General features: G+C 36.3%; 7 protein-coding genes and 1 pseudogene across 9 annotated transcripts; all 8 read right to left on the minus strand.

Annotated features, from left to right (window-relative positions):
* Positions 1–1,981: 1,981 nt before the first annotated feature.
* LOC137708173 (senescence-associated carboxylesterase 101-like) lies at positions 1,982–11,046 on the minus strand (annotated as a pseudogene).
* A 4,873-nt stretch (positions 11,047–15,919) lies between these two features.
* On the minus strand, positions 15,920–21,197 carry LOC137708172 (senescence-associated carboxylesterase 101-like). Its single transcript, XM_068447182.1, has 5 exons — positions 20,989–21,197; positions 20,049–20,089; positions 18,597–18,951; positions 17,205–17,768; positions 15,920–16,985 (listed from the first exon to the last, which is right to left on the minus strand). The coding sequence occupies exons 2-5, from the start codon at positions 20,057–20,059 to the stop codon at positions 16,116–16,118; spliced, it is 1,800 nt and encodes a 599-aa protein (XP_068303283.1). The 5' UTR covers positions 20,060–20,089; positions 20,989–21,197; the 3' UTR covers positions 15,920–16,115.
* Positions 21,198–24,681: 3,484 nt separating this feature from the next.
* LOC137708844 (senescence-associated carboxylesterase 101-like) lies at positions 24,682–29,835 on the minus strand. The gene is made up of 4 exons (XM_068448000.1): positions 29,696–29,835; positions 26,832–27,186; positions 25,934–26,497; positions 24,682–25,748 (listed from the first exon to the last, which is right to left on the minus strand). Exons 1-4 carry the CDS (start codon positions 29,797–29,799, stop codon positions 24,882–24,884), a joined length of 1,890 nt encoding a protein of 629 aa, XP_068304101.1. The 5' UTR covers positions 29,800–29,835; the 3' UTR covers positions 24,682–24,881.
* Positions 29,836–31,289: 1,454 nt separating this feature from the next.
* Positions 31,290–37,513, minus strand: LOC137708482 (uncharacterized). The gene is made up of 18 exons (XM_068447568.1): positions 37,233–37,513; positions 36,962–37,153; positions 36,723–36,878; positions 36,263–36,556; positions 35,917–36,128; positions 35,754–35,828; positions 35,529–35,595; positions 34,969–35,294; positions 34,530–34,763; positions 34,251–34,438; positions 33,665–33,803; positions 33,437–33,545; positions 33,190–33,292; positions 32,881–33,064; positions 32,633–32,731; positions 32,493–32,551; positions 32,186–32,291; positions 31,290–31,957 (listed from the first exon to the last, which is right to left on the minus strand). Exons 1-18 carry the CDS (start codon positions 37,465–37,467, stop codon positions 31,793–31,795), a joined length of 2,943 nt encoding a protein of 980 aa, XP_068303669.1. The 5' UTR covers positions 37,468–37,513; the 3' UTR covers positions 31,290–31,792.
* Positions 37,514–43,882: 6,369 nt separating this feature from the next.
* LOC137749325 (gibberellin-regulated protein 14-like) lies at positions 43,883–45,152 on the minus strand. Its single transcript, XM_068489424.1, has 4 exons — positions 45,057–45,152; positions 44,876–44,914; positions 44,573–44,789; positions 43,883–44,275 (listed from the first exon to the last, which is right to left on the minus strand). The coding sequence occupies exons 1-4, from the start codon at positions 45,111–45,113 to the stop codon at positions 44,091–44,093; spliced, it is 498 nt and encodes a 165-aa protein (XP_068345525.1). The 5' UTR covers positions 45,114–45,152; the 3' UTR covers positions 43,883–44,090.
* A 4,294-nt stretch (positions 45,153–49,446) lies between these two features.
* On the minus strand, positions 49,447–51,844 carry LOC137707915 (uncharacterized). Of its 2 annotated transcripts, XM_068446859.1 has the most exons (5): positions 51,453–51,844; positions 50,979–51,032; positions 50,820–50,879; positions 50,267–50,438; positions 49,447–49,650 (listed from the first exon to the last, which is right to left on the minus strand). In XM_068446859.1, exons 1-4 carry the CDS (start codon positions 51,747–51,749, stop codon positions 50,307–50,309), a joined length of 543 nt encoding a protein of 180 aa, XP_068302960.1. In that variant the 5' UTR covers positions 51,750–51,844; the 3' UTR covers positions 49,447–49,650; positions 50,267–50,306. The 2 variants fall into 2 exon arrangements, with proteins under 2 accessions (XP_068302960.1, XP_068302959.1); XM_068446858.1 differs by lacking the exon at positions 49,447–49,650 and having other exon boundaries at positions 50,135–50,438; positions 51,453–51,843.
* Positions 51,845–52,091: 247 nt separating this feature from the next.
* Positions 52,092–54,557, minus strand: LOC137708539 (uncharacterized). 2 transcript variants are annotated; one of them, XM_068447640.1, is made up of 9 exons: positions 54,256–54,557; positions 53,785–53,946; positions 53,523–53,663; positions 53,292–53,384; positions 53,108–53,200; positions 52,876–53,019; positions 52,680–52,787; positions 52,482–52,533; positions 52,092–52,387 (listed from the first exon to the last, which is right to left on the minus strand). In XM_068447640.1, the coding sequence occupies exons 1-9, from the start codon at positions 54,352–54,354 to the stop codon at positions 52,353–52,355; spliced, it is 927 nt and encodes a 308-aa protein (XP_068303741.1). In that variant the 5' UTR covers positions 54,355–54,557; the 3' UTR covers positions 52,092–52,352. The 2 variants fall into 2 exon arrangements, with proteins under 2 accessions (XP_068303741.1, XP_068303740.1); XM_068447639.1 differs by having other exon boundaries at positions 53,523–53,666.
* A 2,016-nt stretch (positions 54,558–56,573) lies between these two features.
* LOC137708229 (xyloglucan glycosyltransferase 4-like) lies at positions 56,574–59,840 on the minus strand. Its single transcript, XM_068447261.1, has 4 exons — positions 58,929–59,840; positions 58,075–58,383; positions 57,584–57,988; positions 56,574–57,477 (listed from the first exon to the last, which is right to left on the minus strand). Exons 1-4 carry the CDS (start codon positions 59,562–59,564, stop codon positions 56,836–56,838), a joined length of 1,992 nt encoding a protein of 663 aa, XP_068303362.1. The 5' UTR covers positions 59,565–59,840; the 3' UTR covers positions 56,574–56,835.
* Between the last annotated feature and the right edge of the window lie 10,378 nt (positions 59,841–70,218).

Genomic DNA, 70,218 nt, shown 5'->3' on the forward strand with positions numbered 1-70,218 from the left:
CAGAAGAATTCGAGTTGATTTGGAATATCTGCCGGCACATGAAAGTTAAAAATGAATTTGAAATGCATTCAAACAGGGTTAGGATGCATGGCACAATAAAGGTGATGGCTTTGGATGATGGGACAAGCCTAGAAAAGCTAGGTTTGTAATGATGACATAGGAAATCTAGGTAGGCTAGGTTTTTATTTTTGCATGGTGATGGAAGTGATCGAATGGTTTTAAAAAGGCTTCTGATGGCAGTTTTTTTTATGTGATCAGAACCCTAGGTGTGCTAGGTTTCTGGTGTGATATGGAAGCTTAGATAGGCTTTATTTTAGAAGTCACGAACTACATTCTGAGGATATGCTTGGCTTTTGACACGGATAAACTTCAAGGATTAGAGCTGCAATTAAACTCTGCAATATTATCTGACCGTGCAAAGTAAATACTTCAGTCCTATAAATACAAATGCAATGGCAGTGGGAAAAAGCATATCCAATTCAGACATCTTGAGAATTTTTATTTTCTTTTTCCGCCAACACACCTTCAGTTTGGATAAACAGTATTGTGAAGACAACCAGCGAATATCTTAAGTTTGGATAAACAACACCGTTGCCGTAGAATCAGCCGACCGAGGATCACGTTCAGTTTGGATAAATAGCACTGTGTCGAGGCTGACTGGTTACCTATCCAAATCTCGGTCGAGAAGGGTTTTCGAATCCTTATTGGCAGAGGTCGTCTCATTAGCCTTCTCGGCGAAGTGAGATGTTATAAATTACTACATTTGGCACATTGAAAGCTAAATTTGATATTGAAATTCGCAGAACTAACAACCTTGTCTTCAGGCTCTAGAACCTGAAGACCGAGACGTGTTCCTTCCTCGGCCGCAGTCGCAATATCAAGAAGTCAGTAGCGCGCTCAACGCAACATCAACAAATTGTACTCCTCGGCCAAACTCGGCTGACGAGTTGGCACACCCCGCATCAACCGAATGACGTAGTTAGCTCATTAGTTACTCGGCCTGCACGCCACGTAGGCTTTGTAATTTTTAGGGTCAACAACCATGAAGAAAGTTGAGATTCCACCATAAAACTAATTGACAATATGGAGAGTAACCCAACATGTTACAAGTTTTTCTTATAGCTTGTTTTACACCATTTCTAATTTTTTGTCTCTTAATTTTCTTTCGATCATTTAATCGATTAAACTAGAAGGAAAATATAATGGAGAGTCTATAAAGTTGAACGAGAAGTTGAAAAATAAAGACCGGAAAACATATATTTTATCGGGAAATTTTAAAATAGGTCCAATTTTATAGGCCACCTTTTGAAATATGCTCAATTTTTAATGACTTTTAAAATAGATCCAATTTTTAATTACTTTAGATCTATATAAAAAAAACCCCTATTTTTTATTGGGCAGTTAAACTTAAAAAGAAAATGGCCCTTGCCCTTTGAGCAGAAAGCACGAAAGCACATTTACAGTAGGACCGGAAGATCAAAAGTGGAAAACTGTCTGAACCAAAACAAAAGGGTTTGTTGAAAATTACAGAGATTACTTGTACAGATGAGAAACAGATGCGATGAGAACTGCATTTTTGCATGTGCATGTGCATGCCGGTCCCATCTAAGCTGGGTTTTGTTCCCATGTTTAGTTATTTTCCAAATATTTGGCAGTGATGGCAATGTCTTCGGATCTCTTTCACCAAGTTCACCCAATCAATCAATTCGGGTTTTTGAAATTTGATCAAACGGCTAAAGTTATTTAAACTTTTAAAGGGCCCTCTGTTTTTAACCGTTGGATCAAATTTCAAGAACCCGAATTGATTGATTGGGTAAATTTGGTGAAAGGGATCCGGAGAGGAGCCCTTCCCATCTAAATCAACGGCTCATCCAAAACATTCATATATGTAGTTGTCATATAAGTACTGTGTCCCCAGGCCTATCTATCTTGACGTATATATCTTTTTGTTCCGTTATAACATATTACGTATTGTGTGAAAATTACAACATCATAATTAAACAATACCCCACGCATTCTTTTTCTTTGTACAAGAGAGCTAGAGCCCAAAACAAAATGAAACCACAACAAAAAAAACATTCGAAAGTAGTAGCACCAACAAGCCCTGCAAGTACTGCACATCTTTCTCCATGAAGATCATGAGTAATACAGCATAACTAATCTTGCTTTATCTGATTTAATTACTTGCTTAAAACTTAAATTTTCTTGGATTATATATCGGCAAGAACCGAGATCCCCTCCGCATACTTGGTATAAGTGTGACGCTTCATGACCTTGGCGAGTGGTGAGGAATAGTCATTTCCCACCCTTTCTTCGTACTCGTTCCACCATTGCATGTAGCTGCTTTGGGCCAAGAAAATATCAGGTGTCACTGCAAACTTCTCGAGATTTTTCAGCACGTACTGCTCAAATTCGATCAGCATTTGCTTGGCATTTGGATTACTCGCTTGTTCATTGCATAAGATACGCGCTTCCTCGACATGCACCCAAAAACAAGAATCATCATTCAGACTTGAAGCCACATTCTTCGCTTTTGAGTTTGACTTGCTTTCGCTACGCAGTTGGGGGTTCTCCTTTTCTTTCTGCTCCCTCTCTGGCTTCTTCTTTTCCGCGTCTTCATTGAACCATTGCTCCAACAGAACGAAATGTCGAGGCCTTTCCTTTATGTAATCTTTTCCACCTTCCTTGTAGTACTCTGCAATGTGAAGCGGTTCGATCATCCTTCTGTAATTCGTTCCACCAAATAGGAAACGAGTACGCATTGCGGCTCCTTCTTTCTGGGGATTGCTCTCAACTTCTGCAACCGTGTCCTCCCAGTAATTCGAGAGCTTCTTCTTGTACTCTGCGGCATTAATCTCACCCGAGTAACGCTTGTTTCTGTAACTGTCATAGTATCCAATTCCTATCTCTTTGGACTCCTTCTTGTACCCTTCCATGTAGACCATGTACTTTTTAATCTCATTCAATTTCCAGAAAGAACTGTAAACCTGCGTCTTCTCGATCACGTGGTTACGTTCTTGAGTTTCCATCTGTTGTATCAGATTGCCGAAATTTATATCGGGTTGTTGCTGCTGCAATGACTTTTACAAAATGATTTGAGAAAAAAATTAGTAGAAGCAAAAAAAAAAAAAAAAAATATATATATATATATATATATATAGGTCGAAAAAAACATGGGATGTGATTGTCCCCAGCACACCCGTGTTTATTTCCAATCTTCGGATTAAATAAAGTAAAAGAAACTCAAGAGACAAAAATAAACAGGTTTGTGCAGAAACCATTCTCTGAATCATCATCAAATCAAACATTTGTGTGGAAAGTTGGATACCTGTGAGCTATCAACTCCAAATATTGCTGCTAATTGTGTTTTAATTCCAGCTTTAAGTGGAACTGTATCCTCTTCAACCAACTCAAAGACATCTCTAGAAAATGCCTTGAGCTTGAGATCACTCAAAATCTGTCCGTAATCGAAGTACTGAAACCCCAAATTCGGACCTTGAATTTGAGCACTCTGAGAGCTGGTTTCCACCAACAGTTGCAAAATGGCATCAGGGTCCTCAAAGCAAGAACCACCCGATGCGGAGCACAATAGGAATGTTCCGAAGGGCTTGTAATCACTCGCTTGCGAAGCGGTTAGGAAGGCTTTAGGTACAGGATCATTGATAGAGGCTACATTCAAGAAGCAAGAACTCCATGTTGAGAATTGCAACACACATTGTCGGAGTTGTTCGTTACCGGTCAAGGGTGAACCGAAAGTGATGCAAAGGGGACGCTTCGCTTTCGACAAGTTGAGGCTTTGTAGCAGCCATAAGGTGAAAAGGATAGCCACACAACCTCCAAAAGAATGTCCAGTGATAAGTATGATGAGTTGGAATTGCTGCTTTCTACCAGCTGAAATATTACAGTAAGTTAGTCAATTACTGAACCGCTATATAATTAATTCGGAGACATCTTTACAAATAAGTTCCCCAAAATACATTCGTGGTGAAAAAATAAACATTCAACTCCATTTTGAACAACAACAAAACAAAATAGAATCGACTTTACAACATTCGGTTCTTATAACACTATTAATGAGGTGTTTGTAAGTGTTTCTCGCTAATATTAAGAGTTGTCAAATAAGCCAAACTAATTAAGTAGAAAGTAATCTAACATTATATATATAATTTATAATTGTTTCTTGTTAGACTACGTGTGAATGACAATGAGATAACAACTAGATTTCTTGAATTACACGTAAACTCATTATGCGAGTTGTGTGGTTGAAGAAATTTGAGATCCTTGATATAATAGGAGTTGTGGAGTTTAATTATTGTGCAGCCAATCTAAAGGGAGTACTTATCAAGTATTTATTGAGAGATAAGAATCACGATGGGACTTGAATTTGTTATGAGGATAGAGTTTATCAATACTACTGATAATAGGCCGGTATTAGTGGAACTCTGATAGGATAATTTGGTATATATATATATACACACACACACACATATTGAAGAAGTCCCTGCTTCCACACAATAAGACTCTCGAGAACTAAACCCTATTTACTAGTAGAGGTCATCGATGTGTGCTGGAAGTAGAAGATTGATTCACTTGTTCATTCAATGGCAGCAACATCATGTAAGTCGCTTTTGCAGATTGCATATAGGGTTATGTACTGAGGTTGTTCATGGATGTAATCCTATCACTACATTGATTATGTTGAAGGCTTGTGTGTGCATATTAATTCTTACATGTGGTATCAGAGCCACTCAACATGGCTAGGGTTCTTCATTCTCATTTAAGACTATGATATAGTTTTGATAAATACAAAACCATGTATGATCCTAGAAAAATATCGCTTCCGCCATATGTTCTTGCGTTATCAATTTGTGACTTAACTATCAATTAAAATATGATGATAGGCTACCTGGTTTTCCTCGAGTTGTTTGCTATGTTTTGCAGGTAACCTATTTTCATGCAGATGAGGACAACGTTGGAAAAACCAGCAATAACAGTAGACCTTCTGGGTTCATAATATGCTTGTCAATACTGAACTGACAAACATAATATGAATTATAAACAAGGATTACGACATCTAATCTGCTCAAAAGTGTTTGGATTGTTGTTTTTGGCTTGTTGATCAACTAAATGTGGATACGTGGTTTATTTGTATTAAGTGAATAATAATCTGCTCAAAAGTGTTTATTTATTCAAGTCAAACAAGTCAATCAATGTATAATGAGTCATTAAACTGACAAGATTGCACTTTTCATCTGCTCGAAAGTGTTGAAGTTGTGTAAATTGCCCTTGTGTTAAATGACTCAGTTATACAAACATAATATAAGTGGTTTCTGTCTAAAGGTGATACCATGTTTATATGACTTTGGATTGGGAAATATTGTAACAATAGTTTTCCATGTTTGATAAATTAGCTACTGAATAATATTGTTTTCGTGATCTTCTTCAGCACCTCACATGACGTCTCTTAACTTCAATAATATAGAGACTTTGATTGGCTCCAACTTCAAGAAATGGAAGGAGGATGTCGAGATTGTGCTCAGTCTCATGGATCTTGATCTGGCACTAAGGGAAGAAAATCCTGAAGCCATCACTGTCGAAAGTACCGCAGATGAAAAGATAAAGTTTGAAAAATAGGAGAGGGCGAATCGAATATCCATGATGATCATGAAGAAAGCAATGGCTCAGTCAGTCAAAGGGGGAATTCCTAAGACTGACAATGCAAGGGAATTCTTGGCTGCAGTAGGGGAGAAGTTCAAGGAGTCAGAAAAGGCAGAAACTAGGACCTTCCTTACACAAATAACATCAATGAAGTACGATGGTGTGGGAAGTGTCAGAGAGCACATATTAAAGATGGTCGATTTTGCCCAGAAACTGAAGGATCTTGAGGTACCTATGACTGTCCAATTTTTAGTCCACATGGCTTTAAATTCCTTACCTCCTAAATATGGACAGCTCAAAGTCTCATACAACACTCAAAAGGATAAATGGGGTATCGATGAACTGATTTCGATGTGTGCTCAAGAAGAGGATCGGCTAAAAAAGGACAAGGATGTGGATGTGAATTTTGTGCAAGCTGAAAAATGCAAAAGAGACTATACTTTTGGTTCAACCATACTTGCTGGTAAGAAGAAGAAGAAAGAAAAATTTTCTTCATTTAAAAGTACTAACCCCTTTAAAGGATCTCACAAAATTAAGCCTGTTAATGCCAAGATTGAGAAAGAAAAAGAATGTTATTTTTACAAAGAGACAAGTCACTTAAGAAAGAATTGCAGTGGATTCAAAAATTGGCTTGTCACTAAAGGTAAAATCATAAATTTTTTTGCATGTGTTGAGTCAAATTTAGTTTTTATTCCCCTCAAAGTTGGTAGTTTGACACTGGGTGCTCCATTCATATAACTAATTCCTTGCAGGGATTCTCCAAAACAAGGGAGATAAACAATGAAGTCTACAATGTCTATGTAGGAAATGGGAGCAAAGTTGCTATTGAATCCATAGGGAGAGTCGAATTAGTCCTTTCATCTGGTTTTGTTTTAGAATTGAGTCCAGTACTTTATGTACCTTTCATGAGAAGGAATTTGAATTCTGCATCTAAGCTAGTTAAATCAAGTTTTATCTTTGTTAGTGACAATCATTGTGTGAAGTTTTACCATTTGCATGATATTAATAAATTGCTTGGGAAAGCTTATCTTGAAATCGATATGTGGCAACTAGACTGTTCATATAAAAATGAATGCTTTTGTGTTCAAGCTGTTGGTTCAAAATTATCGTCCACTTCTGAAAAATCCTCAATGCTTTGGCATAAAAGGTTGGGACACATATCTAAAGAAAGAATCATCACCTTGTCAAAACAAAACATGTTGCCACAACTTGATTTTAGTGATTTCAAAGAATGTGTCGATTGTTTTAAAGGAAAACTCACCAACACTGGAAGGTTAGGTTCAAATCGTAGTAAATTCGTGCTAGAATTCACACATACTGACATATGTGGACCTCTTCCAAACAAAACCATTTGTGGAAAATCTTATTTCATATTCTTTATTGATGATTTTTCATGTTATGAATAAGTTTATCTCATCTCGGAAAAATCTGAAGCTTAGGAGTGTTTTAAATCTTTTCATTTAGAGGTCGAAAAACAAATTAAAATTGTGAGATCCGATAGAGGTGGTGAGTATTTTGGCAGGTACACTGGGGTTGGACAACACAAGGGGCCTTTTGCAACTTATCTTGAACAAAATGGCATCGTAGCACAATATACCACTCCAGGGACCCCTCAACAGAACGGGGTGGCAGAAAGAAGAAAGCGTACTCTCAAGGATATGATAAGGTCTATGTTTGCACACTCACATCTTCCTATTTTTCTCTGGGGAGAGGCATTGAAAACCGCAACATATATTTTGAACCGAGTGCCGAGCAAGTCGGTTAACTTGGTGCCATTTGAAGCATGGACTGCAGGAAAGCCGAGTTTCAACCATTTCCATGTTTGGGGATGTAAAGCCGAGGCAAGATTCTACAATCCAATGGAAAAGAAGCTTGATTTAAGAACTACAAGTTGTAGGTTTATTGGATACTCTGAAAAATCAAAAGGGTTTAAGTTTTATTACCCTAACAGTCATTCTAGAATTATGGAGACACACAATGCTAAGTTTCTTGAGCATTTGGATGGAGATGGTGACAACTCTTCACATTCAATACTATCATATTTTGAATAATTGCCACAAGAAGGTGAGTTGCTTGAGCAACAAGCAATTGTCGTGTGCATTCCTTTCGAGCCACAAACATTTCCTACACCTGATAATCTCCCTGAGCAACAAGTAGATGGAATGATGAATGATCACCAAATTCCCCATGATGAAGAGCAAGGTCCTAACATTGCAGACGTAGAAGATAATAATATTGATGATCATATACACGGCATAGCTGCTGCATCGATTCAGGCACTAGTCAGAAAGTCACAGTGAGTTCGCAAGGCTATTACGTTACCAGATTTTGTATATCTTAATGAGGCAGAATATAACGTAGGGGATGATGATGATCCTACATCTTATCATCAAGTAATCTCAAGTACAAGATCAAGGTTATGGAATGAAGCCATGCATGAAGAATTACAATCTACGGAAAAGAATAGAGTGTGGACCTTAGTACCAAAACCGACAGGGGTTCACAAACTCGTAGGTTGCAAGTGGGTCTTTAAAACAAAGAGAGACTCGGAGGGTAAAATTGACAAACATAAAGCGAGACTAGTGGCAAAAGGCTTTACATAAAGAGAAATAGTCGATTACAACGAGAAATTTTCTCCTGTCTCAACCAAAGACTCCATGAGAATAATACTAGCCCTCACAACTCATTTTGATTTAAAGCTTCATCAGATGGACGTTAAAACAACCTTTCTTAACGGGGATCTTGAAGAAGACATATACATGAGCCAACCACTAGGATTTGTTGAAAGGGGGAAAGAATTAATGGTTTGTAAGCTGAACAAATCGATCTATGGGTTGAAACAGGCTTCGAGGTAATGGAACAAAAAGTTTGATAGTGTGATGGAGAAGTCAAGTTTTCAAGAGAATAAACTGGATGAGTGCGTGTACTTTAAAGTCTATGGTACCAAGGTAATATTCTTGCTATTGTATGTAGACAACATATTAATGGCGAGCTCAGATATGTTTTTGTTGCAGCCGACCAAGGGCATGTTAACTTAGAACTTCGATATGAAAGACTTGGAAGAGGCTCGGTTTGTTTTGGGGATAGAAATAATTAGGGATCGTGCCAAGAGATCCCTTGGTCTTTCACAAAGACAATATATTGATAGGGTGACTAAAAGATTTAACATGGACAAATGTTCAAATGGAGAGCTACCTATTGGAAAAAGAGACAAATTGACTTGCGAGCAGTGTCCCAAGAATGATCTGGAGAAAGAAGGAATGAAAGACAAGCCGTATGTGTCTCTAGTAGAGAGCTTGATGTATGCACAAGTATGTACAAGACTGGATTTAGCATTTGCAGTGAGTGTATTAGGCAGGTTTCAATCAAATCCTGGTGTATCTCATTGGGTTGCAGCCAAAAAGGTCTTAAGGTATCTTAAAAGAACCAGGGATTTTATGTTGACATATAGTCATATGGACAAACTTGAGTTGGTGGCATTCTCCGACTCTAACTTTGCAAGATGTATAGATAATAGGAGGTCAACTAACGGTTATATCTTCCTGCTAGCTAATGGGGCAGTTTCGTGGAAGAGTTCAAAACAAAAGAGTATTGCATCTTCTACGATGGAGGCTGAATACATGGGGTGTTATGCAGCAACTCAACAAGCCATTTGGCTTAAAAATATGATGAAGGGACTGGTGATTCTTGACAACATTAAAAGGCCTCTCAAACTTTATTATGATAATAAAGTTGCAGTCTTCGTTTCGAAGAATAATAAGAGGTCTTATGCGAGCAGGTTAATGGACATAAAGTTTTTGAAAGTGAGAGATGAAGTGAAGAAGGGGCCTACTGATGTTGAGTATATCAACACGAGTTTAACGGTTGTTGATCCAATGACGAAGGCCTTACCAATGGAAGTCTTCAAGAGGCATGTTTTTAACATGGGAGTAAGAGAGTCCTTTGATTCAGTTAATGAGTAGGAGTAAGCACTCTAAAGACTGTGTTGAACATGTTTTTATTTGGTTGTTTCTTTTGATGTCAGTAACTAGTTGCAGAACAATGCTATGAATTATTATTGTTTTGATAATCTATGCAATTTATCATTTCAAACAGTTTTGGTACTGAAAGTAATTTTCAGTTTGTTTTGAGGAATTAGCGTATTGTTTGTTGGTTCTCGACATCGTGATTCTGGTAGTAACATAGTGTTTCATGATAAATGTGTATGTAATTATAGAGTATCAAGTACATGTTATTTGTACTTGGGATTTCTATGGTTCTGCATTTTTCTTGGAATGACAGGTTACTAACTAGAGTGGCAGCAAGCTTTTGTAAACTCAATGATCATCATGATTTTTGGGAGTTGTGTAGTTGAAGGAATATGAGATCCTTGATATAATAGGAGTTGTGGAGTTTAATTATTGTGCATCCAATCTAAAGGGAGTACTTATCAAGTATTTATTGAGAGATAAGAATCACGATGGGACTTGAATTTGTTATGAGGATAGAGTTTATCACTACTACTGATAATAGGCCGGTATTAGTGGAACTCTGATAGGATAATTTGGTATATATATATATATATATATATATATATATATATATATACATATTGAAGAAGTCCCTGCTTCCACACAATAAGACTCTCGAGAACTAAACCCTATTTACTAGTAGAGGTCATCGCTGTGTGCTGGAAGTAGAAGGCTGATTCACTTGTTCATTCAGATTGCATATAGGGTTATGTATTGAGGTTATTCGTGGATGTAATCCTATCACTACGTTGATTATATTGATGGCTTGCGTGTGCATATTAATTCTTACATTTCTCACTAAAATTAATAATCGTCAAAGCGATGAAAAGGTTTGATTCAGTAGGAGAAGAGTAGACAAAAATTGGAAAAATAAAATAAAATTATTTGATTCGTCCTTTCTTCCGTCTTTATGTCTATTTTTAAGTAGGCAATAAATGAACAAGTTCTTATATAAGGATTTCTCGTAAGCGAAGAAACTTTTTTTTTAAATATTATCAGAGAAAACAGTACACACCTTTGTTCGCAGAAGATCGAGGTTGGTGTGATTCAAGGCGAAGAATTTGATTGCCAATTCATTGACGGAGAAACTTGGTGTTTTTTTGCTGCACAAAAACTCAAAGACGAGAAAATTTGTGTCCTTGAGAGTCGTCGATGAAATCATCGCTTGTGGATCTTGAACCTTGACTGGTGAAGTAAGAAAAGATATGATGGTGGTGTTTGAGTGCTTCGTTTCACTAATGTACAAGGCCATTTGTGCATTCAGATCATCAGCTGTCTGGAGCTTTTGCTTCTGAACCGCGTCCCATGACTGGTGCAGGGGAGGAGAAGTCACCAGCACATTTGCTAGTTCAAGCCCCGCACTGCTAATTCTGTCCATCACCAACAAAAAAAATGAAGCAAAGTTAAATGGAGGGAATGTTTTTGAAATAGTTAAAAATGTCAGTGGAACAATCAAAAGTACTTTTTTTTTTATATTTTCAATATTTGATAAATACTAAAGTACTTTAGAATTGAAATTCATTTCTGCTTTTTCATTTCGTCTATTCTTACGTGTCATAAAAGTGTGTACGAATCATAAAAGCAATTTCTATAAAATTTCATTGTGCTTCTAATAAGGTCAGTTTAGCAAAAGACTTGTAAGAATGAAATTCCACTTTGTTAAAGCATATGAACATTTATTAAATATTGCCTCCGCGAGAAACTTTACTCATAAGCACTTATCTTTTACCTTACTCATAAGCATTTTTCTTTTACTTTACTCAAAGTGTTTCTCAACAAAGCACTTGGAAACTTGGAAATGCTTCTTAAAGCTGCACATAGCGCATATGCTTCTTTAAAAAAAGCTTCTACTATCTAGACGTGCTTTGTAAGTTTTTTCCCCAAAATTAACCCTAAGAAGTTTCATGCAAAACACTTATAGCCATTCCAGAAGCCGTTCTAGACATGATCCGCTGTGGAAATTTGCCAAACTACATTGAGTAGAATCATACTTAGGTCTAATAAACGAGCAATACTTAGCTTTTTAAAGATGAGTATTCTTAAAGATGAGTAAAAACTCCTACTCAAAATTTCTCAAAATTATTTGTTATCAATTTATAGAAGTTCGTGTTTATAATCAGAACCGTTCATATTATAAATCTCCCTACACAGATTGCCTTTGCAAAAAATAAATTAAAACTAAAGTCGTTTAGTCATCAAACTGTTTAAAAACAAATGAACGGTATTGATAAAAGCATTACGAACCGTCTATGCATTTGCTACAATAGATTGACTAAACGACCTTAATTTTAATTTATTTTTTACAAAGATAATTTTTACAGTGTGATTCATAGTATGAACGGTTATGATCATAAGTACAAAGCTCTATGATTAAAACACTACTTACCTTTAAGTAACTAAGTATTATCCTAATAAACCATAAGATAAATCAATGACAAAGGATTCAAAGAAAAACAAGGATCGGGAGAGTTTGAAATTAACTTACTGGTTGTTCATCTTCAAGCTTTTGGCGATCTGCTTAAAACACTGTAGATTGAAAGATTTGGAAAACAGGATGGTCAGTGTCCTTTAGAGCAAGTCCAGCCCTAGCAGAATGGGCTGGCACCAAGTGAAGAAAATGGCCCGGCCTGCAGTGAAGTTGCTCCAGCCCGCGAAATTGACTGGCACCCAGCCTGTGCCAGTCAAGAGCCCAGCCCAAAATGGACAGACCCAGAGGCCGGTCCGTTTATTGGCGCGTGCACAACACGCGCTCCGCCTGGCGAGTAGCCGACCGCGTCTGCAGGCGGTGGGGCCCGCGTGTCGTGCAAGTGGACTCAGCACTCCTCAGAGCCGTTGGATTTCCAACGGCTAGTTTTTGTAGGCCGTTGGATTTCCAACGGTAAAAAAAATTTAAATTTCACTTTTAAATTGGACCGTCCGATCACAGATCAATGGTCCACGTTTTTTTCACCAAAAAAAAAAAGGCCCAACGGTCAGAAATTTGACCGTTGGCCACGTGGCAGCGTGTTGGCTGTTGGATTTGATTATTTTTCAAATCCAACGGTCCAGATTAATTACAACATTAAAATTTATTAAAAAATAATTAAAAATTGTCAAAATTTTTTTAAAAAATACAGAAAAATTTTAAAAAATTAATTTTTTTTTCTATAAATACATAACCCTCATCTTCCACCTTACACCACATTTCAATATTTTCTACACTTTCTACATTTGAATTTTTTTGTACACTTTGAGAGAAAAAAATGACTTCATGGAAGCTCAGTGAAGATGTTACGTTGTGTGAATGTTGGGTTCGCACTACTCATGACCTGATTACGGGTAATGAGATGGATAAGCGAGAAATGTGGAGTAAAATTACGAAATCGTTTTGCGATGTACATGGAAAAGATGCCAGATCTAGTCAAGGTCTTCAAGGTCGTTGGAAAAAACTCAACGCATCCTTTACTTGTTGGAAAAAACTCAACAACCTTTTCTGTTGCTCTTGCAATTGTTTATACGCTCTCCTTGAAGAAGACATTGTAAGAACTCAAGATTTGAAAACGATAAAGAAGAATTCTGAGCTAAAAAAAAGGATTGAGTTTAGTGTGAGGATGGATGTAGGGATGTAGGGTTTATATGGACAAAAAAAAAAAAAAGATGAGGTTCTGGACAATGCCACGTGACACTACATGATTGGTTGAAAATCTTAGCGGAAATCTATTCAAAAAATAGTACGTTCGGATAATGACACGTGGCGTGACGAGATTGGTTAAAAATCTTATCGAAATCTTGCCTAAATTATGGTAAACAGGAAGTGACACGTGGGTTGTCGGGATTGGTTGAAAATCTTAACAGAAATCTATTCATAAAATAGTACGTTCGGATAATGACACGTGGCGTAACGAGATTGGTTAAAAATCCTATCCGAAATTAAAACTATTTTTTTTTTTATTTTATAAAAAAAAATTATTTAATATTTTAAATGGACTAGGTGCCAGCGCATTTTGTAGGGGTGGAGATCGTTTGTGCCAGCGCATTTTTTAGACTGGGTGCCAGCACATTTTTTTTGGGGTGGAGATGCTTTGACCTATTACTGTTCATTGGGTCTATTACTGTTCAATTAAGTGGATAAATGCGCTGGGTGCTGGCGCAAAGTGGATAGGGGTGGAGTTGCTCTTATATAGAAGAGGAAACAGTTCTAAAGCTATTATTATTCTCATGGGCCCCACGAGGGAATTTCCCAACAAGTAAACAAGGGATTTTTCGTTGTGTTCTCGAAGTCGACAATGCACAGGAAAGTCTACGTCGTCGTCAACGGATCTTGTTCCTATAGGTACCGTTTGGTACGTGGGACGGGACGGAACAGAGTGGGACAAGGCGTTCCGTTCCACGTTTGGTGCGCCTAAAACGGGTGGAACGAGTTGTTCCACGAGACGAGTTTTGGGTGAATTTTCGTTCCACCTTACCCCCCTGGAACAACTCGTTCCACATCCGTGGAACACAAAATTATAACCTCTCCGTCTCCTTCTTCTTCCTCCTTGTTTCCATCCGAGGGCATCTTTGCTCCCGCTCCGTTTCGTTCTGTCCTGTCCCGTCCTGTCCCGTCTGCATACCAAACGATACCATAAGGTTCCCGGAGGAGGGAGGGATGGACCTTTCCCTCGATGCTTTGCCTCTGGTCCTGTTATCTACGTTTACGTGTTAAAGTTCAGATAATTATTTATTCCCGGTTGCTTCCAGCTTATTCATCCGTAACAAAAATTCCAGAGTAATTTGATACATGATTTGATTTTAGCAACTAAACATTCGCGGAAGAATACAAAGAAATTTACAAAGAAATCTAACGAGTTAATCTGAGGGAAAGGGAATGGCCTTGAGCTTTTTGTTAATAACTCGTTAATATAACGAGTAACTCAACCTCTTATAAGTCCATGCAAAGTTCTTTCTCCTATCAATGTGGGACTCATTCTCAATATGTCCCCTCACGTGTAGCGAATTTTCGAGTCTAACACATGAACAATACAACGGAGTGACATGGAGCATATGTGGCTGTTTGGCTTCACATGTGGGATAATCTGGCTTTAATACCATGAATAAAGTTGAGGTTCCACTATAAAATCAATTGACAATATGAGAAGTAACCCAACCTCTTATAAGTTTTTCTTATAGCTTGTTTTACACCATTTCGTGTTTTTTTTTTTTTTTTGAACTAATTTCAATTTTCAAGAAATAAGAATTGAAACTATAATTTAAAAACTATAGTCTACATAGTAATCAAACGAATCTTAATTCTCCTTTTTATTTTCCTTTTTTTACCTCTTGCATTCCCTTTCTAATTTTTTGTCTCTTAATTTTCTTTCGATCATTTAATCGATTAAACCAGAAGGAAAATAAAATGAATAGTCCATAAAGTCGAACGAGAAGTTGAAAAATAAAGACCGGAAAACATATATTTTTTATTGGGCAGTTAAACTTAAAATGAAAATGGCCCTTTGCCCTTTGAGCAGAAAGTACGAAAGCACATTCACAGTAGGACCGGAAGGTCAAAAGTGGAAAACTGTCGGAACCAAAACAAAAGGGTTTGTTGAAAATTACAGAGATTAATTGTACAGATGAGAAACAGATGCGATGAGAACTGCATTTTTGCATGTGCATTTGCATGCCGGTCCCATCTAAGCTGGGTTTTGTTCCCATGTTTAGTTATTTTCCAAATATTTGGCAGTGATGGCAATGTCTATTTAAATCGGAAAGGGATCCTCTTCGAATCTCTTCCATCAAATCAACCAATACAGGCTCTTAAAATTTGATCAAATGGCTAAAGTTATTATAACTTTTAAAGGATCCTCTGTTTTTAGTCGTTGGATCAAATTTCAAGGATCCGGATTGGTTGATTGAGTGAATTTGATGGAAGAGATTCGGAGATGATCCCTTTCCATCTAAATCAACGGCTCATCCAAAACATTCATATATGTAGTTGTAATATAAGTACTGTGTCCCTGGGCCTATCTCTCTTGATGTATATATCCTTTTGTTCCGATGTAACATATTACGTATTGTGTGAAAAAGCCAAAGAAATTAGAAGTTTGTGTACATTTTGTGCAAAAATGCCAAAGAAACTAGACTAAGTTGTGTACTTCATAGATTCATAAGCAAGATTAATACAATGTAAACATTGATCATCGCAAGTCTCAACTTATTCCAGTTACTAATTAGGATAGCCCTCACATGAAATCGAAATGCAACGAGCGTTTTATGAAGTGGAAATTACAACATCGTAATTAAACAATACCCCACACACTATTTTTCTTTGTACAAGAGTGCTAGAGCCCAAAACAAAATGAAACCACAAACAAAAATATTAGAAAGTAGTAGCACCAACAAGTCTCTATGAAGATCATGAGCAATACAACATAAACTAATGTTGCTTTATCTGATTTAATTACTTGCTTAAAACTTAATTATCTTGGATTATATATCAGCAAGAACCGAGACGCCCTCCGCATACTTGGTATAAGTGTGACGCTTCATGACCTCGGCGAGCGGTGAGGAATAGTCATTTCCCACCCTTTTTTCGTACTCGTTCCACCATTGCATGTAGCTGCTTTGGGCCAAGAAAATATCAGGCGTCACTGCAAACTTCTCGAGATTATTCAGCACGTACTGCTCAAATTCGATCAGCATTTGCTTGGCATTTGGATTACTCGCTTGTTCATTGCATAAGATATGCGCTTCCTCGACATGCACCCAAAAACAGGAATCATCATTCAGACTTGAAGCCACATTCTTCGCTTTTGAGTTCGATTTGCTTTCGCTACGCACTTGGGGGTTCTCCCTTTCTTTCAGCTCTCTCTCTGCCTTCTTCTTTTCCACGTCTTCATTGAACCATTGCTCCAACAGAACGAAATGTCGAGGCCTTTCCTTTATGTAATCTTTTCCACCTTCCTTGTAGTACTCTGCAATGCGAAGCGGTTCGATCATCCTTCTGTAATTCGTTCCACCAAATAGGAAACGAGTACGCATTGCGGCTCCTTCTTTCTGGGGATTGCTCTCAACATCTGCAACCGTGTCCTCCCAGTAATTCGAGAGCTTCTTCTTGTACTCTTCGGCATTAATGTCACCCGAGCAACGCTTGTTTCTGTACCTGTCATAGTATCCAATTCCCATCTCTTTAGACTCCTTCTTGTACCCTTCCATGTAGACCATGTACTTTTTAATCTCATTCAATTTCCAGAAAGAACTGTAAGCCTGCGTCTTCTCGATCGCGTGGTTACGTTCTTGAGCTTCCATCTTTTGCATCAGGTTGCCGAAATTTATGTCGGGTTGTTGCTGCTGCAATGACTTTTACAAAATGATTTGCGAAAAAAGTTAGTAGACGTAAAAATATATATAGGTCGAAAAGAACATGGGATGTGATTATCCCCAGCACACCCGTGCGTATTTCCAATCTTCGGATTAAATAAAGTAAAAGAAAATCAAGAGACAAAAATAAACAGGTTTGTGCAGAAACCATTCTCTGAATCATCATCAAATCAAACATTTGTGTGGAAAGTTGGATACCTGTGAGCTATTAACTCCAAATATTGCTGCCAGTTGTGTTTTAATTCCAGCTTTAAGTGGAACTGTATCCTCTTCAACCAACTCAAAGACATCTCTAGAAAATGCCTTCAGCTTGAGATCACTCAAAAGCTGTCCGTAGTCAAAATACTGAAACCCCAAATTCGGACCTTGAATTTGAGCACTCTGAGAGCTGGTTTCCACCAACAGTTGCAAAATGGCATCAGGGTCCTCAAAGCAAGAACCACCCGAAGCGGAGCACAATAGGAATGTTCCGAAAGGCTTGTAATCACTCGCTTGCGAAGCGGTTAGGAAGGCTTTAGGTACAGGATCGTTGATAGAGGCTACATTCAAGAAGCAAGAACTCCATGTTGAGAATTGCAACACACATTGTCGGAGTTGTTCGTCACCGGTCAAGGGTGAACCGAAAGTGATGCAAAGGGGACGCTTCGCTTTCGACAAGTTGAGGCTTTGTAGCAGCCATAAGGTGAAAAGGCTAGCTACACAGCCTCCAAAAGAATGTCCAGTGAGAAGTATCGATGAGTTGGAATTGCTGCTTTCTACCAGCTGAAATATTACATTAAGTTAGTCAATTACTGAACTGTTGTATAATTAATTCGGAGACGTCTTTACAAATAAGTTCCTTAAAATACATTCGTGGTAAAAAAAAAAAAACATTCAACTCCATTTTGTACAACAAAAAAACAAAATAGAATCAACTTTACAACATTCGGCTCTTATTGACAAGGTATGACAAGGTTTGCTATGTGCTTATATGGTCTTGAGCTACTCCTCATATCGCCAATTGATTTTATGGTGTAATCACAATTTCATCGTGGTATCAGAGCAAGTTGTCCACGTGTGAAGCCCAATAGCCACACGCGCTCCACGTTATCTAGTTGTTCACGTATAGGCTTGAAAATCTGACACATACGGAAGCGTATTGAGAGTTGTCCCACATCGGTGAGGCACAAGGTTTGCTATGTGCTTATATGGTATTAAGCTACTCCTCATATTGCCAATTGGTTTATGATAGAACCTTAAATTCCATCACTTATAACACTAATAATGAGGTCTTTGCAGTGTTTCTCGTTAATATTAAGAGTTGCCAAAGAAGCCAAACTAATTAAGTAGAAAGTAATCTAACATTATAAATATCATTTTTAACCGTTTCTCGCTAAAATTAATAGTGTCAAAATGATGAAAAAGTTTAATTCAGTAGAAAAGGAAGAGACAAAAATTGGAAAGAAAAAAAAAAAATTTATTTGATTCATCCTTTCTTCCGTCTCTATGTCTATTTTTAACTAGGCAATGAATGAACAAGTTCTTATATAAGAATTTCTCAAAAGCAAAGAAACTTCTTTTTTAAATATTATCAAAGATAACAGTGCACACCTTTGTTCGCAGAAGATCGAGGTTGGTGTGATTCAAGGCGAAGAATTTGATTGCCAATTCATTGACGGAGAAACTTGGCGTTTTTTTGCTGCACAAAAACTCGAAGACGAGAAAATTTGTGTCCTTGAGAGTCGTCGATGAAATCATCGCTTGTGGATCTTGAACCTTGACTGGTGAAGTAAGAAAAGATACGATGGTGGTGTTTGAGTGCTTCGTTTCACTAATGTACAAGGCCATTTGTGCATTCGGATCATCAGCTGTCTGGAGCTTTTGCTTCCGAACCGCGTCCCATGACTGGTGCAGGGGAGGAGAAGTCACCAGAACATTTGCTAGTTCAAGCCCCGCACTGCTAATTCTGTCCATCACCAACAAAAAATTGAAGCAAAGTTAAATGGAGGGAATGCTTTTGAAATGGTTAAAAATGTCAGTAGAACAATCAAAAATGTCAGCGGAATTTAATTTCCATCAGGTTGTAGAGAACCGAATTTCTCCAAATTTTGGAATTGGATTACAAAATTTGTGTCCAAACAATTTTTTTTATTATCAATATTTGATAAATACTGGAATACTCCGTAATTAAAATTCAATTCTGCTTTTTCATTTTGATTAGCCTTATATAAACATATCATAAAAGTGTGCGAATCATAAAAGCATTTTTCATAAAATTTCATCGTGCTTCTAATAAGGTCAGTTTAACAATAGACTTGTAAGAATGAAATTCCACTTTGTTAAACCAAAACCATATGAACATACATTAAATATTGCCTCCGCGAGAAACTTTACTCATAAGCACTTATCTTTTACTTTACTCATAAGCATTTTTCTTTTACTTTACTCATAAGCACTTGTCTTTTACTTTGCTCATACGCATTTTTCTTTTACTTTACTCAAGTGTTTCTCAATAAAGCACTTGGAAACTTGGAAATGCTTCTTGAAGCTGCACATAGTGCATATGCTTCTTAAAAACAGCTTCTACTAGACACGCTTTGTAAATATTTTCCCCAAAATTAACCCTAAGAAGTTTCATGCAAAACACTTCAATTTATAAAAGTTCGTGTTTATAATCAGAACCGTTCACATTATAAATCATCTTATATATATCGTCTATGCAAAAAATAAATTAAAACTAAGGTTGTTTAGTCATCAAACTGTTTAAAAACAAATGAATAGTATTGGTAAAAACATTACGAACCGTCAATGTATTTGCTTCAATAGATTGACTAAACGACCATAGTTTTAATTTATTTTTTGCACATATAATCGTTACTTTGTGATTCATAGTATGAACTGTTATGATCATAAGTACAAAGTTCTATGATTAAAACACAATTTTGTGTAGAAGTTTCTACTCATTTTTAAGTAGCCAAATATTATCCTAATAAACCATAAGATAAATCAATGACAAAGGATTCAAAGAAAAACAAGGATCGGAAGAGTTTGAAATTAACTTACTGGTTGTTCATCTTCAAGCTTTTGGCGATCTGCTTAAACCACTGTAGATTGAAAGATTTGGAAAACAGGATGGTCAGTGTCCTTTATATAGAAGAGGCAACAGTTCTAAAGCTATTATTATTCTTATGGACCCCATTGTCCCCAACCAAAGGGCCCCACGAGGAAATTTCCCAACAAGTAAACAATGGATTTTTCATTGTGTTCTCCAAGTCGACAATGCACAGGAAAGTCTACGTCGTTGTCAACGGATCTTGTTCCTATAAGGTTCCCGGAGGAGGGAGGGCTGGACCTTTGCCTCGATGCTTTGCCTCTGGTCCTGTTATCTACGTTTACGTGTTAAAGTTTAGATAATTATATATTCCCGGTTGCTTCCAGCTTATTCATCCGTAACGAAAATTCCAGAGTAATTTAATACATGATTTGATTTTAGCAACTAAACATTCGCCGAAGAATACAAAGAAATTTACAAAGAAATCTAAGTCTAACGAGTTAATCTGAGGGATTCGGAATGGCCGTTGAGCTTTCTGTTTTTTTGTCTGAATTCACCTACTAGCAATTCAATATGGTAACGCAGCCTTACCGATGCACTTTCGTCGCCATGTTCATCGGGTCAGGCTCCGTTGCCAACCGAATTCCGTCACCTTAAATGTTTCGCGATGAACTTGGTAACTGACTAAACTTTAAACGTTAATAACTTTTTCGATACTCAACAAAATTGAATGATTCAAAAACGAAAATCATACTTCTCAATGAGACCAAAAAAAATGGTACATTTCTCAACGGATAAATCGTCATGGTTTGGCCGGAAAATGGCTCGAAAGCCGCGGAGGTCGCCGGAAACTGGGTAAACTTTAAAAGGTTATAACTTCCTCATTTCTAAGACAAATCAGACCTATAATATGCCAAAACGAAACTTAAGACGAAAGGAATAAGATTATACCTATTTGTAAGCCAAAAGGTGGCCGAAGATGGCCGGAAAATGCCTGCAAACTCACGGGTCTCGCTGGAAAAATGGGGAAGAGTCCCTCGCCGTTTTCTGGGTTCGTGGGGTTCAAATAGAGGGTGAGGGATGGTGGTGTGCTGCAGCTGCTGCTGCTGCTGCTGTTGTTGTGTTTGTGTGCTTTCCTGATGAGAGGAAAGAGAGAAGAGAGTGAAAGAGAGTGATGGGGATAAGGAAGAGAGAGAGAGAGCCGGAGACAAGGGAAACATGTGGACCTAAGTTGCTCACAAAACAAGGTTCAATAGAGACAAAATAACAAATATCTCCTGAAAATTGACGAATCTACTCTAATTGAAATTACTCTAAAATTCTTTCTGTTAATCACTTTATACTCAAAATAAATTCACATATCTTGTAATTAAAATATAAAACAAAATATCAAAATTCAATCAATATAATCAATAAATTTATATCTACTAAAGCTCAGTTGGCCTTCATCATGTAAGAAGGGCGACAGTTCACCAGCAGTGAACTTCCCAAGCTGCCCTCCAGTCCTTCCTTGCCGGGCCCCTTTTCCCTCTCTGCTGCAGGAAAGTGACCTCCTTACCCTCATTGTTACCCTTCTTTTCTTCGGGATTCTTTCACTCTTTGGCCACGTGTTGATCATCCTGAGTATCTTTTTTTCCATTCTGACTCTCTCTTCGATTCCAACGTTTTATCCTTACCTAATCCACACCTGGCAGCAATGGTACATGCCTTTCCACCAAAAAATAATTAAAAAACCTTGCCTCATCACATCTGGCAGCTATGATGCATGCCTTGCCATAAAAAAATAATTAAAAAAACAAAAATCTGGAACATGCACAGAAAAGCTGAGCATGGATACTGAGCGAGATAGGACGGATTTGGATCCTCTCCTGAGCCCAAGGAGAGGATCCTTCTGATCAAATAAATTGGACCGTTGGATGAAAATCTAACGGTTATAATTATTATAACTTTAAAAGAATCCTCCTATTTGTAGCCGTTAGATTTTCATCCAACGGTCCAAGTTATTTAGTCAGAAAAATCCTCTTCTTAAGCTTAGGAGAGGATCTAGTCCCAATTAACACCCCCAAGACTCAGTTTCCTTCACTGCAATTTCAGTCACAGACCTCTATGCAATTACACCATGTTTCTCTGCAAGACCCAGTCGCAGAAGCAGCATAGCACTAAGCTCTAGAAATTGAAAATATTCAGAGCTGCATTGGAAAGATTTTTCCTTTTTTTATTTCAATAAAAAAATTATATGAAAATTTGCTACAATTCATCAAAATCTACAAATTAAATTTATTTAAATTCTTTAAAATCCATATGAATTTTGTAGAAATCTTAAATCTTTTTAAATTCTATTAAATCTATCACTTTTAAAATCTTTTAAAATCTTTTAAAATCTTAGTTTGACTACACCTCCTTTAAATTAGAAGCAAAGCAACATTGTTTTATATTTTGGTCGAAAGAAGCAAAGCAAATTGTTTGAATCATTTTCTCTCATGTTTGTGTCTATAATCCCCCAAATCCAATCCACCCTCTTATCAATTGCGTTGAAAGAAATGAAAGATTATGCCTTGGTCCAGTTACTTTTTTAATTCGATCTTTTTATGTAGACACTGGGTGGCAAGAAAAAGTTGGAAAGGCAGCATAATTGGAAAATTGGGTTATCACGATCACCCCCTTAACAGAGGAGTCTGCATTTGACGTTACTTTCAACTAGGGTAAGGAGATTGGAGTCCCGACAGCATTCATAATTAAAAATGAGCATCATAGTGAGTTATACTCGAAGTCCACTTTGTCGTAATTCATGGGTCTACCTTGCTAAGTACAAAAAAGACCGTGTTTTCTTTGTTAACAAGGTAAGCAAGTTATGGAATGAAAGCATGATGTTCAAACTTCAAATCCAATTTAAGAATCACTCAAAATTTCTCTGCAACGACATACTCATTTAGCTGTATCTCATGCTAAAATACTGAAAAGGATGATTTCAATGTCGGCCTTCGCCATTGACATATACCTTGCGACCTCATGATCATGTACTTAAGGTATAGATTTAACTCTGAATCTCCCTTGCAAACTGTCTACAGTTTTTCATATGGGTTTTTTGGAATTACAGGAAATTTGGTCTTCGTAAGATTTAATTGTTGTTAATTTTACGGTTTAATTGTTTTCCACAAATATGATTGAATGGTAAATTAGTTGTATATATATTCAAAACAAAAAAACTCTGAATCTGTCGCTCTTGAACTTGCCTCACCCTGGGTTTTCGTTTTATTTTAGGTTTTTGTTTGCAGCTCTAGAACTTGCCTCACCCACAAATTTGGCTTTGACCGTTATTTCTCCTCCTTGGCTTCTGTTTTCGTCTCTGACCCATTCAGCTTGAGTAAGCAGTCCACGCTGGCTTTCTTTTACGTCCAAGGATAATTGGTATCAAATATTTGCATTTTCATTGTTTCTTTTTTTTCCTCTGATTTTCTTTTTTATGAAACTTAATGGTTTTGATTTCAATCCTCTTGCAGAAGATTGAGAAACAGAAGGTAAGAGGACTAGATGATCAAGTATTAACTCATTGTAAAAAGCAAAGGTGAACCATGAAAATCTTGAAGTGATATCCCATGACCTACAACTATTTTCTTATCGATCAAATCATCATTGGAAGGCTACTCGGAGTCTCCATCTCTTGGAAGGTAATTTTGGAGTTGTTATTAATTTTTGTGAATTATTTGATCTGCGTTTTGTTTATTTGTGGAGTTGGATAATTATTTATTGAAATTTTTCCTTTACTGTTGATTTTAGTAATTGATTGATAGGTTTGGTTTTTGGATTCTCCTTCTTTGTTGAATTTTTGATGATTTTAATTTTTAAAATCTGGGTTTTGTTTATTGATTGCAGTGTTGTATTAACTTGCATTTTATTTATTGATTGCAGAATTGTATTATTTGCGTTTGATTGGAAGGGCTGTAAAGATTTGATTCAAATTGGAGCATTTGGGTAAGAAAGAAACCTAAATCTTTTTTTTCGATTTTAAGAGCTGAATGGACATGCTCTGTTTGAAATACATGTTTAGATTTGCAAAATTTTCTTAACATGCATGCTTCAATGGAAGAAGAGAATTGATAAAACATGTACGGTGGCTAGCTGTTCGATCTTCACTTTAGGTTGAACAATTATTTTCTTATATATCTTAATGGTAGAAGAGAATGGATATTTCTCATTGGTTGTAATGGTAAAAGAGAACGGACATATACCATCAACTATAATTTATGTTCACAAGATTTTCTTATTATCCTTTTGAACGTTTTGCATGAGAATGGATATATAGCAGAATGGATAGTTGTAGTGGACAGTCAACTTTAATAATTGTTAATTCCATTGGCTATATATCTGGTAGAAACGCCTGGGCATAAATCTCTAGTTATAATTAAAAATAAGATAAAATCAACAGTATAATATCAACTTATTAGAAGCATTTACATTAACACATACAAATTGATAAAAGAATCATAAGCAGTTACCAAATATTTAAACTTCACTAGTAGCAATGTGCTGAAAGACTGAAATTAGAGTAGGCCTCACACTTAGTGAAATCGAAATGCAACGAGTGTCATTGCTTTATGAGGTGGAAATTACAACATCATAACACCCCCCCCCCAAACAACACAATCTTTTACTTTGAACAAAGAAAGCTAGATGCTAGAGCCCAAAACAAAACGAAACCACAAACAAAAATATTCAAAAGTGGTAGCACCAACAAGTCCTACAAGTACTGCACACCTTTCTCGATGAAGATCATGAGCAATACAGCAAAACTAATCTTGCTTTATCTGATTTTAATTGCTTGCTTAAAACTTAATTATCTTGGATTATAGATCAGCAAGAACCGAGACCCCCTCCACATATTTGCGATAAGTGTTACGCTTCATGACCTCGACGAGCGGTGAGGAATAGTCACTTCCCACCATTTTTTTGTACTCGTTCCACCATTGCATGAAGCTGCTTTGGCCCAAGAAAATATCAGGCGTCACTGCGAAATTCTGGAGTGCATTCAGCACGTAACGCTCAAAGTCAATCAGCTTCTGCTTGGCATTTGGATTACTCGCTTGTTCATTACACAAGATAAGCGCTTCCTCGACGTGCGCCCAAAAACAAGAATCATCATTCAGACTAGAAGCCACAGTCTTTGCTTTTGAGTTGGGCTTGCTTTCGCTGTGCGGTTGGGGGGTCTTCCTTTCTTCCTTCTCTCTCTCTGCCTTCTTTTCCTCGTCTTCATTGAACCATTGCTCCAACAGAACGAAATGTCGAGGCCTTTCCTTTATGTAATCTTTTCCACCTCCCTTGTAGTAGTCTGCAATGTGAAGCGGTTCGATCATCTTTCTGCAAATCGTTCCAGTATATAGAAAAGCAGTACTCATTGTGGCTCCTTCTTTCTGGGGCTTTCTCTCAACTTCTGCAACTTTGTCCTGCCAGTATATCCAGAGCTTCTTCTTGAACCCTTGGGCATCACTGTCATATGTGTCACCCTTGTTTTTGTAGCTGTCATAGTATCCAATTCCCATGTTTTTGGAATGCGCCTTGTACCATTCCATGTAGGCCATGTACTTTTTAATCTCATTAAATTTCCAGAAAGAACTGTAAACCTGCGTCTTCTGGATTGCGTGGTTAAGTTCTTGAGTTTCCATCTTTTGTATCAGATTGCCGAAATTTATGTCGGGTTGTTGCTGCTGCAATGACTTTTACAAAATGAGTTGCGAGAAAAGTTAGTAGAAGTAAAAATATATATAGGATGAAAAAAAAACATGGGATTTGGACTAAATAAATTTAAAGGGAATCAAAAGACAGAAATTAACAGGTTTGTGCAGAAACCATTTCTCTAAATCTCTTCAAATCAAATGATTGTGTGTGGAAAGTTGGATACCTGTGAGCTGAGAACTCCAAATATTGCTGCCAATTGTGTTTTAATTCCAGCTTTAAGTGGAAATCTATCCTCTTCAACCAACACAAAGACATCTCTCGAAAACGCCTTGAGCTTGAGATCACTCAAAATCTGTCCGTAATCGAAAAACTGAATCCCCGAATTCGGACCTTGAATTTGAGCACTCTGAGAGCTGGTTTCTACCAACAGTTGCAAAATGGCATTAGGGTCCTCAAAGCAAGAACAACCCGAAGCGGAGCACAATAGGAATGTTCCGAAAGGCTTATAGTCACTTGCTTGCGAAGTGGTTAGGAAGGCTTTAGGTACAGGATCGTTGATAGAGGCTACGTTCAAGAAGCAAGAACTCCATTTTGAGAATTGCAACACGCATTGTCGGAGTTTTTCATCACCGGTCAAGGGTGAACCGAAAGTGATGCAAAGGGGACATTTCGCTTTCGACAAGTTGAGGCTTTGTAGCAGCCATAAGGTGAAAAGGGTAGCTACACAGCCTCCAAAAGAATGTCCAGTGATAAGTATCAATGAGTTGGAATTGCTGCTTTCTACCAGCTGAATTATTACATAAAAGCTACTTGATTACTGAACCAACCGGAGAAGTCTTTTCAAATAAGTTCCTCAAACTTACATAGTGAAAAACACTTAAAACTCGGTTTTAAAACAAACAAAAAATGGACTCGACTGTTACTATATTCGACTCTTGTAACACTATTAATGAGGTTTTATAAGTGTTTCTCACAAACGTTAACAAATGTCTAAAAAGCCAAACTAATTAAGCGACGAGTAGTCTAACATTATAACTTTGATTTTTAATTGTTTCTCACTAATATTAATAGTTGTCAAAGCGGTTTAAACTTTATCAGTTATCATAGAGAACAATACGCACCCTTGTTAGTAGAAGATCGAGGGTGGTGTGATACAAGGCGAAGAAGTTGATTGCCAATCCATTGACGGAGAAACTTGGGGTGTCTTTGTTGCACAAAAACTCAAAGAGAGGAAAATTTGTGTCCTTGAGAGTCGTCGATGAAATCATTGCTTGTTGATCTTGAAGCGTGACGGGTGAAGTAAGAAAAGATATGATGGTGGTGTTCGAGTGCTTTGTTTCACTAATGTATAAGGCCATTTGTGCATTCGGATCAGCAGCTGTGTGGAGCTTTTGCTTCTGAACCGCGTCCCACGACTGGTGCAGGGGAGGAGAAGTCACCAGCACATTTGCTAGTTCAAGCCCAGCACTGCTAATTCTGTCACCACCAACAAAAATTGAAGGAAAAGGAGTGTGTAAGAAAATACCACTCAACCATAATGACAAACATGCTTGGAACTGCTTTTGAAATAGTTTAAAATGTCAATCTAACAACCAAGAGTACTTAGAGTACTTTTGATTACATTTGGTAGGAAAATTTAATGACTCGTTTACTAATCCGTAATCAGAATAAGAGGGATTGAGAAGTTAGAACGGGGTGAAATTTGAATTAAATTCATGTTGAAACTGTTTATTAAATTTTTCAAGAATTGAAGTAAGAATAATATCGAACCATATAAGTTATTTACTGATTCACATGAATCGGAATGAAAAATAATGTGATTATTAAAATACCTTTATTCTAGTAATATATTTTATATGTTATTTTTTATTGGTTAATACTTTATTTTATTTTATTTTAAACTTTGTGATAAAATATTTAGTTTTGTATTTGAATTTTTTTTTTTTTCGCTGAGAGAATAAAATTTGGGATGGGGTAAATACAAAGGGCAATTTTGAAGTTTCAGAAATAAATGAGGGTATAATAAGAAGGAAAAATTCACTCCAATTCCCCAATAACCTGGAGTTCAAATGAGAATCTATTTTGGTTTCCCCAATAACTTGGAATCCAATTCTTCCAAATTTTGGAATTTTGGAATTCAATTCCAAAATTTGCATGGATCCCATGAAATTTTTTTATTCCTTAATATTTGATAAACACAATAATATTTTGTAGTCAAAATTCAATTCTGCTTTTTTATTTCAATTATTCTTACGTAAGCATGCCATAAAAGTGTATACATGGATGTTCTAGAAATATTTCTTTGTGCTCGTAAGACCAACTCCAATGGTGGGCTAAATGCCAAAATTTTCCCCAAATTCCCCCCCCCAAACACTCTCCAACGGCTAAAATAATTAAAAAAAAATATTTAACTCAAAATTCATCCAAAAACTCTATCAATACCTATGTATTTGTTCAAATATCCACACAAAACTCAATTTTCTCCTACGATTCTTCCAATTTATCTTTGTACCATTTCTTTCAATTTCCAAATTGTTCAACATGGCAAGAGAGCAAATTAGAGGTCGTAATTGGACCTGCAAAATTGAACGAAACCCATAGCACTCGCCAAGAAGAAAAGACCCGAATGCGTTTGCAAATGAAGGAAATCTCAGATAGGGAGCAAGAGAGGTTGAAGTTAATTTGATGATGGAGGATCTCAGCAAATACACACCAGAGAGGAAAAAGTTCTTACGTAGTAAGTAAAAGGAAATTTTGCGAAAGTCTGCCTCTATGAGTACATTTCAAGATGATGAATCCTCTGAACCCTATATTCCAATTCAATCACAAAGTCCATCCCAAGTGAAGATGGTGGATATGATTATTAAGTTTATGTAGTATATGAATTATGTGCTTTATTAATTAAGTTTATTAATTGTCATTTGTATTAAGTTTATATAGTTTATTAATTACGTGATTTATGAATTATCGGTTGTATTAAGTTGACAGCTTGCTTTGTGGAAAATTTAGTGATTTTTCAATATTTATCATAATTTAAATATTTTTGGATTAAAATATTCATAAAATTAATTTACGATAGTCTACATATTTATTTAAAAAAAAAGTAATTTAAGAAAAAAAATAGCCTAAGTTCATTTTTTAATAATCTCAGGCTAAAATTTTAGGGTAAAAGGGTTGGAGTAGAAAAACTGTTTCTAGGCTAAAAGCTAAATTTTATGGGCTAAAAAATTTGGTTTTTAGTCCAACCATTGAAGTTGGTCTAATAAGGTCACTTTAGAAAAACACATGTAAGAATGAAGTTTCATACTTTGTTAAACTCTAGGGACAATTATTAAATTATTGCTTATGTGAGAAATACTTTACTCATAAGCTCTTCTTTTTTACTGCAAACATAGAGAAATGTTTATAAAATATTCAAGTGCTTCTCGAAAAAGTACTTGAAAACTTGGAAGTGCTTCTTAAAGCTGCACATAGCATATGCTTCTCCAAAAAGAGCTTCTACTATCTAGAAAAGTTGAATAAGTTTTTCTTCAAAAATTAACCACAAAAACTTTCAATTGTTTGAAAATACTTTTAATCATTCCAGAAGTCGTTCTAAAAATGTCTGCTTAATCACGACAATCGACACTACATGGATCGAAGTGGGATTTCACCAAACTACATTGAGCAAAATCGTATGATTCGTTTGGAACTGTTTTTAAATTGACTAAAATCATTTTTTTTTTATGAAAATATATTTAGAACCAATATTTAGTAAAAATACAAATGAATATTGGAAAAACACTTGAAGTGCTTCATATAAGAAGCACATAACTAGTGATTCTTACAAGAAGCATTCATAAATAGTTTCTTTAAAAGTGTTTTTAAGTCATATTAAAAATCTTTCCAAACGAGCCTGTACTTTGATCTAACTAAACATAAGAAAAATCAATGACAAGGGGTTAAAAAAAAAAGCTAGGATCGGAGGAGTTTGAAGTTAACTTACACGTTGTTCATCTTCGAGCTTTTGCCGATCTGCTTAAGAATACAGTAGATTGAGAGATTTGGAAACCAAATGGTTCGTGTCTTTGGAAACCAAATGGTTCGCATCTTTCTTTATATAGACGAGGAATCAATACTTTCTTATTACACTTGTGTGAACAATCTCATTTCATTTGATTTTTTTTTTCAATTAAGGAGTGTGATTAGTCAATGAAGGGGCAGTTTCTTCGAAAGCGGACATATTATTTTTCTGGATAATGCAAGGCAGATTAAGTTTATCGATAAAATTTACAAACGAAATAATGTATCACAAATAAAAATGAACACGTTTATCAACGTTTAAGTAATGAACAAATTATCAACTTACATGCTTATAAAATTTTACCTCCAAATTTAATCTAACATTACCCTTTTTTATCTATCTTTAGTTTTTAAATAGGGCATGCTATGTTAACATTATTGCAGTAAGGTTGGTGTAAAAAACAGTAAAATTCATATTTATGTAATTACTAAATTTCCCCTATTGTTTCATTTTTGTTCAATTTTAACGAGAGAGTTCGAATAATAATTTTATGAAATTATTATGGACGACGTTGTTCCACCACTTAAAATGGCCCAACGAGGAAACTTCCCGCCAAGTCATGCACCGGAAAGTCTTGGTCGTGGTCGTTTTTGAACCCCTTTTGCTCCCTGCTTCGTTCCTACGCAACGAAAATATCCAGAATATTTAATTCAATTTTAACGACTGAACATTCGCGGAAGAATACGTTGAAATTTCCAAAGAAATCTAACGAGGAAATCCGAGGGCTGTGGAATGTCCGTTGACCCTTCTGTTTTTCTCTGAATTCGCCTACCGATAATACAATGTTGTCGTTTTCCTTTCTTCGACTTTACAAAGGAGCAATCGTCAGACGCTCGTACGCGAGCGAGGGTCACAGGGTGGGACCATCGGCGAGAATGGGTGTTTTGTTTGTGCGGTTGGACAACGATGTAGTGGTCGTTCATAGCCAAGAATTTTTTCTAATAGAGGGCCGACCTTTATTGTTTTAAAGTGGAAGATAGTAATACTTAATTTATCACAATGTTTTAAAAGGTGAAGGTAAAGTCAAGGTTTTTCATGGATAACTCTGCCTAGTTAAAAGTTTTGAGGTATGGGACTATCGTCTCACGCAACCTAAAATTGTTAATATATAGTCTAGTTGGAGGGTATGCCATATAGCCTATTTGAACTTGAACTTGAACTTGGAGGGATATGTCATATAGTCTAGTTGAATTGAACTTGCACGGTTTTTTTTTTGGAATTTTTTTGAATTTTTTTTTGAAGACCAGTCCAACATCTTAGACACGCTTCGACCACATCTAGGCGAGTTTAAGTCTATTCTAGCTACTTGAACTTGGAGGGGTATGCCATATAGTCTAGTTGAATTGAACTTGCGTGTTTTTTTTTTTTTTTTTAAGAGGCCCAATTCAACATTTCAGGCACTCTTCGACCATGTCTAGGCAAGTTTAAGTCTACTCCGGCTACTTGAACTTGGAGGGGTATGTCATATAGTCTAGTTGAATTGAACTTGCACGGTTTTTTTTTTTCAAAGGCCCAGTCCAACATCTCAAGCACACTTCGACCACGTCTAAAGCGAGTTTAAGTCTACTCCAGCTAAGCAAAGGCGTTTTCATCACCGCCCCACTTCCAAAGCCGCCCAGGTGCACCTCAAGGCTCGTTTTTTTAAACATTAATCCATGTTCAATCAAATATTTCAGACAGCCAAAAGAGGAGTTTCTACTTGAAAATTTTAGATACAAATTGATCAATGAATATCTAAACAATCAAGACATGTGAGAAGAGTGCCAAAATTTCAATCGAACTTTGTAAGATGCCATCCCATTGCGCTGCGGACGACCGAACTTTGGGGAACACTTGGAAAATCCCGTTGCTGGTTCTCTCTTCCAATAGCAATCAGCAATTGTAGGAATAAAGTGCAAATTATTGTCCAATGGGAAGCTTCTCTTCGAATCGCAAGGGTGCGCCTTGGCAACGTTAATGCTCGCTTTTCCGGAAAACTGGTGAATTATTTTGATGCCCAAAGTCCCAATTTACCACGACTTACATTGCTTTCCGAGAGGAGCGGTCCACTGAACCAATGTCGATATCCTTTGTGTATATGTTTGTGAGAGCAAAGAGCAAAAGCACAAAGACAACTTGAGCACTCATGATTCCGAAATGGCTGATACTGTTACCAATTTCCATCCAACTTCCTGTATTCCGGACCTGATAGTAATCAAAACGGTCAGTAAGGTTTGCTAGAAATTATTGATCGGATGCTGCAAAATAAGAAGCATTCGTCCATGCACGTGTGGTGTGTATAGTATGGTATGCGGTGTGGATCAGATATCTGTGTTTAAATGTTACTTTGTTGGGTAATCTCGTATTGTTACAGGAGACGGAAGCAGCGAGAAAAAGTTACAAATTCAAAATCTGAAGAATATAGTAACTTACCAGGAAGAAAAAATGCATGGTCATTACATCCGAAAATAGTATAACGAGAAAATAGCATGCCAAACGTGGAAGTCGGTTTAGCTTTGTTATTGCACTGAATACGCATCTGCACGTCAGTCGAACACAAATTATATGAGAAGTTGAGAATCACAATTGCTTACAACTTCTTATGGCTTAAAAGAAAAAGAATTTCCTATACATGCTAGTAAAACGCATTTTCCAATGGCATAATTAACAGCGTCAATAAAGAAGGATGTTTCGACAGCTTGTAGCCACGCATCACATGCAAAATTGTAACTGGACTTACATGACTAGCAGGAATGGAATGAATAACTTGAAGATAAGTAAGGCGGCCATGAGAAACGGCTGAAATTAGAAGCAAATGGTATCAGGTAAGTAGTGACAACTAATCTGATAAATGCTCAGGAAAGTTCAACCTTCACTTACACTGAAGACAGTAATGAACCGATACACTGATGAAATCTCAAAACTTGCTATACTTGCAAAGTTTCCCGTTCCAAAGAAAGCAACATTGAATAAAACCATCTAAAACCACAAAAGACATCGGAGACATACAATATGAATGATGAGCAGTTAGATTATTAAAAAAATTGGGCAATGTATATAGTTAAATTTCTCAAACAATCAGATAAATCTTTCAGTATTGTAACAAAAAGAAAAAGGATAGGACTTACAAAGATCAACGGAATTCTCACATCAGACAGCTGTAAGTATCTACCATCAAGTATGACATTTTCCTCCATACCACTAAAGGAACTTGACAACCTTCTCACCTTACTTGAGTAAATAAGTGTGTTTTCAACTAGTATCCAAGAGATGAGTACAAGAGCCAGAGCACCGTAGAAAACAGCTTCATATCTGCATAGGTCTAGAGAATGAGCAAAAAGATAAAAAAAATAAAAAAATTCAACCTAACATTCCACATATTAAAAAAAATCTGTTAAATGAAGGCAACTATAAGCTAGAATATAAACGGAATGTACCCGATAGATAATAGAAGAAAAGTGGGCGCAAAACCGAGAAATATGGAAGTAAGACGGGACAAGAGGCCATTTGCTGAAAATAATGGAAGTACCATCGAGAAACCTATGACCAGACAAATTAAAGATCAATATAAACAGAAATGATATTTGCAGTTACCTGTAAACTGACATACCAATTACAAAGAGAAAAGAACTAACAAGTCGGATATGTAAAAAGGCCCTAAAAGGGAAGAGTGAAAACCCATACCAGCGATGGACCAATTTATGATCTGGTGCAAAGCGAGTAGTTCTTGGTTCTCAGTTCTGTGAGAGGTTGATATTGACACCATCACGGATGACAATCCAACCAAAAGAGCCTAATTCACAAAGTTCCAAAACATTCCATAAATATCAAATGTATCTCCAGATCTGTTAAGTTACATGATACGTTAAGCTTTGTTTCCATACCAACCGAGGACAGAGATAGGTTAAACACCTGTAACTGGAAGAGCATGGGAAATTTAGGTTTCTTCTTGTCATGATTACAGATACTTAGCCAATACTTTCCTTCAGTACGCAGATCTAGCAATCTAGCAGCTACTCCGATCATAATAATCATAACTCCACTCCAAATCCTGCAAACATGATTTGTCACAAAAGGTTCATAATTAGCATAATCTTTTCAAGACGATAATTTAGCTTAATCTTAGTTGATTAATCATAGCTACATTCAATTTATTTCTTAATTTTACGCAAACCTAACCAACACAACTATCAAAGCTGATTTAAGTTCTTGCAAATAGTAAAATTGGCACATGCTGGGTTCTGCTTTGAACATATATCAGGTTTACCCTCCCTTCTGGCAATTTGTATTTCATTTAAAAAGTTAACAAATGAGAAAGAAAGAAGGAAATCTCAACTAGACCCAGCTTGCCCATAAAAAAATGTGAGCACAATAAGGGTATTGTTTGAATTAGAGATTGGGTTCATTTCTGAAGTTCGTTACATTTATAATTGAAGTAACCCCCACCCCAACACACATACGCACCACAGAGAAACATTCAAGAATTAAGATGACTTACACTAGACGATTATTATCGGGAATTTCTGCTGGCATCAATGTAAACACAGACAAGAACCAACATGCAGCACAGGCAAAGATTGGTATGCCAGATCTCCGGGGAATCGATTTTAAGAGATAAAGAAAGGATACGACTCCAGAAACTAGGAAACACCAAGTGTATAGCTTCCTCTCAGTAAAGCTATTAACCTGCAGAAATTACCAAAATACGCTGTTCAGGATTGTAGAGTACAATTTCCCGTGGCTTGCAGTGTGAAAAAATATGGTTCTGATTCAATACCAGGAATTCAAGAATGAATACTGAGAAAGCACCAGTGGCTAGAATTTTCACAAAGTAATTGATTCTTCTTCCATGTAACTCTTTCCATAATGCTTTGATGAACCGATATTCACTAAATATTTGTGTCCACAGGAATACTGTCATTGACGTGTATGCATGGTAAAGAGGAGGAGAACGCTCCATAAACAGTACTATACTGAGTAGTCCCAGGAAAAGGCATCCACAAAGTTGTACCTGCAGCAAACAATGAGATTTGTGGGTTACATTACATAGTGAATATTAACACTTCTAGTTGTTCAGATTTCACATGTAATATATTCATGAACACCTTTTAGTTTCTTTCTTTTAGAGAAAAACATCTCTGTTTTCAGAATTCTGTCCTTCAATTTAGAAATCACTATTAAAGCTTCACAAGAGGTCAAGACTACACAAACATTACCTTTCTGGTATTATCTGTCGGGTGATCTGTTTGCTCCTTTCTAAACATATACCCTGCCAATGGAGTATAAGATTGCAGCACATGGAGAAGAATATAGGTCATCCAACCAATATACCCAAGAATAATTACTATCATGAGCATCAGCCAATCGTAAGTTTGGAAATAGTGAAGTCCCTTCAGAGCCAAATCCCTGAGATCTTCAGACAGCTTCCTTGCAGTTTCATAGTCTCCATTAGATATTAGATCCTCAATCTGATCCAATAGGGAGGAATAATCGGCCAGTGGTTTGAAAGGCTTAAAATATAATGAATTTGCCTCCTTTGTTTCTAACTTTGTCAAGAAATCCAAGATATAAAAAAGGCCGTCTCTACCTCCTTTCGTTCCTCAAAACTCCAGTAGAATCAGATATAACAACAGTTTTAAGTTTTAACCTTAATATGCTATTTTGTTAAACGAATTGGATATTTTATGATTGAAGAAAGTGATGCCTTGTTGTCATATATAGCACATAAATATATTTATGTACATATATAAATATATAATCAGAAACAAAAGGATACGTGACTTCCGAAGGAACTGGTTGAGAATTTGCTTTGTGTTGGCAACCACAGCTTCAACTTCATCTTCCTGGAAAATGAAACAAAAAGAGAAAGCTCAGTTGTCTACCAATTAACCATAAAACTCATCCAATACAATAGGCGTATGCAGGCAAAGATAAAAGTGATAACATTACACATCCTTTACAACAAAAAGAAAAAGTCTTCCATCAAACTGGTTGACTATACCTTTGACATGTCTATGTAATCAAGAGGTAAACTTCCAACTGAGTTTACAGGACCAGGCAAACCGAGAAGAGTTGACTGCCAGAAAACTCAATCAGCAAATAAGAGTGATACAACTTGAAAGGGAGTTTAAGGGGGGAAAAGTTGGGAAAACAAATTGTACAACCATGAGAGGGGCAATATCAGCTTGATTAACATCCACCCTTTCGATGCCATGAAGGCCCCATTCCTTAGGTGTTGGCGCATCATGCATATGATCATCGACAAAACGAAAACTGCAATCAGAATGGTTGGAGACTGGCTTCGGATGTTTAACACCTGCTCCCCAAACAACTAGGGGAGTATCAGTGTTTGAAGGATGTCCATCTCCATGGCTGCCTATCAGTAAAATTATAACACGTAAGAACTGTTATAAGGGAAAAAAATGATGTATAAGTTCAAAACTTATAACAATTCGGTGAGAAAAGAGAAGCAAAAAGTTTCTATAAAAGTGAAAACGAATTAAATCCAACCTTTATCATGCATTCCATGATCAGCAGTAAACACGTATGCAGTACGATTGTCCTTGTAATAATCTTCCAGAAGATTATAAACCCTTTCAGCTATACTATCAACAACTGCAACATTATTGAGATATATGGACGAAAAAGGCCTATGCGCATGACCATTTGAGTCACAGCCGAGTAAGTGCAAAAACACAACAAGATTATCCTGTAAGAGTAACTCCTTCAACTTTTGGTCTTCTTTGGACCGATTCAGAAGGCTCTGAAATTGATCGAAAGACCACTCATCCAAAAAGGAAGCATCTGCATGCCATTGACACATACAAATGGATAAAAGAAAGAATTATAAGCTATTATCAAATATTTAAACTTCACTAATCAATGTGCTGAAAGACTGAAATCAACCAGTAAAATAAAACAGAGATAACATGTTGTAATTGAAAAATGTGATGAAAGTTTGAAATCAAACCAGTAGCAAAGTCTTCAAATTCATGAGGGTAACTATTCCAGGTGGTGTGAGGCAATGCAGCACAGAAAATGGGGACTATATCGGGACTACCATAAGAGAAAGTATGCCGGCTTCGATTAAAAACCGAATCGAATTCAACAGGGTTAGCTTTCCACCCTGAAAAAGACGATTTTGGTTTCTTCAGAAAACCAATTTGCATCTGTATAAATGCTGGCCAAAAAAAAAACAAAAGACTGAACCTTTCGTAACAGCACTGGGATCCTCATAGAACCCAGCAATGATAGCAACATGTCCAGGCCTCGACTCCGTCGGCGGACGAGCGTGTGACACTCCCCACCGACCTTTCTCTATCATCACGCTTCTCAGAAACGGCGCTCTGAAGTTCCCGTCGGAATCCGACTCGAAGAATTTGTCGGCTCTCAGCCCATCAGCTGCAGCAGAAGCTCCAAACTTTTCAAAGCCCACTCGAATGATAAACAGAGGGAATTTTAGCGGGAAAATTGGACGTACCGACGAGCAAAACGAGGCGTTTTGCGGGGGCGGAGAAGCGGGGGGTGACGGGATCCATGCCGTGGACAATGGGAGACTTGAAGTAGATGTCGAAGATGCTGAGCATGTAAACGGCGTGGAGAACTACGCCGAGCACTACCAACCATTTCTCTTTCCTCTTCAACCATGTCCGTCGTCTTCTCCGCGTGCTTGCTCTGGCGTTGCTTCCTTCCGCCGCATTCCTTTCTTCCGCCATTTTTACACCGCCGCTTTTCCTCCCGATCGTCACAGTCGTCGTTCAACTCTTTCGCTCCTTTTTTTAGTTCTTTCTCCTAGTCTCATTCTTTTTAGAAGAATTGTGGGCACATTGGGCCTTGGGAGATAGTATTGTTGAACGAGCCGAGGCCCATAATCTGAATGTGTACTATTATGATTTTGTTTAGAGATATTTGCCAATTTCTCTCCAATTTGTAAGGCGCATTCAATTTTTCTTTAAATTTAATTTTAACCAATTATCTTTCTAAATTTTTATAGTTGGCCAACTTCCTCTTGAACTTTAATTCTAACCGATTATTCTTCTGAACTTTTGTAATTGGCAAATTTCCCCCTGAACTTTCATTTTAGTTGATTCCTCCCATGAACTTTTATAATTGGTCACTTTTCATTAATGAATTTGTTGAGATAAGTAATTACTTTTCTTATTCGAATTTGGATCTTGAATTAATATAGGTGAACCGAGATGGTCATGTGAGTCAAGTCACAAGGTAGGCTAATGAAATGGCGTCACGACCCCAACATGTTGCTGAAAAAGCAAGACCATGGAGAAGATTTATAGTTGTCCATATTAGGGTAAAATTCAAAGAAAAAGTATATGTAGTGAACTAACGGAAGAGAAGAAGAAGAAGAAGCAGAAGAAAAAACATATGTTGACCACATACTGATAAAATTACACTTTTACCTCAGACAATTGTCATTCCCATGCACATGACTAAGATGAATAAAAGTTCAAAATCTAGCATCATAGGGGAAATTGGCCAATTATAAAAGTTCAAGGGAGTATTTGACTAATATTAAAGTTTAGAAGGAAAATTGGCCAATTATAAAAGCTCTTAAAGGTAATTAGCTAAAATTAAAATTTAAAGGATATGGCAGCTCCTTACAAGTTGGCTTTTCAATTCACTTGGTCAAAAATAGGAAAGTTTGGGGAGGAATATCATCCGAGCTACTTGCAGACTTCGTCTTTAACTTGTTTTGGTTCCCTATATTGAAGGAGAGGAAGTGCCTCCTTATTCTCCTCTGCCGTTGTCTTTTGAAGCACAGTCGATCTACTACAAAATTATTGTACGATAATGGATGGTCTCACTGGTTCATAATACAAGTGGACAACGAGTTTATACTTTAAAGTCTAATATCAATAACCAATTCACAGAATGGAATTGATTATGCCACACAACGTCTTCCAGTACTACACAATACTAACTCAATATATGGAATTCACTTGATAGATAATTATACGGAAAAATTACAACAAAAAAGGGGAAAATCGTATATGAAATGCGTAAGCAAAGCTGCTACACACATTATTTCAGAAAACCGTATATGACATGTTTGGCATGCACATCAGAAGATTCAGCAGCAACACAAACATGGTAACGTAGCCTAAGCCAAAAGGCTTAAAAGAGATAAATGATGAACCCTAGAAAACCAATCAGCATCCACACTGGAAACGCTGTAGTTAGAGAACTTGGTGCTGCAGATGGGGGAGAGGCTGGAGAGCTAACTTCTGCAGAAACAGCCAGCACCATGCTAGCAACTGTAACCCAAATGAAGAAAATAGCTGCAAGCTTTTGGTTCTGGAAAGTCATTTTTTGTATAAATTGTTGATGCACGAAAGCTGGACCGACGAACAGTGGAAAGCTGAATTGGTTGGCAATTTGTTGGGTTGGTTCTCACCTATTTATACATGCAATTTCATATATTTTTCTCTGTGTACTTGTGTGTATGTAGATTCTGGAAAATTTCAGTGAAGCTGATTTCGATGATACAATTCTTGTTTTTGTTCTTGTTTTTGGGGATAAAACACACACTATAGGGTTCAGATATTTGCTTGAGCATATTGCATGATGAGTTGTACCAATGTGTTTTGCTGGACTGCAAGGGTGACAATTCCAAAGAGGTTTTATTATAAAACTAAGAACCGATATAAATATCAAAGAGGTTATTCAAGACAACATTCAAGAGGTTATCAATAAAATAAATAAATTTTGACAAGCAACGATTTATTAAGTACGAACTAAACAAATACATAAGGGTGTCACATGGGTACAACTTTTTCAGTGACCAATTTCTTAATGTGGAGATTAATTTACACAACTAATAAATAAGTTAAACCCCTACATGACTACCAAACTAAGTAGAGGGGTAAAAATTTGCCACAAAACGATAGAGGCGACAAATCTAACACCAAAATTACACAACGAAAAAGAGGTCATCAATCCAAAGAAACCTTAACATAAAATAAAAGTCCAACATGGCCAAACTAATTGTCATCGTACATGTAGATTGTAGAGTGAGACATGCTTGAGAATAAGCAAAGGAACGCATCCAAGTCTTGAAGTCATCCACACTCAAACTCAGATGATTGAAATGGCACTCCAAAGCCAGAAAAAAAAAATCCTTTATTGATTAAAACTTCTACGCATATACCCATAAAGACACTATTTGACAACAAGAAACACCAACTCCAAAAATGAACTAACAATGAACCAGATATTTAATCAAAAGGATTTATTATTTCATGTAAAGATAGTAATACGACTTCTGTAATTATCATTTTAATTGACTTTGATCAATTAAATTTATGCCATTGACAGTGGACATTTGAACATAATTTTACATTTTACTATTGAAGTTTCAAACAAACAAAAACTACTATATATTCTTGCACTGGTGCTGTTATCACGTGCGATGCCATGAAACCCTAGTCAAATGACGTTAGCTACAAGTTTCGAAATAGAATATTAAAACAAAATATTTGGACCTAGTTTCACAATAGGGCAAGGGCCATCCAACCTATAAAATAGGTCCAACTGCCCATCGCTTAATTGGGGACCCACAAATTATTCCTATGGCCTGCCTCATATTTTTTTTTTTTTTTTTTTTTTTTTTTTTTTTTTTGGGTAATTGAAACTGGCCAATTTTTGGGTAAGGAGAGTTTGTCTCCATGATTTCATGATATACCAAAAATTTTTATTATTTATTTTTATACAACCATATTTTTTATTAATTTCATGATAGCCTAAACTATACAATTATTGAGTCACAATTTAGCATCAAACTCATCAAGAAATGTCAAAAAAAATTTAAAAATTTAATCACAAGCGAAAACAAATATCACTAGCTGTAAATAGACAAACTGAAAAAAATAGTGTAACGATATAGGACTAAGAAGAGATTGATTTCTTCCCATGTAACCAAAACACAAAGATATCAGATAATTAGGTAAATTACAAAAAATCACCTCAATTATAAGTCGCATAACAATTGTATACCTCATGTTTTAAACATTGCAATGTCACATCTCATCTTTTGAATTTATTGCGATGTCATACATCCGTCAATTTTTCTATTAAATGCTGATGTGGTGAGAGTAGGGCCCACTCCTTCACTAATTGAAATAAAAATTAAAAAATAAATTATTTGTTTTTTATTTAACAATAAAAAACAAATAATTCTTGGGCCCCATCCCTATCCCTGTCTTTCTCCCTCAACTAGAACACAAAACCCTAATTCTTATGCAACTTCCTCCCCCTTCCCGGCTGACACCCACAACCGCTCTTTAGTAACCCTAATTTTCCCATCAACCCCAATTTCTCCAATAACCCACATCGACACTCCCCACTCCCCACTATTTTGTCCTTATCATTAAAATTCAAAATTTTCAAATTATTTTCATTAATTTTTCTAAAAATTAATACGTACCTTGTTTATCTTGAGATAAGATCCTCGTCAAATGAAGGTGGCTTCAAGTTATTGAAAAAGAATAACAAAACAAAAATATTTGGACCTAGCTTGAACATAGGCCAAGGCCCATTGCGCAATTGAGGGCCCACATACTGACCAAATTTGCTTTTTTAATTCAAACTGGCCCAAATTGGGTAAGAGAGCTTGTATCTATGATTTCATAATATACCCATTTTTTTAGAGAATTTTAACGAAACAGTCTCGATACTGTTCATTTTAACAAAAAATAATAATTTTACTCTAAGAATTCATTCCAGACACTATTCACTTACAACACATTTTTGTTTTTTTGATTAAAACTCAAAATTTTCAAGCCTTTTTCATTATTTTTCCTTTTTTTTTTTAACCAATTTTTATACAAAGATATTTTTTGAGAAATTTTTTTTATACTAAGATATTGAAGATGGAGAAGTAACCTAAACCACATTCAGTCACAATTTAGTATTGAACTTATCTTGAAAGGTTGAAAAACTTAAGAGCCTGTTTGGTATTCCATTATAGTTCCAAGTTTTTAACCAAAAAACTATTTCTCAATTCACAACTCAAAAACTTGTTTGATAAGCCTGTTTTGTGACACTTAGAACTCCAAAATAGCTAAAAAAATTAGCCTAAAATTTGAGAGAACAACAAAAGTTTGTTTTTACTGAATTTTTTTCTTCTTCGCAACATCCGCAAGACCTTGGCGATGAGGCCAGCGACACCGAACATCAACTGAGAGTAACTAGTGATGATGAGAGATATGTTTTCGGGATTAAGAGAGATTCTCCGGCGACCGTGACATGTATCTTTCCGGCGACAGAGATATTTTCTTCCCACCATCCGACCCACCATCCTCTCACTCTAATAACACAAATGCCCCAACCTTACCTCTTTGCCATTACCAAAGCTTTATTTCAAACTCAATTTGCTCAATTGCAATGGCAACATTTGAAATTAGCAACCCACCACCATATATGTGAACAAAACCCACCTGAAGACAACATGATTTCATAGTATGATGTGTGAAATTGAGAGTTCCAAATCAAGTCGTCAAGATATTGGGTCTTCATGAGTATTTTCCGGGTCGTTTATCGGATCCCCGCCAGACCTTAATATCCTCCCTCAGCCACCGCCACCTAATGATTTTGTATAGACAAGTTTTTGAGTTACATTGCCTAAGTCCTTTAAGATTAGATATCAAATAAGTTTTTGGGTTGTAGAAAAAACTGTTATGACAAGAAGTTCATCCGAGTTGTTTTTGAGAATTATAAATTTTTTTAGTAGGATACTAAATAGGCTCTCAATTTTAGTATATAAATGAAAATAAATACCACTAATTATAATAGGCAAACTAAAAAGAATAGTGTAACGAGATAAGACTAGAAAGAGATCGATTTCTTCCCGTGTAACCAAGACACCAGAAAACATATTTAGATGGGATACGGCATCTGACAACCCCGACATGTTATTCATTAGAGTAAGCAATCACTATAAATATCGTTACCAAATCTTCAAAGGACAATATATCATTCAGTGTTTAAAAGTAATGAAATTGGTAAAAATATTGATACGTAAATTTATAAAAATATCAATGAATATATTGTTATTAATTATGAACAGGGTCGGTCATGAGAATAACTCAAGTAGGCGCCCATTTAGGGCTCACACCTTGAAGGGGCCTCCAAAAAAATTTTGTATCTTGTAAATAACATATAAATACAAAAAAAATTAGAAATTTCATAATTCATTTGTTGGTACAATAGAAATGTTTGGCTTCTTTTTTCTTTGGGTTGTTGAGTTCGAAACACAGAGCTATCTTTTTAGTCACTAGATTTTTCTTGTTTGCAAATTTATACCAATTCATCTATCCAAATGCATATAAAGTTATAAAACTCAAGTTCCTTTGCAATCTTTTTTTCTTTCAACTTCCCAATCTCTCAATTTTTATCGAATGTTTAAATTAACTATCACATGGTCTTGAAGATTGTACTTTAAGGTAATCAAAACTTTGAATTTATATTTTGCTTTTCAATAATTTTTTATTCAATGAATTATTTTAATATTTGATTCGTTAGTGTGATGTTTATTTTAGAAAAAAGACACAAGAAACAATTGGCGACGTTGAATTTATTATACTTGTCAATCAAGTTTTATTGTTCTTTATTCTCTTGATCATCAAGTTTTATTGTTCATCATTCCCAATCTTAGACTCTTAACGACAAACATTTAGTACATTTGCATTTAAAAACGTGAGCCGTATAGTGTTTAAATAATGCTTGTATATTTATCTTCTTTTGATATTAATTCTTAAGGATATTTGATGTGGAAATAATTTTTTTTTAAGTATTTAACGAATTCATTTTTATACATATCCATGTACAAAGAATCCGAGATCAGAAAACTTTAAAACCCGGCTTCAAAAGCTCACCAAGGACTCTTAAATTTTCAGGACCAGCAATTTAAAATAAAACTTAAAAAAATGTCATACTTGTCAACATAGAGCTGTCAATTCTAATCGAAATTTAAGATTTTTTTCAATATGAAATGATGTTCCTCTTTTTTCATATATTTCTCTGTTTCAAATACTGATATAATGAATATCATCTGCCACATGACAATTGAAATTGAATGCATGCTCCTCCAATTTAAATCTCAAGGCCAAACAAGTACGAATTAATAATTAACCCATTCAATACACATGCAGCAAGCAGTAGAAACGAGAAAGGAGAAAGGTAGAAAATCAGTTATTTTCCTCCCACCCTCTCTCATAATTATTACATACAATGCTTAAATATTACCTAATCAAACGCCTTGCTAATTTGACCTTAATTAACTCTAAAAATATGATTGAATATATAAACCAGGGTTTATTTAAATTCAAGGGCATTTGGTTCTGTTGCCATGGGTGACCATATCGGTGTAGCACTTGCCGCATCTTTCCTGGTTGCCGAATGTTCCCGGAGGAACGCAGCGGCAACGGTCGCAGCACGTCATGCAAGCTCTCATGCACAGCCTTTTCCTTGAATGCAGCATGCACCTCTTGTCACACAATGGGATGCAATCTGCCCACCAAAGTAATAAAACAAGTTTACTCACAAATTAACCAAGTACATTTATGGTTTTTAATTCCGATAGCGCACGAGTTACATTTCAGTCCAAGAACTTGTTCACGTGCGATGTTCTTAAGTGATACGTGAACTTAAATCAAGTTGACGGACTAAAATGTAACTCGTGAACAAGTCCGCGGGACTTTAGAACCAGTTAGGCATAACATTTTGTGATTAGTACAAGATCAAGGGTTTAGATTAGTAAAGAAAATAAATTTCAGTTGCCTGTATGGTAGTGAGAAAAATATTTACCTGCTTTGGACCTAACCGGAGGAAGTGGTGGATAAGTGGGTGGCATCACTGGGGGACTGACAGGAGTTGGTGGCTTGGTATATGGTGGAGATGGTGGCTTGGCAAGTGGTGGAGACGGTGGCTTGGAAAGTGGTGGACTGGGTGCCTTGACCACAAGAGGTGGCGGAGCTGGAGCCTTGACTAGAGGTTGCGGAGCTGGTGCCTTGACATAAGTAACCTGAAATTAAAGAATTTCGCAACATTGAAGGTCAAAATTTCTAGCAATAATTGAACTTTTTGTTTAAAGTGTATAATTAAAAGTACCTTAATCTTGAGTTCCTCATGATCATCAAGTGATGAAGCCTACAAAAACAAGGTTATCAGATCCCTTTAGACACGCCAAAATTTATTGGAAATTAAACTGAAAAAAAAAAATCAATAATACTAATTAATAACGGGGAAAAAAAAATGAAATGCTAGGGTTTGGAGGGATGTTGATAATTACCCTAGCAGTGAAAAGGAGAACAGTTGCAAAGAGAAGGAGCATGGTTTTGGAAGCCATTGTTAAACAGCTGGAGAGGCCAAGAGCTAAGAAGAAAGTACTGACTACTGAGATAATGATGATTTTAGGAGAAGCAGGGAGGTGGTATAAATAGTGTTGAAAGGTTGGGCTGGTCAACTGCAGAGGCAGAAGAAATACTTTCCTACACCAATTAAGTCATTCATCAATATTTTTTTACCAAAAAAAAATAGTCATTCATCAATATTTCAGCGCAAGAACATGTTTAAAAATTAAACAAATGAAACTATATTATTAATTTTAAATAACGTTAAAGTTGTGTTATCTGATTAAGATAAGTCTCTTTCAGGCCGAGAGAGGAGAGAAGAACATCACTGACTAAGGTTCGTATCTCAAATTTATTACAACTATCTTGTGTTAGAGGCTAGAGCAACTCCACCTCTTCCAGTCACTCTTGTAATCGGGTGATTATTCACTTAGAAAAAAATTATAAAAAAAATACAGAAAAATGGAAAAAATTAAATAGAGATATTTGAAATTAAACATAATATTATTATTTTATTAATTAAAAAATAACAATTTTTTAATGTCAATTGCTCAATCAATTCATGTACCGAATGAAGATGCTATCGAATAATTACTATGTACTAAGCAATAATTGTCGATTATCTAATAACTCAAATAATTATCATCATTACAAGTGGAGTTGCTCTTAATAATTCGGAACTCAACAGCAGTTGCATAGTTGGTGTAAGTAAATCGTTTCAATATTTAAAGAGGTCATACTATACTTATGTATTTCAAACTTATTATACACTATTATTTCAAAAATAAAATTAATAAAATACGTAATTAATTTAGAATACTATACATTAACTTGTAAAAGAGAGATGACTATCTACACTATATTTACACAAAGCGACATGCATGCCAGCTACTTGATGAATGTGATCATGACAGAGACACAAGTTATGGGTTTGCTGTCCCAAAATCTGACTCGAGAGTTCGACCCACCTTCCCCTAGGAGCAGAAACCTGTGTACTAAATTATTATATATATATGTATTCCCTTCTTGCTTATCTCCTCGAATCTCATCCGAAGTAAATTAATATCCTCCACACGAGGTCTGTCGCATAAAAAAACTTGAAGCAAAAGTTATGGGAATTTTTTACAAGGCCGGAAGTATGAGATCTTTTAAATGTTTTAATCGTTTTGGTTTAATATTGTAAAAATTATGAGTTAGCAGTTAAAAAATAGATGGTTTTGTCGGCATATTTTTAATTTTCTTCTATTGATTTGATTTGACAATTAAAACTTATGCGGAACAGATTGGTATCACCTTCCTTGAAAAGTTTAGTGATATCTTGTACTATAAAACACCATATATTTTTGAAGCTGCGTTTCCTCTAGTAAATTTCATTAGTTGATCTGATCTGACCGGCCGACCTTCCTAGCTTTTTCTTAGATTCATTTGTGTTAAAATAACATAGACAGTGTTGGGTTCTGGGTTTATGGCTTCTCTCCACTTGCTACTTCAAAGTTCCTTTTTAAGAAAAAAAAGTATTAGATTGAACGTGTTAGGTTTAGTTAATAAACACAGCTGGTTTTTGTGCAAGATCCGACAATCCAATGGGTAGATCACAGTAACAATTTGATTAAACAAATCACGGAATCATAGATTACAACTGGTTTCGTTTATACCAATTGATGAAAACATGTTTCAGGTTTAGGTATAATTGAGAATATATTATTACGCTTATGTTATGCTATTTAGAATAAAGATTATATGAAAATGATTTAATATTATATATGTCACATCCCGAGCAGTAGTAAATTCAGGATTTTTATTTTTGGGGTCTCAATGTTAAAAGTCTACATTTTTCAAATAGAAACATAGTGCAAAGTGCATAAACAAATTTCAGTTTGTTTACGGAGGTATTTCGTCGAACACTTGATGGCTTATTGTCGTCAACTGAACTATATTGTGCATATGTCAACAAATATGACATTTTCTGAAACAACCTGATGAGTGCTCTCGAGAACATTTGTCGAATATTGTTGATGCAACATGTCAAGTGCTGTTGAAATGTGCCTAGCAAGCATTTGTCGAGTGGAAGACCTTCACATGCTTGTTTCCCTGCTTCCCGATGGTCCTCGGACCACGTTGGTCACAATGTACATATACCCTTGATCTCGATTCATCAATTTAATACCTTACATATCTCTACATGTCCTTATACTACTAAGCCAAAAATACTACAGTAACGATAAACTCGTTTTATCTAGATCCTTCTTGCTATGTAGAAGCCCTCCCTACACAAGATTAAACCCCTCAAGCTTGAAACCAATTTTGATTTTTCATGGCAAACGTGTTTGGTAAGGATATGTCGGAGAAAATCCTATTAAATATCAGTCTTCAGCCTTTTAGATTTGAGCTAGGGCCCCTCAGTTCATCTTAATACATGTGCATGCTAAATGAACCCTAATTATTATCTGATGTTTTTGTAGCGATTTATGAAAATGTTTAGCCAAGTTGCACCTATATTATGGGACCATATAATATATAAACGAAGGCATATAATGTACAGCCCCTAAGTTCGAACAACAGACTAGATTACTCCAATTCTAATTTGTCTAAAGTATAGTTAGCCATGCAATCACGCACAATGATAATTGTAGAATAAGAGTGACTGGTCATTAGCATAGTTGAGTTGATCACCTGGTCATTCACATTGCGTCATGCACGATTGCACACTCAAATGTGTGAGAATATTTACGAGATTAATCGGTCGGTGCACAATTTAATTGATCGACTGGACACACACGATTTAAATGAGAAAGTTGGGATTCTCTTTACATATAAAGGCATATAAGATTTCTCATCTTATTAATGTGACGTTGAAAATTATCAACACATCCTCTTATCTATGTGAACAATGCAACTTAAATAACGTGAAACACGTATAGCAAGTTAGATTCTATTAAAAAATCAATTGATAATATTAAAAATAATCCAATCTCATCAACGTGAAAGGAAAGGGATCCTCTTTGGATTCCTTCTTTCTAATCCATAAAATTAGAGAATTCGTACAGTTAAAAATTGATCCAACGACTGAAGTTGTTATAACTTTTAAAGTGGATCTTTATTTGTAACTATTGTATTAATTTTTAACGACACAGATTTTCTAATTTGATAGATTAAGAGGAAGAAATCCAGAAAGATTTCCTTTACAACGTGAAATTCTTTCTTAACATAAAACCCTAGCCAGTTAAACCCAGCTGTATGATGCAGGGACAATTACTTTTTCATTTCACATTTGGCGGAGAGGATGACTTAATTATATATCACACTTCCCAAAAAAATCATGAAGTGGGAAAGAAGTTAATTCTATGCCGTGGGATTTTCCTCTCAAAGGAACTTCACTCCAGGCGGGAAATGCCAAAGGAGCCATCATCATCATCCATGGACCATGCATGCTCATGCAGCAGTTGAGTTGACTGTGACAAATTGCCAGTTGCCACCAGTGAGGAAATGACATGATAACTCTCCGAGTCTGCACTGGTCCTCCACACTTCAGGATTTACGGTTTATATATACACATGTATATCGGCCCGCCCAACCCCAACCCGTAAACGCAAACATACAAATTTGTACGGAAGAAATTATTATGTGAAATGGCCAATAAAATAAGCGAAGAAAGTTGATGTTTCATCGTAAAATTAATTAGCAAATTGGTAATATGGGGAATTGTTTAATTATAAACGTTTGTAAGGTTTTTCTTTTTGTCTATGTAAAACTCTTTTACCTTCAAATCCTCATACAACTCCTCAAGTGGCGAATTTTCAAGCCAAATATGTGAACACGAATTAAGTGACGCGAAGCACATGTGGCTGTTGGACTGCACACGTGAGATAACTTAATACCATAAAGAAAGTTGAGGTTCATCGTAAAACTAATTGTCAATATAAGTAGCTCAACCTCTTATACCCTCTTGCAAGGTTTTTTTTCACCGATATAATACTCTTTTACATTCACATTCTCACAGTAAGTAAAGTTGCAGACTCCAACTCAATGAGCATGCATGGTTTATATCACTATGTTCTAACAAAAATTTTTACGTTGTTCCGGAACATGAAATAATCTATGTGGTTTATGTCAATATGGTTATCAAATAATCAAAATAAAATCAAGTTCCGAATTAGAGGTTGTGATCCCCTTTGCTCTCTGAACTTTCAATTTGATTACGAGTCTCTTGTATTTTCAATTCATGGTAGTCCATTCAATTATTTCATCAAATTTATGGTCACATTTGAAGCCTTTGAGTGTACCTTAAATGTGCGACATTCAATACTTGATTTTTTTTTTTTTGCGCTTCTCCAAATGTTCCAATTCCTTAATTTTGTGACAAAATTGGTAGTTGGAAGGACATTAATACAAAGTGGAAGTTCAAGTGAGACGCAACCAAATAGAAAATTCAGAACACAATAAGCAGGTGGGACAACGCCAGCAATATATGGCCTGGGCCGGTCTTGACTGATCTGATTCGAAAACCCAGGAGGGTCGACCTATCGCCGGGCCCTGGACCAGAACAAAATTAATCTCAGCAGGCCCAGTTGGACCCATTGAACAACAATATTCCAAATTAAAGCTTGGTAAACTGTGGTTGAACCATCTGAACTATTACTCAAGTAGAAATTGACTACTTGAACAATTTTTTTTTGATAAATTAACCTTGAACTATTTGGAATCAGCCAATTAACTTCTTACCATCATATTCGATGAAATATATACTAGCACTATTTTATCCTCAAGAGTGAATCATGTGCTGGTCATGTGCCAATATTTGGCAGCAAAATGGATGAAATTTCTTTGAACTTACGATGAGAGGTTAATTGGCTGATTCCAAATAGTTCAGGAGGTTAATTTACTAAAAGAATAGTTCAAGCGATCAATTTCAATGGAAGCAATAGTTCAAGGGGTCAAATGGCGGTGTACCCCAAAAGCTTTGCCCAAAGTCAACTCACAAGAACAATAATATTGTCCGTGTTTCTTCTTTGCGAGGTCTGGAAAAGTGATTATGTTTATCCACCCTGTCTAAAATACAATTTCAATCCTTCTTCACTAACTACAGAAGTACAAAACATGGATACGAGGAAATAGATTCAACGATATACTTGTCGTTTTTTCGTTTTACCTCAAATTCCTCAAATCCTAGATGAGCAGCATTACAAAATTCAGACAGCAGCAACTTCCTCTTCCTCATCAAAGCTTAAATTCAATGTTTGTAGCTTAAATCCCTTACTCTGTATGGTCTCCACCAAACTGGAAGCCACCCCGGTAGCTTGTACTGTCGTCTGTTTCGACAACTGGAAACAAGAGAAGAAGTTATTTACCTATGATTCTCAATAGAAACCTGAATGCATCTCACACAACCTAAAACACCCGAAATTGATAAGATGTGATCATAGTACATAGAAATTTATGGGAATGCACTCACACTGCCTAAAACACCGAAATTAATCAGATGTGATCGAAGTACATAGAAATTTACGAAAAATCTAGTATTGAGCAGATCGTAGACATTATCTTTGACAAGTCGATATATAACATATACTACTCTAATCTATGGGAAGGGGGATTCGAAATTGAGTGCAACGGAGGATCGGCAACACTACTATTATGGATAATCGGATAACATATATTTCGCTATTTGTTACAAGACCCAAGATTGGAATTTTCATACGCACCTCCACAGTTGCAATACCCTCAATCACTTCAACTTTTAAGTTGGTAATGCCTTCAGTTTCCTGCAACAAAGTCCATTATTTGTAACAAATTACGAAGAAGAATCCAGAATTCGATTCAGAATTTCGACATTGGCATTACTAAAAAAATGGAAAGTGTACCTGTAAGGCTTTGGTTACTGATGGGATAGCTGCATCACTCATCGTTCCATCTGCCTTCAGATATTATACAGAACAAAAGACATGTCATTCATCAATGTATAAATTGTTAAAACCCCCCAAGTAAAATAATTTCTTCAAAATTTGCAGGGCACCAGTGAAATTAACTCCAAAAACCCACACTTCAAGTTCCAGATTAATGCAAATGAAGATGCTTGGTATTGCTTCTATAAGGCCTAGAAGTGCTTACGACAACCAGAAGCGCTTGTGACTTTTGGCAAAAATACTTAAAATGCTTCTAAGTCAAGAAAGCGCATTCTGGAAGCACCTGCTAAGTGCTAGGTGCTTCTCAATTGGATTTACAATAACATTTTATAGAAAAAGCGCTTTTCAGAAGAAGTAATTCCTACATAAGATTCACAATTTGATCATGATTCCTAAAGTTACAAACTTCGAGAAAATTACTAGCTGGGTTACCTGGAAAACCATGGTGAGAGTATCGGAGGGCGAAACGGGGACCGAAACGGGCTGCTCCGGCTGCTCGCTGCTGACCGCTGCTTCTTCTTCAGCTGGAATTGGGGTTTCCTCTTCGACGGCCCTCAGAATTGTGGGTCTCCAGGACCGGCGGTCCTTGTGCGTTAAGCACCGGAAAGAGGCGGAAACGTTCCGAAACGAGACAGTTGGAGAGGGAATCGGAATCCCGACGGAATGGGAATGGTTCGGGGTGCGGAAGGATGGGATAGGAGAGAATGCGGAGGCTGAAACGGTGGCCATTTGTTTGCGGTGAGTTTTATCTTCGTTTCTGATTCCTCTGTGTTTTTTCTCACCAAAGCGTTATCCAGCCAACTGCTCTGAGACGTTAAGTCGAAGAAGTGTGAGGGAGAAAGTGGGCATTGGGCCTTTTGGGCCTTTGGCACCCTATCTAGTTTCCTAGAAATTGGGAAATCAATCCCGGCATTGTTTTTCATCTTCTCAAATTTACACCCACGTTTGAATCTCACTGTCTTCCCGTATACTAGAATACTTCGATATAAAACGCTTTTAACTATGTTTGACAGAAAAATACAGAAGTACTTATGGTCGTAAAATTGATTTGAGGAGCAGAGGCAATTCTAAGAAAAACACACGAAATTTAATAAAAGTCTCTATGTGTTTCTTGTAAATTCACTTCCAACAAAAGCACCTACGAGCAAAAGTGCTTCCAACATACTCTCAGACGAGCCTTACGTTAGCAATAAATTTTGGGTTCCAAAACCATCACTGAAAACATTACATCAAGGAGTTGGGATGTACATAGCAAGGAGAGCTCTGCTATTTCCATAAAAAATGTTTTGGGTTACAAAACAATGCCGTCCCCTTTCCGGCATTTTATTTGAGCTACTTCCCATTCCAATCCACTTCAACTTGTCCATCTGTTCAAGCATAAGATACGATTAGTTCGAATAAATGGGAAGAATTATAAACCATCAAAACTTGATGAATTCAGTAGAGCCGGAAGCCACTCACCTCGAAGATTTATTGCTCGATTTGCTTGAACATCAGCCTCAGAATTGTATTCCTGCAACAAATAGCAGACTGTCACTTTCGAAAGAGTTCATATTTAATCCCTTCTCGTACTCTCCTCAAATCAAGTTCTTCTACTCTGGAAGATTTATCACACAAAGTATTACGTTACAAATTTTCTTCTAGCACGACTGAACTCACCCTAAGAACATGATTGATCTCAAATGACGTAAACATGTCTTTCAGCTCCTTGGCCACTTCACACAGGTCAACCATATTCGGATTTTTTGTTTTCCAGAGACCTTGGACCTGTTATATCAGAGAGCGTCGTAAGACTTATCGACAAACGAAGGACTTAAAAAAACTCAAGTGCTGTAACATAAACAAAGTTACGAACCTGCATGCAGACAAGTTTGGAGTCTCCTTTAACCCGAATGTGTTTATATCCCTTCTCAAGAGCATATTTCAATCCCAGAATTACAGCTCGATATTCTGCAAAGTTATTTGTTGCAATTCCCACCCCTTCACGCAAGTGGTACACCTATAAAACCCAATGATATAAATAAAGAGCTAGATTTTACAGAAAAATATGCTGTAAAAGAACTAAACTATTTCAATGAACTGCATACAGCGCTTCCGTCTTCAGCTCGTAGCACAGCTCCTGCACCAGATTGTCCAGGATTTCCTTTTGAAGCACCATCAAACTCAAGCATACAGGTTTGCTGAAAAAATACATTGGTCACAGACATTTTTCAACTTATCATAACCATAACAATGTGATTTGACACATTCGATTTCACAAATAAAACTTACACAAAAAGAAGAAATTCCTAGATTTTCAATGTAGTTATCCGGCGTGAAATGCTTCCTCTGAGATATTGAGAATGGAGTAGATCCAATCATGTCCTGCAATGGTGAGTCCTTAGCATCTGATTTTACTATAGAAGAATCTGGCTGCTGAAAATTATGAATATGCACAAATAGAAACGTAGGTAGATTAAGTTTACTACAAAGTATTAGTGGACGTGACAAACGGAAACTTACACAACTAGATGAATTTTCAAGAGCTTCAGGTTGATTATCAGATTTGAAATGCTTTCTCTGAGTCTGAGAGATTGGGAATGCAGTAGCGCCGGCCACCTCATGCGATCTCTTTGGCGGTGAGTCCTTGGCAGGGGAATCTGGCTGCTGAAAATTATGAACATGCCCAATTACACAACCAGTAAACGAATATAAGATCGTCTATGACACAATTACCTATTTCCATGCCAAATGCCATAGAAAAGAGCAGAGCAAAACATCAAACCTGGTAAGGACAAGCAACGAGCTTTCCAAAAAGATCGTCATCCTTCACATCACTGGCACTGATAGTATATGAAGCATTCTTAAGGCCGTGCGAGACGAGGTACTCCTCAGCTTCCTTAGGCAAACAGTGGCCTTTGAACACACTTACAGAAGGATTGCATACCTAAAAAGCAAAAAACCACCTCATATGCAAATGAACTTTTCAAAAAAGCACTCAATTATTAATCTGTAGAAGCATATTTCACACCACAATTTGTAACTAGAAGCAAAAATCTCACACTACCACCAGAAAGCACAAGTCTTTAACATAGCATACACCATAACCAAACAATAGGAAGAAATTACGGTTATTTTAACAAATTTAAAGAAAACCCAAGTGAGAATTCAACTAGGTTAGCCAAAATTGATCAAGAAATTGGGAAAAATCAGCCAAGTTTTCTTTAACATTGATAAAAAGGTGGTAAAGTTTTACCGAAGAACCGGCTTGGCTTTGGCAATCCGTAAAGTTTTTGTAAATGCCAATGACGTTCCCCTTCCGAACAACATAAAAAGCATCACCTTCTTCCGCCATTGAAGCTCCAACTTCCAACTTACAGCACAACTGCAATTTCCCCAAATGTTAAAAAGCTTACGATGATGAAACCCTAGATATTTGTGACGAAAATAAAGTTTGAATTTTTGAAATTTGCATAAAGCATGAGTCTCGTCGAGTCTCTAGTGAGTCACTCCGTTGAAAGGAAGGGGTCCGGACTCCGGACTCCGGAGGATCCACTTGGTGAGGTTCTCGGGATTCGTGAATCGTGTTAGTTCATCGTACATCGTATAGTTAAAAATTATTTTAAATATTTTTATTTAAAAATAAACATAAATAATACTTGATAAAAACTGATCGCACGATGTACGATAAACACACAATTCACGGATCTCCAAGATTTACACCAAAAAAAATCCAAAGAGAATCCTGTTAAGAAACGAAGAAACTCTCGTGGCTCTAATGGGCCGAGCTGTGGCTGAGGACCTGGGCTTCAGGCCCAAGGTGTTTTTCTTTTTAGATCGTTGATTTTGTTTGTAGTTTTTAGTTTTCGTCTTGGAGATGAAGAAGTATAAAGTTGGAAAAGAGGGTGAGTAGAAATGATGGGGAAATGCATGAAATATAACTTGAAAGTGAAAATAACTTAAACTTTTACATTTACTGGTTTTTGGTTTTTTCTGTAACTCAATGGTCAATGATCATCAAACAAGCTTTAAGAACAAAAAACAAAATAATTATCAAACGCTCTAAATTAATTAAATATTAACCCTCACATGGGGTAATTTGAAATTAAAAATACTTGCCACTTTTTGAGTGTAATTCCTCTTTACAGACAAATCAAAGATTTTCGTGAGCGTAGAAATTTTTCTTCTTGTGATTTTAGTAATTTACGTTTGTATATATTTAGCTTTGATTTGTAGAATCGTAGATATGTTGAAACTATTGGCACAAAAATTATTTGCCCGCCGGTGAAATGTCCTTAACTCATAATCTCAACTTCACTACGATACAATCAAATAGATTGCCTCCAAGAACTTCGATTCCTATTGTAAGGAGTCAAACAGTGTTTTGAGGTTTTTTAGCCAAAATGGTTTCTAAGATTGACATAACACCTCAGTTTGGTCCAGACATTGAAAATCAATAGAAGTGACAGTGAGTTTGTCCACCGTCAATCATTTTGTTTTTTTCGTGACAAATCTTTGTTAAATGGAGAAGCAAGTGAAGGGGTTGAATGGACAAAAATACCTTAATTTACCAAAGGTTTTTATGAAATGATCAAAATGATTGATGGTGGATAAACTCAATGATCACTTCTATCGATTTTCAATCTCAAAATTAAAGTAAAAAATTATGTCACTCTCATAGACTATTTTAATTAAAAAGTCATGTAATAAAATAACTCCAAAATACGTAGGAGGAACACCGAGATATCTCAATTCTTAGTTGCGGACATGTCAACAGTTGTCACGGACTCATTTTAGTTGCCACCAGATGCAGACAACCTGACACAAAAGCATCCTTTGCTTGCTCCTTGATTGCCTGCACCTCCCTACGTATCCGTCTACGTCTAACACCTAACACGTTGCTCAGAAACCATATGAGATTATACTTTTGACATCCAGGACAATGCAATTTGACCAAAAGGAATGTAAAAGTCCATCAATTTTGCAGCAGTGGGATCCTCGTTCTGCACACTCATGGCATATAAACATTGCGGAAATGAACACCTTCTTAGTTTCGAATCTCGGTAATAATTTACGTAACACAAAGTTGCTACCTTTGACAAAGAATCCGAGTCCGGCTTGAGTTTAGGTTACAAATTATGCTTCTCCTTCAAGTCTTGACTGATTTGTAGTGCTAAGTTTTGTTCAGTTTGTTTCTTGGTTGTGTTAGGTGGTATGTGTTTTTTAAAGTTTCAGCGATAATTTTCTCACTCCCTTGTTTTTTTTAGGGTTTAGGTTTTATGCAACACAAAGTCACTACCTTTGACAAAAAATCCAATTCCGGCTCGAGTTTAGGTAAAAAATTATGCTTGTATTTCAAGTCTTGACTGAATTATAGTACAAAGTTTGGTTCATTTTGTTTCTTGGTTGTGTTGAGGTGGTATGTGTTTTTATGTTCCGGTGACAATTTTCATGCTCCCTTGTTTTTGCTTATGCCTTGATAATTCAATATATCAAAGAGTGAACGTATAGAAGCAAGAAGAGGTGCACAAATGGAGGAAAATGGAGCGTAAAAGACCGCAATTTATAAAGCAATGAAAAAATAACTGAGTTGTTTATACTTTATTATCAATACTTCATACACTGATGACATATACCGTTGTACAATAATTTATTTCTTATACTATCTAACAAAATGAAAAATATTTCTACATGAAAAAATGAATTCAACTTTTGAACCCCATTTGATGTGGTGATACCGTCCCACACAGTAACTTCTTGACCGTAATTAGGGTTCATCAAAGCTGTCAAAAGAAAAAAACTATGGGAAAAAAATATGAACTTTGTTTAGCTTGTTTTAGCCCATCTGCTCACCTATTAAGTCCAACCCTACAGCAAGAAATGACAAGCCTTGGAAAAGCAAGAAGTAGAAGTGAACTCCATGAGCAGATAAGAAGCTTCTGGCTGCTGCAGTGAGCAGCAAGAAAGCAAGAGCAAGCTCTTTCCTGTAGATCCCATTCTTCTTCTTTTTCTTGGGTACTACTTCTTCTTGTTCCTTGAGTTTGCTTAGTAATTCTAGACCCGACTCGGAGTTCCTCCTCAGGATCTTCTCTTCATTCGCAGACAGCGATTCCCTCTCGGAATAGGCTAGCAAATCCGACTCAGATGATCTTCCGGTCTTCTTTGTCACCACCCACTCGTAGGAACTTCCGAGCTGGAATAGCCCTGAGACCATGGCGTTGAACTTTGTGACAGACATTGTGTTCTCGAAAAGAAGGTAGGGGACCAAGAAAGGGAATGATTTCGGGGACGGGAGGATGTTTAGAAAGGACATGAAAATCGGAATGTAGCAGATTACCCAAAGAGGCAGTTCTGCCTCAGGTAAGAACATGGTCAGTGGGAGTATGATACAAAACAATGTGAATGAGTAGAAGGGAAGAATTAGCTTCCTCAACAGAAAGAAAAGAAATATCAAGTTCGACTTCTTCCACATCGAAATCTGCACGCATAATTTCGAAGGATTAAAACTTTGATACATAAACCTACAATTCAAGCATTTCTTCGGAAGCAATCAATCACACAAAGTTGGATGATGAAATCTATACCTTGGAAGTCAAGATAGCAGGAAGACACAATCTGAAGAGCTGCATTGGACCCGAATGCCAACGGTGCTGCTGCTTCTTGTAAGTTTCATAAGACTCTGGCAATTCACAGAGGACTCTCACATCATTGAGGAAGATCATTTTCCATCCGTTCAAATGTGCGCGAACTGCAATGTCCATGTCCTCAACTGTTGTTCTCTCCAGCCAACCTCCTGATTCTTCCAAAGCCTTAATCCTCCAAACTCCCGCGGTTCCATTGAATCCGAAGAAATTGAGAAAGACACCATTCACTTGCTGTTCCACTTCAAAATGGAAGCACAAATTGATGTTTTGGAGCCTCGTGAGTAAGTTCTCGTCCTTGTTCACGAAAGACCATCGAGCTTGGACAAGTCCTAGTTCCGGATTTCCCTGCAACAAAATCTCAGAATCGTTAGTCCAAAGGTCGATTCCCTCCAATGTTACCAAAAAAAGATCGATAACTAAGATGTCCTCACCTTGAAGTGAGGAACTGTCCGCTTAAGGTAATCGGAATTGGGAGTGAAATCAGCATCGAAAATTGCCACAAACTCATAGTCTTTGACATAATCACAACCCATGGCGGATTTAAGGTTGCCGGCTTTATAGCCGGTTCTGATCAATCGATGTCTGTAGATTATATTCACACCTTTCTGATGCCACGACGAGACTTCGTCTTTGATCAAATTCTGTAAAATTATGTCATCCGAGTCATCTAGGACCTGAATCAAAAGTCTGTCTCTTGGCCAATCCATCTGGCATGAAGATGCAATTGCTTGCTCATACACCTACAAGTTAAGAAAGATAGATAAGCAACAGAAGGCATCATATGGTTGGAATTGAATGAAAACAGAACGCAGGAAGGTAACTAAATATAAGGTCGATGTAGAACATATGGCAGAATGGATCGAAGAACAGCTTGAAAGACGTTAGTCCATAAACATCAAAATCTCGGGGATTTTAATGTTCCTGAAGTTATGCCTATCAAGTAGTTCTTTGATCCATTCGGTCATTTGTTCTAACAACAAATGCCAATTCACCTAGAAAAACAACCCGAAAAGTGGAGGAATGAACTGAAAAGCAACTTGACAAGCGTAAGTCCATAAAAGTAGCATCCAAGCTTTGCAGGTTTGAGCTCCGAGCTCTGAATTGGGCCCACAATCCATTATCAACCTGCAAAGCCCGAATTTTGTTGTTTCTAAACTTTACGCCCATCAAGTTGCTTTTCAATCCACTCCGTCATTTGTTCTATATCCGATAACAAATGCCAATTGCCAACGTACATAAAAAGTAAAGAGGAAGTGAAATTCAATGAGCTAGTTTGCTCTGTTACCTCTCTCTCATTGCACATAGGGATCTGAATAAGCACCATTGGAAAACTAGAAGGATCTTCAATGTCAAAAGCATCTTCTGCAATTGTTGGCTTTATCTTCTTGTACTTGATCCAGAAGCATCCGACACACAGAACCAATCGATCAAAAGATTGAATCAGAAAAAGCACAACGCAGAAGTTGGACATGGCGATGGCCACCGGGGAAATATAGTCAACTCTGAAAGTCAACCAAACCATGTAGCACCACTGCACCAGACCCTGCGCCTCCCACGGCTGGTACAAACTCAAATTCCAGTTTTTGTAATGCGCAATCATTTCGAAGACGAGAGCCACAATCGACAACCCGAGGAAGGCTTTGATGAATCTGTACAGCCTTCCTCGGGTTTTGGGCTCTTCGTCGGTCAAGTCAGATAAAGCAACGCGGTTTTTAAGCGAAAGGAACGTTGCCTTCAACGCCATCGGCAGCCATGAGAGGCAGGCGAATACTCTGTTCACCTTGAGGAGAAGAACCCATGTGAATTGCTTGGTGCTCACGGCTTTTTGTTTCTCCAAAAAGGCCGAGGAATCCAAAAGATTGTGCTTTAGTGACGGATTTTCGGGCTTTTCGATTGTGACCACGACGGAGCTCGGAGCCATTGCTCGGGAATCCGATTCCCCCGGAGGAACAGGAAACCAAACGCCAATGAATCTTTAAGCTGAAGATTTACTGGTTTTTCAGATATGGGAAGAACACATGAAAGTTTTCAACTTTTTATGCAGTTTCCATGAAATCTGGATCTTTGGAAATATTGAATTCTAGAGAGAGAGAGAGAGAGGGAGAGGAGAGAGAGTCCGAGCTGACTCTCCTGAGCTGCGGTGAATAACAAAGGAAGCAGGAGAGAGATATATAAATTCCCTTTGATCAGTAAGAAATGCAAGGTCCAAGCCAGCTTCTGATCTTTCACAATTATATATATATTTATATATTTCTTAATCAGCCAATGATGATCAGACACAGTAAATTAAGCTTAGTCAATGTAAACTGGCACCTAAATCTTTAATTTTTTTTTTTTAAAGATATTCGAGTCTGGTTATGAGAATTATCAAGATATTTTCTTAAAAGTATGATTCTTTATGAATTCTTTGTTAATTTAAAATTTAACGTTAATTGTTTTGTTAATATTATAAAATATTATGCAAAAACATAAGATATTAAAAAGTATATATAAAATTGTACTTTTGAAAGAACCCCTTAACGATTTTTTCTGATTTAATTTGGTTTTATGAGGAACAACCTTTGGTTGTCTGGTATCAGTGACAGACAGCCAGGTTACAACCATATGGCATCCTGGTAGATCACAAACCCAACATAAAAAGTGGTTCTTGTCTGCTTATTTTCCAGCACCACTTGCACGGAAGCTTCGGTTCCTCTTTTCTGTTAAATAATTTATTGTATGAAGGTAAAGGGAAATTCTTTTAGGAATTTTCCATGAACTTTAGACTTGTTCCATTTTGTCTATAAGAATTTTCAATTTAGTTTTTAGATGCCTATCCTCATGATAGTCAATGTTGTCACCATATTCTATTAATTAATGATGTGGAACATATAACTAAAATAATCGAATAACAGTATAAAAGACGTAAAATTAGTTGTAAATTTTAAGCATTTCAGATTTGGTTTATGGTATTCGATTTGTGCTCATGACTCGTTGTTTTGATGAGAATTGCAAGGTAAACAAGACTCAGCAATTCATCTTCGCGTACGGGTCATTTTTGGCTGAATATATTCCATTTACTTGCCCAAAATGAAATTTCAAGATTTTTTTTATACTTCTCCGACATTTTGTTATTTGTTTAAGAGAAAACTAATAAAAATTACTTGAAAACTTTGAGTTTTAATCAAAATGACAAAACGGTGTTGTAAGTGAATAGTACTAGAAGTGACTTTTTAGAGTAAAAATATCATTAACGTTAAAAGTAAACATTACCATAAGTGTTTCGTTAAGACTCGTTTCCTATGTGGACTTCTACGAAGTCTAGAGCTAAGAGGCACTACATAAGTAATCTCTAGGATGCTAGGGTTGGAATCTTTTCATATCATTCAATAATAAACTTTGAAGTTTTCTCAATTCCTCGTAGATTCTAGTTTGCAAGTGAATATTTAAAAGCATATACACGTCTACAAGCTATAGAACATTTAAATAAGAAGCGAGGAATTGAAAAAGCTTCAAAGTTTAATATATAGCCATTTGAAGGTTAATTAATTAATTTCACTAATATAGGACATTGCCATTTTTCTAAAATAATATATAAAAAAACTATACTAGTTAATTAATTTCGGTCCACATCTTTGATGTGGTACGGCTGTCATTAAGTGAGATCTAGCTTGTATTATATTTGGACTTTTGGTTGTAACTTGTTTGGTTAAACTTGAATTAATTAGTTAGTTAATTAATTATTTAGTAATTCTTTCATAATGTAAACATCATGAAAAAATAAGCACCGCATGCAATCACGAACATATAAAAGTCTTAGATGCATGTTCATATCATGTGCATGATTCATACGTACTACCTACCACGGGAGGATTAATTAGTCTCCCATGTTGACAATTTCGATTTAATCTTCCTATTTCGTTTTCATCACGCCAACTTTCTGTTCTGACAATGATAGTAGTCGGTTAATTTGTTAAATATTAGAGAGAAAGAGAATAAAAGGATATTGAACTCGCATCATAATACATAAGAATTATTGTTTTTTACCACTGTACTAAAGCGTCGTCTGCTTCAACATGTCAACTTGAATAATATTGTATAGATATGAGAGTCTGAAACCTACGAATCAAAGTCGTGAGTGCCAAACATATGTAGGGTTAAAAAAAATGAGACAAATCAAACCAGGCGCACGTCGTTGCCTTATGCCTGCACCGCGTACGGGGCTGCGGCCATTTTCAATATTATTTGCATCTTGCAATACAATATTCTGAAAACTTGAGTGGCAAAACAACGATCACAGTATTTTAATTAACTGAGATAGTTTACGTTAGCAGAGTGATGCAAGATTAGTTTCAAAACCTTAATTGATCTCCAAAACACAAATGCTTTCATGTTTTAGAGACTTGATAAGCATCATCCCTTTATTAGGGGAAAGATTTCGGGGCATGGCTGTTCATGAGGATTGTGATGTAGGACATATGCTTCAATATCCTTACTCATGTGGAATCGTTTTTAGTGAGCCACAGCTCACAAGATCTGTCCACTCTGATATCATTTGAAAGTTTCAAAAACGGTTTAGTGACTCACTACTAATCACATTGATATTGTCTTTAACTTAACCATGTACATTTGCAATCCAATAGGTGTGAGATTGAATACAAAACGAGTTTTGAGATTTTTTTTTTGGTGTGTTGGTTGGCGGGAATTAGTGGTATGAGCTGAGTTTCATTCGTTGGTCGAAAAGCTAGAGAGTTGTTTCTCCAGTTCAGATGGCAGCCGAGTTCTCGATAACGCGACCCGACTAATAATACACGTCTTTTGGCCAGTATTATTAAGCGGGTGTAATCATATAAAATAAGTGGAACCGGTTAAATAGTATGTTGCCTATTTAATGTGGGAGGGACCAAACGACCCGATTTGTATTGGTAATTCTCTTCGGTCCTTATAGTCTTTATATGAGCTGCCAAGCGAGGGCTTTGTAGTGGAATCAGTCAATTATAACATAAAGAGGGATTTAACTTCATGAAGTTTATGATGTGTGACGCATATACTTCAACAAATATGACACCGCTCATGATACTATTACAACTTCTTATTAAACGGCTTTACAAGTCTGATTACGCAACACTCTTACTGAATATTCACTCCTTAATTAGTTACCTATTTCATCCAAAGAAATAATTAATTGAAAATTTGAAACCAAAGGAAAAAGGAATGATAGCAAAGCTTAGATGTGTCCAAATGGATCCTTCTAATAATCTTCACTTTTATAAAACACAAAAATAAGACCCAGAGAAATCGAGTATATTAGTAATTGAATGCAGAAGAGAAATGTCTCTGTCTGGTGTGAAACTTGGAAGTTAGCGGGCATGTGGGTCAAAACATTTGCAGGGCTCTTTCTGGTGGAAGTTTCTCTCTTCTTCCTTGTTTTTGGTCAACCTTTCCGGGCCGCTGAAGTTGCTCGGCAGAGACTTCAAAACAATCCTAGTCTTTGAATAAAATTTTAGTTGTGACGGGAATACAAGTGGTACATCATGTGTTTTAATGGAAGTGGAGAGAAATTTTATTTTTTTAAGTTATTAATTTTTTAGCATACATATCTCACCATTTATATAATGACATATGTTGTATCATCCCGTATATCGATCATACTGAAAAATCTCTATAATCTTTGAAGTTAAAAGCGTCGGTTAAAACGGTTATTTACCCACGTGGAGTAGACACATAAATGCTTCAAAGTACTTTGCACTAACTAAAGCTCCAAGCCTTACAACCTTGCTGCCCTGATGAGATATCGAAAAAATGTTTTTAAAAGTGAGACTCTTCACAGATTCTCCGTCGCCTCACAGATTAACATCAATTATCGTGCCGATGTTATAAAAAATTATGTCAAAAATATAAGGTGATAAAGAGTCTATGAAGAGTCTCAATTTAAAGGAGTACCCTTAGCATTTCTCAATCGAGAAAACTCCAATATATCACGTGGTTTGAGATATCTAAAAAAAAAAATATATATATATATATATATATATATATATATATGTGGATAACATTACTCTCGATTCCGCATCGAAGGAACATAAGCAAATGGGGATTGCAATTTATTGATGTGGTTGGATGAGAGTGCCTGCATATTTTATCTAGCAGCCATTTGAGCCCTGCAAGTTAACCCTAAAACCTCGAATGAATCGTTAAAATGTGAGCATTGATCAAAATATTGAGGGTTTTCAAACCCCAACCCTCTTAAGTGTTTCTTTGATGGTCTCGACTCTCAAGACGATGAATCTGATTCGGAGTTGATAAACGCTGCTTCTCCTGATGCCTCACGGTGGCCTGAGAAGATTAAGGGGAAGAACTTTGATGCTGTTCCTAACAAGGCACTATGTTTAATCATGTGTTTTAACCATGAAGAACAAAATTCATGAGTCCACTGATCTTGATGCAACAAACTTCAATTCCATTTTACTTCTGTTATTGCAGATGATTTATCAAATTACTCTTAAATGTGTGGAGTTTGATATTTGTTTTCATTTTTTGTGGATGTTTGTACGGCAATATTTTTTAAGCTTCCACATAAATCAGATGTATGTAAATAGGATAATGCTAGAGAAATAAAAAATTTAAATCAAATTTGCAAAGCAAATTATGTTTCATTAATAAGAAATAAGCACGTTAATCAACACTTAAGTAATAATTCAATTATCAACAACCATATCATTTGGTTTGCAAATTTGGTCTCCCTAGCATTATCCATGTAAATAATACTGTCTATTGTATATTACGAGAAAATTGTAGTAATGGTCTCTCAACTAAAAATATGTGATTGTTGGTCTCTTAACTCATCAAAACATGCAGCTACGGTCATTTTCGTCAACTACGTTAGAACTTCCGTCAAAATGAGTCACATATCATGCACGTGAGGCTGAATCAAGGAACAAATATGGAAAACCAAAGAAGAAACATTGTAGCAATGATCCCTCAACTTTAACTCAATTGGAGAAATGGTCTCTCAATTTTAACTCAGTTGGAGCAATGATCCCTCAACTTTAATCCAAATTGTAGCAATAGTCATTTTAACATAACTCATTTTGATGGAAGTTTTGACAGAGTCGACGAAAAGAACTATAGCTATACATTTTAATAAATTAAATGATCAATGATCATAAATTTTTTAATTATGAAAACCGTTACTCCAATTAAATCAAATGTGAGAAACTATTACTATAATTTTCTCATATTTAAAACTTTCTACGTACTTGTTATGAGTTTAAAATCCATACTATCGCACGATCACCCTCGCTAGTTAACACTAAAACCTTGAAACATCGAGAGCCACCGACACTGTGGCAGCAGCAGAAGATGATGTATATGGCAGATAATATGGAATATCCAAGTGATTCTGTCCTGGCCGTTTGGCCAAGTCCCATGTGTGCGTGCTCCTCTACTAGAAAATTAGGTCCCCATGTGATTATCCACCCTGGACTTTGCTGTACACGTCAACATATATACTATATAGTACTATATAATAATATTATTAATAAAATAATAATAACATCACACTGCATTATTACAGTGAAACAGTTTTTTTTTATCTATACCACATAAGGTATGGAGGTTTCATGTGCAAACATTATTATATTCTCTTTTTTTTTTCCTTTTCTTGTCCTTTCACACCGATTTTTTTTCTTTTTAAAACTTTAACGAAACACTTCTTATACTATTTATTTTTAACAAAAATGACATTTATACTCTAAAAAATCATTCATGATACTATTCACTTACAACACATTTTTGTCATTTTGATTAAAACTCAAAATTTTTAAACCTTTTTCATTAGTTTTCTTTTTTTTCTTTTCTTCAGTTTGTTCAGACCATGGAGTGACACATTACATGTCATTATATAAGTGGAGAGTGGGTTATCATGTTTTAATTGCCCTCCTTTTTTTTTTTTCTCTCTATCTCTGGCCAATGTGGGGATATTTCAACGCGTTCCTAAGTGAGGGTCAAGTAGTGGGTCACACGTGAGAAATCCATACATCGGCAACCAGGTGAAGCCAAAGAGACTCACCCAACACGCATGGCCACGGTACCAACCATCATCGCACTAGGCTAAAGGGACTCGCCCATCACGTGACAGTACGGACTCGCTCTCTTACTCTGTTACCATGTCAAATTATAAAAAATACGGGTCATAGTCCACTTCTAATAGCACAGATATTATCCTTAATTTATTAATTACTCTTAGTACCTACACAATTGAGGTTTTATCATAAAAGATTTTAGTATTAGTTAAAATTAAGTTATGATATTTACTCTCCTCTTTAGACATGTCATCAAATCTCTCCTGCACCACCTCGATGAACGCTATTTACGTTGCATGGGATTAATCATTGACCTAATTACTGCATGCCCAATTCTCCATGTAGTATTTCGAAAGAAAAAAAGAAAAAAAAACATATATGTCCATTATATATACAAAAAGGATACTATATCCAATAGCAAGAAGGAAAATGTGGATAGGGAATTATTGTTAATGTGTGCAACCCACCCTAGACCCGTATGCATAGACATCAATATGAAGTTACTGATGCGAGATTTATACGCACACAAATTAAACTCTCTTTTCTGTTACCACCTAAGCCACATTCACTCCCATTTCTCTCCCCAAAAATCAACCCATTGCCGTGCATAATTCCTCAACCATTTCAGCCACATTCTTCCACTTTGCCTTTCATCATTGCACCACAAATCAAATCACACAACACACCAACACACATGCATCCTGAAATTCTTTGCCATGCAATCACATGCATTTCCCTTGACATTTTCAGCCATCACACTTCATCATTACACCACCATTCACTCTTTAACCCACACACACTTCACACAAACAACATTCACATGCATTCACATGCATTTCCAACACAAAACACACTCAAAACCGTGGCCACCTTTGCATTTCAGGATTCCCATTTGCATTTTCAGATTTCCAGCTTTCCCTTTTATTTTCCAGCTTTCATTCTTCATCATTGCAGCCATTCCACATGCAATTCTCCATCATTCCTCCACACAAACACCTTAAACAAACAACCACTCCTCCTATAAATACCATTGCATTCCCATCATTCAAAACATCTCATTCACAACGCAACACCCCTCAAACACTTCCATTCTTCTCTTTGCCGTGAGTCCCCTTAGAATCCAAAACCATCTTTCAATTTCCACCCCTTCCCAACCCTCCAAACCACTCCTCTACCATTTCCATAATCCCCCAAACCTCACCTTAGACCTTGTGCTACAACAACGAGGAAGATAAGAGGGCCTAAACGTTCATACAATTCAAGTTTGAGTTGTTGGAATGTTTAGGTGTTTCTTTGATTTCAAAGTTTAAATTCAATTCTCTTTGTTTTGTACGTATGAGGAATGGAAGAGAAGAGTGCCTAAACGTTCATACAATTCAAGTTTGAGTTGTTGGAATGTTTAGGTGTTTCTTTGATTTCAATGTTATGAAGAACTAATCCCCCTTTAGCTAGGGGGTAATTCGAAATAAATGTTTATGCTTGCATTTTGATTTGATTACTTCTAATTGCATTTCAATAAATTATGAAACTCATCACCCCGGGTTAATTAGGTCCGCTTAAATTAACCGTCAAGTTTTCCTTAAGTTAATGAATTGGATGATTGCATACGACAACCCAAAGCATTCCCCACAAGTTCCCTACATGAATTGCATAATAGAGATACAAGCAAGAATCATTAAGTTCTTTGAAAACTATAAGTGTTGACGAGGCATTCGTTACTATGGAATACGCATGAAACTTATGCCAAGAATTCGTTTAACGCGATTGTTTATAAGCAACCTCCACTACTTGTGAATATAAGTTCATAACGATTAGGTGAAACTCACTTATATTCTAGCGTCATATTCATGAATGAAAATTAAGCGTGCACTCTCAATAAACATACATAAATAGGTTATCAATCAAATAGTTAAACAAATTGAATTCACAACTTATGAAACGCAATTAGAAGTAATCAAATCAAAATGCAAGCATAAACATATATTTCGAATCCCCCCCTAGCTAAAGGGGGGGTTTAGTTCCTCATACAAAACAAAGAGAATTGAAATTAAACATTGAAATCAAAGAAACGCCTAAACATTCCAACAACTCAAACTTGAATTGTATGAACGTTTAGGCCCTCTTCTCTTCCTCTTTATTGTAGCATAAGGTCTAGGGATAATTGGTTTGGGGGATGGAAGTGTGGAATGGAAAAGGAGTGGTGGAGAAGTGGAAGGGGAATGGAAAAATGGTTGGTGTTTGGATTAGTAGGGAGGGGGGACTCACGGCTAAGGAAAGAATGAAAGTGTTTGGAGAATGAATGCAATGATGAAGAGTGAATAAAGAATGCATGTAGGGTTAGCTAGGTTGGCTTTGTTTGGGTGCATGTGTGTTAATGGTGGTTTTGCATGTGAATTGATGGATTGTTTTTTATGGAATGGATGGTTCTTTGCATGGCTATAAGGGAGAGAACAAGAGAGAATGGGCTAGGCCCTTTGTTTTATGTCCAAAGTGAATACAAGGCCTTCAAATTCGTCCATCCTTTTGGCTCCATGGATAAGCTATCCAATCCATGCCCAAAAATGCTCCAAATGGCCTCAAAATGCACTTTCTTGCTCCCTAGGCCCTTAGAACCTGAAAACACACAAAAGAAGCATAAAGGACTAAAATAACTAGAGAAACATAACGTAAATGCACGAGAACAAGCCATTTAAGTCGCATGAATATGCTCCTATCAAATACCCCCACACTTATCTTTTGCTAGTCCTCGAGCAAAACAGAAAGAAAAACAAAACAAAACCAAACGAAACAAAACAAGTAAAACACAACCTAAACCTTCCAACAACTGTCTTAGGGATTTCCAATGCACATGACACGTTAAAAATCATCATTCCCACAGATTTTAGTCATCTTCACACTTAAGTACATTCTTAATCATAGCCACCATATACTAGTTCACAATTAAGCATTTAAAACCATGTTTTGAATGTAGTAACATGCCTTAGAGAATTTGCTCAATTCCTTACAAGATATGCACTCGATTTTCACTCAGATTTTCTAACTACACACCCTAATCTAGTCATATGTGAGAAGATTGATGTAAACATGTAGACGAACACTCACATAAGTTATAACAAGGAAAGCATTTTCTGGATTTACGATAATGACATGAATATGATCTCATGAATGGAATGCTACTACTTAGAATGAGAACCAGTGATTCCATAAGCTCATATCAATTCCAAACTCCACAAATTGAAACACATAACACTCAAGATAGAAGCATAAGGGTTGAAACGGAGCTAAAGGTGTTTGGCTAACAAAGAAGGGATATGGAAAACAAAGGTTCTTAAAGAAATAGCGAGCAAAGCATTTGAATTAACGTAGAATTCACTTTTGAATGAAAACTCAACTTTTGAACAAGGGGGAACAAGCTCTTTTTCCTTTCTTTCTTTTCTTTTCTGTTTTTCTTTTTCATATGTTTTTCACAATTTTTTTTTTTTTTTTTTTTTTTTTTTTTTCTTTTCTCCTGACTTCTCAAAACATACATAAACACTTAAGAACAAAACATTCTCTCCCCCACACTTATTTTCTTTCATAATGTAACTCAAAAGGAGTTCAATTAAGTCATGCTCACTATCTTTTAAGAACAAGGGTGGGGATTGTCCTAAACTAGGCTAGGTGAGGAAAATGTGGGTAAACAAAGAATAAAGGCTAAACAAGGCTCAACGGGGTTAAAACTTACAACATATACGAAATATGGGAAGTAAGGCTATTTGGCTATGGTGGCAACTACACAACTTCATCTTGATATATGTTATGCAATTCAATGTCATGCTTTGAATGAAACGGATATAAGTTCTAGCATTTAGTTCTATCATGATACAATTGCATTCTAAGTAGCAACCAAGCAAGGAATAATGAGATCATTCAACAACTTTAGAAAACAAAGAATCACAGAAAATAACTCTCCAAAGAAGGTAATGGCTCGAGTCTCACAGGGTTGTAGCGTTTGTTTGAGTTCCTTCCTTCAAGCATGTTACAAAAACGAATTTTTCTTTTATGATTGCATGTGAAGTCATACATTATAACCATAACTAAGCATAAACCAAGAGTAAATCAAACTTTTCTCTATGTTTATAACTCTTTTTAACAGTCATGCAATTACAAACCAAATCCTTATCATTGTGTTGGAAGGTACCCTAAGACACAAACTCACAAAAACGACTCAAAACACTCTTTTTAGGCTTTTCAAAACAATTTTTCAAATTTTTATGTGCTTTTCGGAGTTATAAAAACAAAACATACTAAAACACTCTAAAACAACTTAAAAACACCTTAAAACAGCAAGGAACAACATTTGAAGTTATGGGTGATAAAATCCCACGAATTTGCATTAACAACATTAGTTACCCCCCCACATTTAAATCAAACATTGTCCTCAATGTTTTAAGCATAGATTCACACAAAACATAAGTAATCACACAAACAACAACTAAACATACTAAACATGGCAGAATGTAATTAACAAAGAGA

The sequence above is a fragment of the Pyrus communis genome, chromosome 11 (genome assembly GCF_963583255.1).
Source record: "Pyrus communis chromosome 11, drPyrComm1.1, whole genome shotgun sequence".
Taxonomy (NCBI): Eukaryota; Viridiplantae; Streptophyta; class Magnoliopsida; order Rosales; family Rosaceae; genus Pyrus; species Pyrus communis.

Bases quoted from the DNA above. Each gene is read 5' to 3' on its own strand.
- LOC137708482 (XM_068447568.1), bottom strand. From the start codon at position 37,467: ATGGCGGAAGAAAGGAATGCGGCGGAAGGAAGCAACGCCAGAGCAAGC. The intron at 35,829-35,916 runs GTTGTACAATTT...GTTTTCTGGCAG, and splicing joins CTGATATTGCCCCTCTCATG to TCAACTCTTCTCGGTTTGCC. The intron at 33,804-34,250 runs GTAAGTCATCTT...TCATGTTTGCAG, and splicing joins CCCGATAATAATCGTCTAGT to GATTTGGAGTGGAGTTATGA.
- LOC137707915 (XM_068446859.1), bottom strand. From the start codon at position 51,749: ATGGCCACCGTTTCAGCCTCCGCATTCTCTCCTATCCCATCCTTCCGC. The intron at 51,033-51,452 runs GTAACCCAGCTA...TAATATCTGAAG, and splicing joins CTCTCACCATGGTTTTCCAG to GCAGATGGAACGATGAGTGA. The intron at 50,439-50,819 runs GTGCGTATGAAA...TCTTGTTTCCAG, and splicing joins AGGGTATTGCAACTGTGGAG to TTGTCGAAACAGACGACAGT.
- LOC137708172 (XM_068447182.1), bottom strand. The intron at 17,769-18,596 runs GTGTGCACTGTT...GTAATATTTCAG, and splicing joins TCGATCTTCTGCGAACAAAG to CTGGTAGAAAGCAGCAATTC. The intron at 16,986-17,204 runs GTATCCAACTTT...ATTTTGTAAAAG, and splicing joins TTGGAGTTAATAGCTCACAG to TCATTGCAGCAGCAACAACC.
- LOC137708229 (XM_068447261.1), bottom strand. From the start codon at position 59,564: ATGGCTCCGAGCTCCGTCGTGGTCACAATCGAAAAGCCCGAAAATCCG. The intron at 58,384-58,928 runs GTAACAGAGCAA...CTTAACTTGTAG, and splicing joins CTATGTGCAATGAGAGAGAG to GTGTATGAGCAAGCAATTGC. The intron at 57,478-57,583 runs GTATAGATTTCA...TTATGCGTGCAG, and splicing joins CTGCTATCTTGACTTCCAAG to ATTTCGATGTGGAAGAAGTC.
- LOC137708539 (XM_068447639.1), bottom strand. From the start codon at position 54,354: ATGGCGGAAGAAGGTGATGCTTTTTATGTTGTTCGGAAGGGGAACGTC. The intron at 53,947-54,255 runs GTAAAACTTTAC...TTTGCTTTTTAG, and splicing joins AAAGCCAAGCCGGTTCTTCG to GTATGCAATCCTTCTGTAAG. The intron at 52,388-52,481 runs GTGAGTGGCTTC...ATGCTTGAACAG, and splicing joins TCGAGCAATAAATCTTCGAG to ATGGACAAGTTGAAGTGGAT.
- LOC137708844 (XM_068448000.1), bottom strand. From the start codon at position 29,799: ATGCGAACCATTTGGTTTCCAAAGACACGAACCATTTGGTTTCCAAAT. The intron at 27,187-29,695 runs GTAAGTTAACTT...TGGTGGTGACAG, and splicing joins AGCTCGAAGATGAACAACGT to AATTAGCAGTGCTGGGCTTG. The intron at 26,498-26,831 runs GTGCGTATTGTT...GTAATAATTCAG, and splicing joins TCGATCTTCTACTAACAAGG to CTGGTAGAAAGCAGCAATTC.
- LOC137749325 (XM_068489424.1), bottom strand. From the start codon at position 45,113: ATGGCTTCCAAAACCATGCTCCTTCTCTTTGCAACTGTTCTCCTTTTC. The intron at 44,915-45,056 runs GTAATTATCAAC...TTGTTTTTGTAG, and splicing joins TTCTCCTTTTCACTGCTAGG to GCTTCATCACTTGATGATCA. The intron at 44,790-44,875 runs GTACTTTTAATT...CTTTAATTTCAG, and splicing joins ATGAGGAACTCAAGATTAAG to GTTACTTATGTCAAGGCACC.